This window comes from Strix uralensis, chromosome 3 (assembly GCF_047716275.1).
Source record: "Strix uralensis isolate ZFMK-TIS-50842 chromosome 3, bStrUra1, whole genome shotgun sequence".
Classification (NCBI taxonomy): Eukaryota; Metazoa; Chordata; class Aves; order Strigiformes; family Strigidae; genus Strix; species Strix uralensis.
The window spans coordinates 29,895,700-29,967,788 of record NC_133974.1 but is presented as its reverse complement, the minus strand read 5'-3'; the positions used below and the strand labels follow the sequence as shown (position 1 = coordinate 29,967,788).

The window sequence follows — 72,089 nt, the reverse complement described above, 5'->3', positions numbered from 1 at the left end:
TTGCAAAAGCCACACTGCTTGTTGGGCACCCAAACATATTTGCTTTCACTTGCAGAGGTATGTTCCAAGCCTTCCCGCTTAACAGTTGAAATGTTATCTGGAATGAACAATGGAGGTTCATCAAGTGAAAGACTTTTGCTACTTCTTCTCTGGCGAGGTTGGAGATTCTTATCAATTCTTTTTGATTTGTTTTTTTCTTTATCATCCTCTTTCAGATGTTCTGCAACAGGAGGATCTTTTGTCTCTGCCTCTTCCTTTGTGGAGCTATTTGTTTTTAGTGCAGTTGCAAGCTGGTGTTTCTGACCTTGGGCTTGCTTCTGACCAAGATTTGAAACATGCCCTGATAATGACTGCGCAGAGTGGTGGGTATCTTTAGAACAGCTTTGATGAGTAGGAGATTTCTCACTTGCTCTTTGAATTGACGACTTCTGTACTTGCCCAGAAGCCTGGACTCGGGGTATTTTCTTCAGCATTGTATTGGTCTTTTTTACGGTCACCCCTGAAACACAGCTCTTTGCTTTCAAACCCAGATCAGATTGTTTCTTCCTAATTTTAACTGGGTTATTTGGATGCTGATGACTCTCTTGCTCATCTGCATTCCGCTTCAGACTTGCTGAAGATGGACTGTGAAGACCTGAAACAGTAAGTCCAGCTCTTGTTCTTGAACGAATTATTTCTTGTTGCACTGTATCTGATTTCTGTCGAGCACCTGCAGTCAGATTTTGCTTATTCTGTATTACAGATTTACTATGCCGAGGTCTAACATTCTTTTCACATTTTGATAAAACGGTAATTTGTTTATCATCATCCTGAAATTTTGATGCCTCAGAGCCTTCTACTTTAGTACTGCTGATCTGCTGCTGTACTTTTTGGCTTGTTTGGTCAAGAACAGTGCTTTCTAAAATGCTGTTTCCTGGGTCAGCAGAAGTAAACTCTTTGCTTTTCAAGTCTTTATTATCAAACTCTGTACTGTCCAATAGTTTCCCAGATGAAGTTACAGTTTTCTCCATTCCCTTGTCATCATCTACAGGTTCTGTTACACATTCCTTTACTGACAACGTATTTTCATCAGGAACTTCCACATTATGGGAACCTAAACTACAGTCTACCCCTTCTTCTACAGAGCTGGACAAATTTGAAAAGGTCTCACAAATTTCACTTGGATTCACACAAGCACTAGATGGATCATCAGCTTTTGCAGTAACTCCACTTTGATCATGCTCTTCCGTTTTCTTCTCCAATTCTTCTGGTTTATTTTCAGTCTTTTCTTCTAAAGAAGTTTCAGAGCCCACTGAATCAATCACATCATTTGCTTCATTTTTAACTGCAGTAATTTTAGTATCTTCAGATACTAAACAAACTGACTCAGCGTTCCCAGATTCAGTCTTCGTTGCAACCTCTGTTATTTCTTTTGTTTCTCCAGGAGAAGGAGAACAGGCTCCTGCTACATTAGCACAACTTAATTCTTGGGATGTTTCCTCAACTTTTGCCTGCTCAGAGGTTTCAGACTTTATTTCATTCACCTCTTCGGGACCAGAAAGACATTTTGTATTACTTTGGGATGCTGTTACTGCTGCTGCCGTTCCTTCTGTCTGCCCTGATCGTCTTGTACTACGCCTAACTTCTTTAGGCTGCTCTGTTTTCAAGGGTGCAGCAACATCTGTCTCTTTGGCTGGACTTCTCTCTTGTTTCTGTCCACTTTTTGGAGCAGAACCACTTTTTACAGATGATTTCTTGGTATTAACAAGAGGTGCAACATTTGAACGCTTGGCTAGCGTGCTCTGTCGCAAGCTCCGTACTGGTTCTAGGAAAGGAAAAAAAAATAAGTCTTAGCTATACTGTGTCCTCCTCTTTGAAAATACAAGACTTACCTAGAATAGAATTGATTTAGCTTACTGAACACAAAGAGAGCTTAATACTTAGTTGCTTCCTAAACTTAAAAAACAAAAACAACCCCACCAAACCAAAAAAAAAACCCAAAACACCAACACCCTCCCCCCCAAAAAAACCCTACCAGCTGTCTACTTTAAAAAGTTATAAATTACTTGCATTTCAATTTTACACTGCCACAGTATGGATGTAAAATCTCATTATTTTAATGGCTATGAGTTCTGAATAGTATATATAAAACAGAAGTGATGATAAAAAGACAATAAAAACGCACTCTACTTTTCTACCATTCACCTTCTTCTACCTCAAGTAAAAACTGCACAAGTTATATTATGATTAGAAGTATAGCTGTGAAGTTTACAAAGCTTTTAGAGAAAATATGAATCTGAGATCCAGTCACGTTCTCACTTTATGACATCTCTTACATTTTCCAAACAAGAAACCATTTGTCACAGATGAGTGCTTTAGATCACTTAAAGAATCACAATGTGGCCCAGGGGGTCTGCACCACCAAACCATTCCAGTGCCTTTTTAAAAAGTGTATTCACCAGCTTTGTACCACAGGCTCTTATCTCAATTCTGACTTCCCTATTAAGTAATTTTATGTTTTTAACTCAGCCTACTCTATAGGGGGAGAAAGCAGAGCTGTCAATAACTACACCAGTTCAACAAGTTAGAAAAACCCTAACCATAATCAATTAGTTACCACACAGAATTTAAATATTTAATTAAAATACTTATTACGCATATTGAGATATTTTGATGAAAGACTCTGACTGCAATTACTATAACCTAATTTTAAACAAAAGGAAAATACACAAAAAGAGACAGAAGTAAAATTTTAATTGGAAATAAAGAGACATGCTAACCTAATATTCCAGTGCTGTTTGCAAACACAACATGCTTTTGTTGGTGAAGGTAAAAGGATCAAAATCTCACAAATTAGTTTAAGGACTACAGGCCATAAGGAAGACATCAAATATTTATCAAATGGAAATTCAAATTGAGTAGTACCCTATGGATGCCAACTTCTAGCTGCAGTATATAAAAAAGGAAGCATCTGTGCTTGAATTCACACAACCAAACAGCAAAGCTTTACTTTAAGTTTATAAATGTTGGGGGGTGGGATTATAAAAATTTAATTAGCTTCAAATGTGCAAACACACGTAATCTATTGAACGATCACCTTGTGCCATTAAACGCGGTGATTTTCTTGGTGATGTGACTGATGTTTCTTCAGATCGGCTCCTCAAATTCCTGTTAGGTAAAACAAGCTCATCATCATCAATGGTATCGTTACCACTCTCTTTAACTCCTTCTTCATCCATAATATCATCAAGACCAATAACTGGAAAAAACAAACAAACAAGAAAGAGCCTAAAACTTAAAATGATCAAAAAATGTTGCAGCTGTAATGCTGAGCAAGACAGGGTAAGAGATGGGGGGGGGTGGGGGGGGGTGGAGGTGGAAGGAAATTGGCCATCTAAAAACAAACAGAAGGGGGAAAAAAATGAAGAAAAGCAAGACAGAAAATTCCCATGTGAGGCAGTTTCAGTGTAGAAGCAGCTATCACCCAAAGCTTAAAATTTCTGTAGATAGTCCTTATAGCTTTTTGGTGGACTCACATTTTTATTGTTTTTTTGCCACAGGAAGGTCCCCAGTCTTAGAGGATCAGCTGTCCCTCACTGTCCCTTCCCACCTAAGAAAAAGTGAAGAAAGGTAAACAGCAGAAAGAGCTGATCCAGAAGCGCAAAGAGTTTAAAATCACAGTTTTCTCACAGGATACAATTTTAAAACTCTGAAGTCCCACCCACATCACATACCTGCATCTGCAACCCCTTTTTGGAAGAACATTGAGTGCAGCATGCACTAATCTCCCAGGAGAGTCAGAGAACATTGTCAAATTCCTGTCCTCCACTAACCTGAGAAGGATCCCAGAGGTTGCTCCTGAAAATAGGTTTCCTAAGAGGCAGTCAGGCCACTGTACCAGCCATTCTCCCCACTTTCTAAGTTTGGTTCTGCAATGGTAGCCTCTCCTATCCCAAGATCCTATGTGTGATTAATGAATCCTGGTCCCTGTAGGATGTGAAATTTGTGAGATCAAGCCAAACACTCAAGTGATTTTACAAAACATGTAGGAGGGTCTGACAAATACAACTCCAAACAACCAAGTATGCCTATTTTTCACTATTAAGGCACCTACCTAGAAGCATTTTTAAAGATAAACTCACATGACAGAAATAAGGTATCTAAAAATTTCTAACTGCTTACTTAAAACCGATTTAAATTAATAATTTATCTCAGAAATCAAAATAAGCAAGAAGTTAATAGAAATTAAAAATTGTTAGAATTTTTAGACTGTCTCAGAAAATCTGTCAATTCTTGTTCCTTTCAAAGTCTGACGTTACTGCAACTTCAAAAAATAATGCTCTTGTGACGGCACTACAGTAATGAGCACACTTTTAAAATAACAAAAATTGGAAGTTGTAAAACACTGCTGAAGCTGAACAGTGATGAATAATCGAATCTATCAAGACTGTAATTCAATCCACAATCACCTGTCACGAAGAATGAAAAAAAAAAACCACCACAACAACCAAACAACCTGCTAATTTTAAAGTTCAAGTTTTAGAAAGATTTTAAACTGCCTCTTAAGGAAGGCTGACCTTGGCACCAGGTAATCAGCACTCTTGACCTCCATAATTAGATGTCCCCCAGGAGCTGAAAGCTAGGAGTATCCTGAGCTGACAATTTATTGTTACTCATTTTATTTTAACCATAATTTTTAGCTACTGCATCATATACATCAGTTTACAGGAAAAGCATGTTTCCAGAAGTTACTGGCAGCTTTCACTTTCCAATCCACAGAGCTACTTTTATGCCTCTGTGTGTGTACATATACACACAGATATCACACACAAGCCGCAGAGGACTGATAATGCTGGTCTTACTTCACTCATCCAAATGTTCTTTAATCACTTACTTGCTGTAAGCTACATACTGCGAAAAAGGACACACTGGCAAAAAGATGGCATTGTGACTGCCCTATTAGACTTTATTTTCCCCTAAATATCTAACACTGGCCATTGTCCAAGATGGAAAACTGAATAAGATGGACCCTCACTCTAACTCTGGCTGCCCATTCTCATGCTTTCGAAGACTAGGCCTCCCAACAGCTCTGCACTTTGGTATTAGCTTTCTCAGTAAAGAGTGTTCCTACAAAATGTGGAACAGACTGTGACAAAGGAGACTCCTTTTAGATCCTCTTCTGTTTCTTCAGTGTAGAACTAAGCTACTGAAGACAAACCTGACCAATAAAAACTACTTGGATGATTTCTGAAACAGCTCTGGAGCAGATTTCAGGGCTGCCAATTAGAACCTCGGGTTTTATAATGTTCTTGCTCAAGTTATTGAATTTACACACGGACACATTCAGTCTACTATTGACAGACAGTTTGAAATATTAGAATTAAAGTATTTTCATACTTACAAGACTCTGTGCTGTAGCTTTAATTTTACAGAGGAATTTGAAGCACAGAATCTTGCTAATTTCAAACCACCTGAGCTATAACTCAGCTAGTACAGCCCCATGAGGCCCCCGGATGAGGAGCATTGGACACAGACCCTGCTGGGAAGAGAAAAAGTGACAGAATAATAATAGATATAGAGGAGACTCGGAAATTAAACTGTGAAAGAGAAGTGGAGGTAGAGAAACAGCGTTGAGAAAAGTAAACCAACAAAAGCAAAACCAGACAGAACTAAAAAGAAAGATCTAATGATCTTAGTAATAAATATCTAAAGATTAACTCAGTAATAAATACAGAAATTAAGACAGAAGGCTAAGAGATAGAAGAAACGAAAAGATAAACACATATCTGAATAGAAAAAGTTGTACATCAGTGTACAACTGAACAGGCTGCAAATAACAAAAATACGAGTCACATTCAACATATTCATACCGAAAGAGGCACCACTGGCATTCAACTTAGTATCTTGAGTCTCTCCATTACTTGTAAAGTATTTAAATTTCCAGACTACTGTGCTGTACTACTAACTCATTTTCATATATATTATACAATAATAGAATAACATACAGTAAAAAGAGTTTACTTGCAAATTTAAAGTAAAATTTTCCATGCATTAAAACAAAAGCGTGACCATTTCTTAATTCTTCAGCAATGTAAAATTGAGGAAAACAAGCCTTACTTGCTGGAGGAAGAGGAGGGAAGGAGAAAAAAACACTAAAAACATCATCAAAAATCTTTGAAATTTATAAATCTTTATTGATTTTCTTTTGCTTAGCTAACCACACAGAAGAGAACTCCACTGTTGTTGCTGCTTTGTGCTGTTGTGAATGCTATGTCCACCTGAATCACGCTAACAGCGGAACTAAGCAAGTCCACGGCAGAGTCCGTATTTTAATCCTCAAGCATTACGAATTATATGGAAATGGTTGAACATTTAAAAATTTCTACTATGCTATATGTGGATAATAACATAAAAACGTAACATTATGTTTCAATGAAAAGAACAGTAACCAAAGCAGTAACTAACACATGTCTCGGTAATCCTTAAGAGCTAAGAAACTCTAGTAAAGCAATGAAACATAGATATTGATATTGAAAAAACATCACTAACTCTCAAGACTGTAAATGAAAATATTTTACATGAAAATCTTTTTCCTATTGACATATGTGATGCATATGCTCAAGAAATGGAACTAAAAATGCTTTTTGTTAGGAAAAATAATACATTTTCAAGAGAGATGAGGTCACGGATGATATATAACACATAAGAAAACACCAAATTCCAACTGTTTTATGCAAGTTTTCCTGTAAGCCTGTAACCTGTTTAACTGAGAATTTGCCTGCAAGTACCTTGTACTGACTGCCCAGTGCAAGAAAAGAATCAAAGTAATTACCATGTGAAATACTAACTAAAATTAATCTCTAAACTGTAAAGAGGGATTTTTCCTGTCTTTAGAATAAAAATATATTAAAATCCATTAAGATTAATAAACTTAATACTGCGTGTATCTTGACAGAGGACTGAATCCCCATTCAAAAAAAAAAAAAAAAGGAATTACATCACAGGGCTACTGATTTATGGTTCTTTATCCACAGGAGCCTGTTACTTTGGAAATAAACGAGTAGTAAAGCACAAATATCAACAACAAACTAAAAACACAGCACCAAAGCAAGCATTTTAAATCAAATTATTTCACTGACAACCTTTAGATGAGCTCTGTGATTCGTAAATACATAAACTGCCTTGCAAATCCTTACAGATCCAACCTCTCTCCATCCATAAAACTGATCCAAAGGAATAAACAACTAATGTCTTCAGAAGGACCTAAAATAGGGAAAACTGGTAGTTTGTTACCTACAAGCAGAAAAGCATGCAAAATAAATATTCTCCAGATTCACAATATAATACCAACATAGTCAATTTAAATGTTATACAGGAAAGTTACTACCTTGGTCACAAGACACTGTGCAACTGTTCACATGGACTGCTTGGAGGAAGGAAGGCATAAAGAGGTAAGAAAACCGAGAGAAACAACTGTAGACCCAATTTTGGGTTGCAATCTGAAGGTTACATTCAAAATTACTTCATATGCAGGAGGAAAAATACATGTACATCGGCTTTAGTGAAAAAAGCCTGAAATGGCAAACACAGCCAGAAAGGACACTAGCTAAAGAAAAGAAGTATCTGGAGTCAGAACAATTGGTTTGACTCTGAACATTGAGTAGGCAATCACGATTTTAGCAGAGGTAAGTCTGCTTTCCACAGTACTCATGAAAACACAGGCTAAAACTAGGAAGAACAGACTGCACTTGGGGGAAACACTTTCCCAGCAGCAATCCAGAGGGACAGGAAAAAAAGGGCAACTAAAAATATGTTCCTAACAGTCTTTGTACACTCCTATAGGGTCAGCCTTCCTCATAACTTATGACAAATACCCGATTTGATAAACATACCCATAAACTAAATTGGTTAAAAGGTTGATTTTATTATGAAATCCAGAAATGTCGTCAGATTATATACAGTTCAAATTCCATTCCATTACATGTATAATAAATCAAACTGCCCCAGTAAATTGCATCCTGAAAAGCTACAGAATTTGTGATAGCTGAGTAATACCAATTTAGCATGAATGCTGGTTCACTGCTGGCATGTAACCAGTCTGACCTGCTATGCTCGCAAGCTTATAATATTCGTGGATAAGCTTCCAGCATGTCGTTCAGCAAGAAATAACAGAACAAACCAAAACCTATCACTAGGGTACCATCCAAAGTTGAAAAAAGGTGTTGCTCTCAAGAGTTAACATCATATCATAAACTTCAGTTTCCACTTCTGATCAAGGACTTGCTCAGAAAGAAAAAAAAACACAAACCCAAAACCACACATCCACACCCACCCACACCACACAAACATTAAAGACACCCAAGAGCTGTTCTATATAAATTACCCTCCTGCGTTGGTCATTCAGATCTTGGAAAAACAGCCGTCTGACCACACCGATGAACAGATACACAGACACGCCTAAAACATGACATGGGACACTTCTGTTTCAAGAATTTGTGTTTCATTTAATACTCAAAAACCTCATTTTGTCAAATGTTGTCCTTTAACTGGCAAAGAGAGCAGTTATATCAACTTTCACAATCGACCCTAGGTGTTTCTGCTAACATCTACTTCAGAACAGTAAAATGGCCTTCATTACTGCTAGGCTCCTACGAATTGCAGCAAATAATAAGGTCTGTGGGTAGCTTGTACCTTGATGCACTTCAGTAACAGAAAACCTCCTACCTGTGCTGTAAGAGCAGCAATCTGCTCAATATAACTGCACAAACTTGCAACACAACTATATCTTTACAGTTTAGCAGTCACTCTTCACAAACACATTTTAAAAGGATTTTCAGCATAACTTCTGTTAAATTTGACCCATACCCTTTCCAGCTTGTGAGAGGGTCATAAAGAGCTACTCCCACCTCTGCTCAAAGCCATTACCAGAATCACCTGCAAAGAATCTTCTTGTCTACTCCAAACATGTAACTGCTCCACCAAAGCTGGACAACCCCATTCTATTCTATTACAGAGCAAGGTCACAGAGTAGACAAAGACCCACAATGTCATCTAACTGAAGAAACCATTTAGATGCAGCACAAACTGGATTCAGGCCAAGACATGAACATGAGACTGCTTTACTGGTACTGATATAGTTCTTCCCATCAATAGACAGGCAACAGACATCCATTCTCATAATCTGCTATTTGTCATACACCAGTACTTTGAGTATGTGATGCTCAGCACAAGAAAGACATGGACCTATTGGAGCAGGTCCAGGGAGAGCCAAAAAATGATCAGGGGGCTGGAGCACCTTTCCTTTATGGGGACAGGCTGGGAGAATTGGAGTTGTTCAGTTTGGAGAAGAGAAGGCTCCAGGGAGACCTTATTGCAGTCTTTCAATACTTAAAGGGGGCTTATAAGAAAGATGGGGACAAACTTTTTAGTAGGGCTTCTAGCAACAGGATGCAGGGTAATGGTTTTAAATTAAAAGAGGGCAGATTCAGACTAGATATAAGGAAGAAATTTTTTACCACGAGGGTGGTGAAGCACTGGCACAGGTTGTCCAGAGAGGTGGCAGATGCCCGATCCCTGGAAACATTCAAGGTCAGGTTGGACAGGGCCCTGAGCAACCTCATCTAGTGGAAGGTGTCCCTGCTCGTTGCAGGAGGGTTGGACTAGAAGACCTTTAAAGGACCCTTCCAACCCAAACCATTATATGATTCTATGCTACCATCCTCCCCAAGAGAGGCATTTATAATCCAACTTACAAAACTTGCATTTTCTGGGTAAATGCTGCTAATAAGTGACTGCAAAATCAAACTTCAACTCATAAAAATCTGTGTGTTTCCATCTTATAGACAAGCACCTGAACTGTTTACAGGACATGCAACCAGCTGCTACCAGTAGCCATCACATACAGCCAGATAACTGGTAACTCACCACAGAAAGAGCTTAGTATTAAGAAAGAGCTTAGTTCATGGTGAATGATGTACAATATAAACCCTAAAGCTGAGCAAGACATGCGATGGATTAGGCCTGTAAATAACACCCAACAAGAACTAATGTCCATGCAGCAGTAAGAAAAAGCAGAAAACAAACCCATACTCAAAACAAACTTAAAAGCAACAGAGAAAGGGTTTTTAGACAAAAAGACCTGATCTCTAAAACAGAGAAAATGTTGTCACCTTCCTGAGAAATCTGGTATGTGGGTAAGCAGGCCTGAAACAAGCCTTTCTCAAAGCCTCTGCCACTCACACGTACTCATGTTCAGATAAGAAATTCCATATTTGGAACATGGTACGAGTTTTTTGGGTTGAAGGCATATAAAGATAGTATTTTGGTTTGTGCATAGGTTTACAAATACTCTTGAACTCTGCTCAAACCAGGCTTTCAAAGAAGTACTAGTGAGCCATGCCTTCTGCTCCTCCATTTTATCTATAGAACCTAACAGCATTTTAGCCAAATCACCTCCTCAGTGCAATTATTTTTACCTTTATCTCTTCAGCTTGCTCACAGCAACCAAGGAAGTTGTAGCATGAAATTTTCAACACTTTAAAAACTGGACAGAACAGAGTACATTCCAGTTATTCGTGAAGCAGCAAACACAATAAATCTGCCCCTTGCTGGCCCTCTGAACTAATTTCCATGAGCATTTTGCTCCTTTTCTTAAGCTGTTCTATGGTCTAGGCGTGGGTTATGCAAAATACTGTGAAGATCTAAACTTGTGGTAAATAAATTTGTGCCTCTGGAAAAAAATAACGTTTTTCTTCAGGAATGAAATCAAGAATGTAAGAAACACCACCATCTACCATTTCAGTATTTCCTAGGTCTTGCTCTGCTTAACATAAATAGATAACAACAGAGGTTTATTTTACTAAACCTAGTAAAACCTTACTGCAAATACATTTTTCTATGTACATTTCTAACCCTAGTGAAAGGTTAAGAGCCACTAACCAACAATTCTGTAGCATATTGCCTAATGCATTACAGAATAAATTCATAGTGAGATAAGGATCAGAATACAAAAAGCTAACATTCAGTATGACACACCAATGGTGTTGTACCTGTAAAGATGTAAATAAGGCAAGTTTGTGAGGAGAATTAGCTTTTTTCATTTTTAGGCAAACTGATGCTGGTGTAGAGATGAGGTTTCACACACACTGTCTGGAAAAAACAATCTCTGTATGGGTAATTCTTAACCAAGGGTACTATCACCTTGCACCCTACCAGCAGGTGCATTCTCAACAGCAGACTACGTAAACTGTGTTAGATAACCAATAGTCTCATACAAATCAAATAAATCATAAGCTGTATGAATACTCAAGGAAGAAGGACAAGCAAAGAAACTTTGCTTCAAACAGATAATCATTATTCTCAACTAAAAAACTATAAATATATAGTGTAGTCCTACCATCTCAGAATAAGGACAGTTCTTAACAAGACCTACAAAGAACAAGCAACAGCAAGAAGATTTCATGTCCTTTTGAATACCTACTACATTAAATGCAAATTGCTCACTGAAATGTGGCTCTGCCCTTGCTTTCACATTTAAAAACAAAACATTAAAATCATGAATTCAGCAAAAATCAAATCCGTTTTGATTCCCTTAGTCTGCAGAGAGCCTGAAATAGTAGCTCCCAAGTAAATGAGTTAGCTCACATATTTTAATGGACCTTAAAAAACGAATCGTGATTTAAGTATCAATAGTACTAATTATCACACTGCTGATCACTTTTAGGAGAAATACATGCCAAAAAGCCCCCAAAAGTCTCCCTGTAACTTCCAAAATATCCAGCTGTACCCTATGAGTTAATTCAAAAATTCTAAATGCAGTACAGGTTTACTGGAAGACGCACAGGACACAATGTGAAACAAGAATCTGCATCACTGTTTTACTTGGAAGGAAGTAAAAAAATTTAGAGAGAAGCAATTTTGTTTAGTTGTGTACATTGTTCAGTCTTATGCACATTAATAGTGGTTCAATTTTGTTTGTTCGATTACAGAAAAATGTATAAGGATATAGACCACAGCAAAAATCAACAAAAAGATTAAGAATGGCTTCAAATAATGTTCTACTACAGTAGTAAGATCAAATATCTTGTTTTGGCATTGTAGTTTACTTTTTCATTGCCTCAGTCAGTATCATCTTTGATTTACAGTTTTCCATATTGTAATACCACTTAATTTAGTGAAGGTGAGAATTTAGTCTTAGTAGAAACAAAATATATATCATATTAGGAGTTTTCAAGATTTTCAGGAACGGTTACCAGAAAAAAAATGAGATGTTGGTACAATCAAAGTTATCTGCAGTAATCTACCACACTTTTCCAATGAACCTAAAAAAATTATTTTTTTAAAACTTCCAGTCAAATAAAAAAACCCTATTAAGCACAGAGTATACTTTTGTCTCTTATACCACATTCAGTGTTATTATTCCAACTATTCAACAGTATAAATAATTTTAGGGACTGGATCACCCTTTTTTTTTTAGTCTTCCAAAACTACTCCACAGCTCCTAAGATAATTTTTATTTAAAACTTTGCTCTAAATTGCTTTCAAATCAGGTGTTTCCAAACAAAGAAAGAAGAACTGTATTATCATTCCAGGGTTTTGTTTGAAAGCAACAAAAGCAAAACACCCAGAATCCAGTATCAGCTCAGTACTAGAAGGCCTAGCACTAACAGAATAACCCTGAGGTCACAGCAGTAATTTGTACAACTCTCATGCTCCTACTCCTAATCCAAAATTACTACATTTTTTGAAGACAACTAGCAACTTCACTGATCAGGCACAGTACTTACACTAAACAAATCACAACTTTAATTGGGAATAATTTACACATACTCAAGACAAAGCCTAAATTACTTCTGATCCAGATTAGGAGCCTTCTTGTATTGTTAAGTGATGAAGTTAAGAACAACTGCACCTAGTTTACATGCCAGGCATGTAAGCAGCGCAACAAAAAGGGCAGGAAGGAGACAGAAATCCCGTATTATTATTTCTACATTACCAAAAAGGGTTGGTACTAGAGTATAACTGTATTTTAAACTGTAATCTTAAAAAATTGTAAGATTTACCTGTTGAACAAGGCATCTGGAAATTGGGATCATTGCTATCCAAAACAGGCAAACAGAACTGGGCACTTGCAGATCCTAGCATAGGATCCTTATCGCTGAGCATGTTCTTCAGCGAATCCTCTAAGACATTTTGACTTGTACTAAAATCCTCACAGACTTCATTCTCCAGGTTGGATCCTAGAAATAGGGCATCATCTAAGTGTTCAGTAGGAATTAAATGATTAAATGTATCAACTATATCCATGAAGACTCCTGTGTGTCTTTCAGCCCTATAGAAAGACAAGAAAAATACCATAAGAAAATAAGCTACAAATTGTAAAACACCTAAGAAACCAGCAAATTGTTTTGGCTGTTGTGTTTTATAAAGAATGCTTAAGGTATTTTAGAATTGTAACAAAAAAATCTGTTTCTGTCTTAACAAGGCCCTCTCGATATCTAAAAATCAATCTCTAACTGATTATTTTGAAAAGAAAGTCTATGCTAAGTCAATATAAACTCTGCTATCAGCATCAGAGTGCTGCCACTTCTACAGGGTAACTAGAAAACTAGAACACTTCCTTTCTAAAATTTGTTTAAACCTTAACCAAACCAAGGGGGTGGGACACCAGTGGGAGGGGGAAATCAAGAACAAGTGAACCTGGTTAGCAGCACTGAGTGCACGTCTTTCTTCACCTTTAAATGTAAAATTGTGAGGTCAGCTTCCACTACCATCAATGGAGCTGAGAAGGCTCAGGAGCCTCCCATACTAGGCCCAAAACTGAGAAGGACTATATTTCTGTTCATATAGGAACTATCAAGTATTTCATAGCAAGTAACTATTTTTAAGCAGTAAGGCCTTACCTCTATTATTTTTTACCTATCATTACATTCAATTACAGAAATTTTATATGGAAATCTGACCTCAGACAAGTATACAAGAATCCTGAGCTGGCTTCAAAAGGTCCAGCAGCCTTTTAGAAACTTCAATTTTGAAGAGTTTAGGTAAAACTTAAGGAACTGTATTCAAAGATGGCACCTAAATTTTACAAGAAGGGATTCCCTATTTTCTAAATCACTTCTTTGCAATATAGCAGAAATGCAACTATTGTAGCAGAGATTCAACTAATAAGAACATGTAACTACACAACAGAATAGAAAAAAGGTCAGCAAAATATTTCTTCAGAAGTTTAGCATAAGCATATACTTAGATTGGAGAGAGACAATTATAATAAATACGGTCATGGAGGCAAGGAAAATGGAGTAGTGTAGTAGTGCCTGGCTTAATTTGACAGGAAAGTCTGGGAGACCAGTTTTGGCAAGTACACAAAGCTGTTCGTGCTTCTGGAAACAGAAAAAGAATATACATTCTCTCCCGCTCCTTCCTTCATCATCCTTCTCCCACACACTAGACAGGATGTTATCTTTTTTTTTGAATGAACACATTAATTAAAGGAAAAGGAAAAGTGAAATTTAGAGTTTGTAGTGCTTGAATTACTTTCTAGATCCCTCTTCAAGCAACCTGCCACTAAATAAATCCAGTACCTACTCATGCTTACTAGTACAGTTAAGTACGCTTCCTTATACACATCAATGGGACATTTCTTTTTTGGCCGTCAACAGGGAAAATCCTAGTCGCGCACATGTAAGAGCTCTGCTATAATTTCAACCCTATTTATGCAATTTATTTAATTTCACAAATTTACAAAAACTACAGGTGAGCATGAAAAATGTTTAGTTTTGTTTTTTTAAAAACACAAGTGTCTGTCTTCCTTCTCCCATAGGGCAGCTCAGAAGAAAACAATGGTCAGGTATGGCGTTACGTCTTTGCGGAGCATGGTGTCTTTACAGTATCTACACACTAACCATGACAAAACAGTCTAATACACAATGTCCTACTGACCAAACAGCCAGCAAGAAGGAAAGTCAGGCAAAAGCACATGCATTCAGTAAGTACGTAACAAGACTTAAAGCACCAAGTACTTTATAATTTGAGAGCTCCCTCACCAAAAAATGGACTATTCTTATCAAGCAATGCAGTGCATCTACGTATACACCATGCCAACTAGCACCTATAGCAGTCCACATTCTTTTTGCAGTTGTCAAAATAATTTCCAAATCTGGCAACAAATAAAGCAGCAAACTAAGACAGGAAGTGTTATGCTGCACTGTACAATCTATTTTTATTATGCCATGTAGTTACAACAATCTGATACCATACAGGATAAACTACAAGAGCTGCAGCGGCTCCAAGTAAATGCCCCAGTCCAGTACTTTAAAACACCTTCCTGTAATGACACGTTTTTTTCATATTAGCATCACACGAGCACAAGAGTAACAGACACAGAATAAAACAATGGTGAACCCTGACACTAACAAGTGCCAATGTCACTTCAATAGAACACCCACGAATTACTGTAAGAAACCTTCTGTACCCAAAATTAAAGAGTGGCAGGGGCTTTGAACACATTTACAATAACATATCTCTAGGTTTTTTTCTGGATAGAAGAACATTTGTATAATTATTACTCAAACATTGCTGTTACCAAAGCAGTCCTGACCACTTCATTAAGAGCAGCACTAAGTAGCAAAGCTTAAGCAGAATGTTAGCTCTTGCTACAAAAATTGCTGCTGACGGAAATGAATCTGTCTTCAGCAATGTGATTGAAAAACAATACCTACAGTTTTGCAAGACTACCACTCAGTCATTCAGAATACTAAAAGCACTGCAAAATAACTGTCAAAGCAACTATACATGCAATGGCCACAGCCACCTTCAATGACACCTAACTAGCTATTACAAGAAAATTCAAGAGGAATTTTATTGAAAGCTTTATTTCTGAAGCATGAGTCTGATCAAGTGTAAGTTCTATCCAAATTTTGCATCAAAAAGTCATTCTAAAGATATAAACAAAATGGTTTTGCATAAAAATCCTACCACCACAAAATCTAAGATTAAAGAATTTTTAAAATAGTTAGAGGTTATCCCAGTAAAGTATATGAAATCCCAATTTTGCCTTACCTGGTTCAAGAAACCACTGTTCAGTTCTTTGTGTAACTCATACAGTACCAGGTTTAGAAAACTATTTCTAGCATTACTAGATTAACTACCACATGAAGTGCAGAACCTGTGGGACTGATAATGAAAGATACACTTCTTGCTAGAAAGCCAATTGTTAGAAACAGTTGCTACCAAAAAAAACCCCAATTATTCCCTTACACAATGCCTAAAGTGCATTAATTTTGAATGGTTTACTTTGCATTTGAAACACTTTGAACACCAGGAAAAATAGCTAGAGGTATAGGCAAAAACACAGTTAAGTTTTTCATGGTCACTTATTTTCAAAGATAAGTCTAACAGCTCCAAGGAGGAATGTATTGCTCCCCTGGAACACAGCTGTGCCCTCCATTTGAACCCTAAAGGCCAGTGGCTTGGCATCACTCACAGCAAAAGTGGACATACCAAGCGTACTCCTATCGCACAATAATTCAAAACTGTTTTCCCTCTGGGAGGTTAATCAGAAGCAATAGAATATGAAGTCTCACTTAGGGAGAACCAGTGAGAAGAGGAGCACTCACTAACAAGGCAAAGGAGCGAATGACAGAGGAAGAAGTCCCAGCCAAGGTTCAGTCTGGATAGACATGAAACTTCTCCCACCCACTGGCTCCTGAAGCATTAGGGCATGTACTGAGACTGCTGCAGCACACAGCACAGCGTGATACAGGAGTGTGGGTGCAATCAGATCTGATCATCAAGAAAAGCTAAAGGTATAGATAGCATTCTCCTCAATTCCTTAAATAAAGTACATTTCTCTTACACTTGGGACTGACTTGTTTCAAATCAGCGACAATACTCATAGAAGCAACCCACCAACCAAAACCTATCATCGAGTGATCCATCACTAAAAACAACCCTGTTAAAGAAAAAAGCACGTAAGTTAAACACGGCTTCCAGAACTTCTCCCACATTACCATAAAATCTCTTCATGCTCTCAACATCATTCTCCATTTCAGTCTAAGTCTTCCAGCTTAAACTCATTTCTTCTGTTGTTGAATTAGTTTAAGTTTGGTATGTCACCATATTGCCTTAAATCCCAACAAATACTGGCATGAAATAAACATGCTCTAGGATCTGATATGGCAGATTTTTATCTTGTCCCCATTTACTACTTTTTCATTACATCTACAGCTCTAAATGACTTTCTGAGATTAAAAGATAATTACCCAGAATGATCACTTGCTAAGGAAAGAAACTGAGATCTCAAACAAGGATATCCTTTCAAACAAATCTTAGAGAGAAAGTAAGACTAATATCTGGATAAGAGATATTGTACATTTTTAAGGCTTCTCATTGTGTATTTTGTCTCTGAAAGAGGAAAAAAATTACTTCAGCTCCTGTTGTATTATTTTTTTATTGCAAAAGAGCAAAACAGTTTAGCGGAGATATCCAACTGCATCAGCATGTCTCTACCAGCTTACCTAAAAACCACCTCAAGCAGAGGCAATCACAAATTGTATACACCACTAGAAATCCTGAGTGTTTCTTAGCTGATGCACACACCAAGCATACTCTGTCTTTGCATTCTAAATTAAGTGTCCCTTAAACACCAGGTATGTGCAAGTGTTTAATTTTCCAACTGCATACTTGGATTTTCATTAGATGTATTTGTCTTGATGTTTTATTAATTTCCTTTACCTGTTTTATTCCGTTTTAATAGTATTCCTACATCATTTATTTTACTAAGCAAAAGTTTGGTTTCACACTTTTAAATAACGTTCACTGTAATTACTTTCTCTCCTCCCCTCTCTGCCCAGGGGGTGAACTTTCATATATTAGTTTTCATTTTAAACCTGACTTTCATATATTAGCTTTTAAGTTTAAGAATATAAAATAGAATTTCCTGTATGTTTAACGATTGTCAATTTAAAAAGAAATCTGGTTTATGAAAATCCTAAATTGGATTCCAGAAAAATAAAATATTTCTACAAAGAAATTTAACCAAAAAAAATTGCCTACATTGTGAACAAGAGGGAAAAAATTCTGAAGGAATCTAACCAAAGAAATGAAAAAAGCTCACACTGCTTATTTAAGATATTCAAAATCCTGGATGTTGAAGATTCTATCTACTTTATTGACCTACGTCAATCAGTGAGTCTGAAGCTGTTGAAGACAGAATAGTAACATTACAATTCCTTTCATTTCATTTATATACCTTTCTGAATAGTGTCTGTTGCTTCCAATTCATTGAATCTGTTGAAACATCACAACACTCAAAATGTAAGACTTGGACTCTTGTCCTGCAAACACCTTCCTTCAGCCTACACACACCAAATGACCAAGAGCAAGGACTAGTCATAACAACAGTAACACACTCCATAAAAAAATCCATATTATTTCCTCAAGTAGTAGTAATAAATGCTGGTCAGAAAAGTATACAAAAGGAACAGAGCTATTTGGATGAATAGCACCTCAGATGACAAAACAAATGGGAAAAGCTGACTCAGCAGTGTCACAGAGGAATCAAATAATAAGTAACCCCAATGTCTTCAGACACCAACTGACGGAAATCTCATCACCCTGCTACCGAAATCTCAATAGTCTAACACATCAAATAATAACCATATCCCAAAATCTATTTATAATCTGAAGGTATATGCTGCTCCCCTCACTGACACAGCAGATCCTTTACTACTTGCTACCACAGTGTTTGAAAGAAAGAAATTATCTTGAGCTGTCTGCCTTTATTAAACCTTCACTATCCAAAAGAATTACAATCACCAGCCAAAACTGTACCTCATTTCAGTGAGCAAGAATAAAAAGTAATTTTCAAACAAAGGATTTAATCAGAAGACAAAGAAATACAGAAAAAGTACAGAGAAACCATTTCTTAATCATACAAGATTAAATTATTAGATCACAGAAAATAAACAGTTATCTTTAGAAGAGTAATCTCTCCTCAAAAAAAAAAAAACATTCCCCACCTTCACTTTACAGCTAGAAGCAGCACATAGTGATGCACTAGAAGTTGTGTTCTGTCACAAAAATGTCTTTACACTGTGAAATCTTTCAAATGTATTTTATAAAGTACACTGTTCTCCTTTGCTGGACTGTCCCATCAATGAATACTCTTGAATCCCACAAAAATTAAGCATAATCAAAAATTATACATCATTTTATTAATCTCTCCATCACTCCATATACCTCTAGAATTTGTAAGGTCACTACCAAGAGACATATCCCTGAAAAGTCAGAGACCAGGACAGATCATTTTTCCATCACTACTGCTATGCTCTTCAACCTTTTTCCACCCTCAAGTTCATAGAATCACAGAATCATCTAGGTTGGAAAAGACCTTGGAAGATCACCTAGTCCAACCGTTAACCTAACACTGACAGTTCCCAACTACACCATATCCCTCAGCGCTATGTCAACCCGACTCTTAAACACCTCCAGGGATGGGGACTCCACCACTACCCCGGGCAGCCCATTCCAACACCTAACAACCCATTCTTTAAGAATGGTTTCAGCTTGACCACAGTATAAATGTTAAGATGTTTAACAGGTTACACTGATTATTTGTCACTCACCCCAGACAGAGTAATTTCATTTGTAATATCTTTTGAATTTGTCAGTGTCTCTCTGATAATGATTCATTTGGAAACACACATCAGAATTAGTTTTTCAGGAACAGTTAGAAGCCTAACAGCTAAGTCTTGTGAAGTTTTCCACAGAAATATACCATCCATCATGTAGCTATACTGACACCCCTCAGGTGGATGTTGCAAGCTGTCCACGTTTTTCACTTTTTGCTGCTATATAATGAACTCTCATATCCCAATTTAGTGAACTTTGCCATTGGTACTTCATATTACCTTTCAAAAATATTCCCTTGCCATAGAAAAAAGTTTCTGACATAATATGCCTGAATAATATAATAAAACAATTATTTCCTACTAATAATTTATCTCCCTTTAGTGTTTTTAAGACTTGATTTTACCAATATTTAAGTTGACCAGGGAAAATTTATTTTTCAAAAATACAAACTTTCATTAAAATAACAGCTAAAAAGATTTCATACAGCGTATATCGGTTCAGCTCTTTGCACAACATGAGTAGTATTTACTCCATGAGGGGAAGACACAAATATGGCAGATAAGAACTACAGACTTTTTAGAGCTTTTACTTTCTTAGAAACACCTTATCACTATGTTGCATTACTTCAGTTAACTATATTGAATTAGATCTAGCCAGCATGGTTTGTAGTTAGGTGCCCTTTCAGCTGCTTCAAATTCCTGAGGGTTTGCAAATATAAAACACACATAAAAACTCAATGCCTGAGTAATAGGCAATGACAGCTGAAAAAAATCTAGGTGTTCAGAACACCATATTTTTATATATAATCTTTAAAGCTAACTACAGAAATTAAAAGCAGAAGCTACTTGGTAAAGTAAAAAGAGCTGAGTAGCAGTTTCATTGTGGGCTACACACTAAGTGAAAAGACCACTCAAAATTAAATTATTCCAAGAAATATAAAATCCGGGTTTTCAAGATCTCGCTTACAGTGTGTCCCAAACCTTAACAGATTAATTTATTAAGAAAAACAAACCATGAATTAATGGCATTAAAGAGATGCCATATGTTTACCATCCTGGCATTTAATCCTACAATATTTCCACTGTTTAGCAATGTTAGCATACATTTTTATAGAAGCTAATGTATAGAAATTACATAATGACATAAAAAAACATAAAAGACAATGCCACAACTACAATTTGCATGGTACAGGTGTTGTCATCCATGTTCTTGTCTTCCCTTCCCCACTTTTACGCTTCATTCTGCAGGCCATTTTACTAACTCAACCTACACTGCACGAAGTGCTCTTCTTCCAAACCCTCACCTCACGGCTATAACATGGCTCCATTGTGCAGACCAAATAGAAAGCACACTCGCGATCACATGAGCAATGGCTCTTCTAAAGCCTTACAGATACTAATTATGTGCATTCCAGTAGCAAGCAAGAAGTATGGACACACTGCCTCATAAAGAGCATCCCATCCAAGAATAGGATCTGGAAATACACCAGGCCACTGAATCTCCCGTGTACTGCTGATGATCACATTTTCTCCAGCACTTCCTACAGTGGGTACTATACACAAGAGTTAAACACAGAAATTGTTGATGATGCTAAGTTTGAGAGACGGGAGGAGGAGCCCGCAATAGGTCAGACCAATAGCAGGAGGAACTCCAGGGTCTATATTAGTGTTTGTTCCTCAGGTTTGTATGGGGCAAGAAGGCATCAGCGGCTCAGGAGGCAGGAAGGGAACATGCACTGCTAAAATGGGGCAAGACCTAGTAAACGCGGGGCAGGGAAGACGGTGCAGTGAAGGCAGCAGCAGTGCAGTGAAGCCAGCAGCAGCACGGCTCCGGGCTGGGGAGCCTACGGCAGGGTCCCGCACGGACGCCGGGGCGGGCGGGGACGGGAGAGGCCGCCGCAGGCAGCGAGGCCGGGCCAGACCGCCATGTCAGGTGTTAGGCGAGGAGCCCGGGCCCCGGCTGACCCGGGCTCCGCGGGGCGCGGCCTCCGCAAGGTCAGCGCCGGCGCCGCGGAGCCGCGCCCGGGCGGAGCGGAGCAGCCGGGGCTCGGCCGGGGGGCACCCTCCGGGCCCGCAGCCAGACCGCGGGCCGCCTCTGCACAAGGGCCGCCGGCAGCGCCGCCTCCGCCCCCAGCCCGTGCCGGCAGCGCCACGGCGGAAGCAGGCCGCGTCCTACCCGCGCCGACCCGCCGCGCTGGGCCGCGTCGCCAGGCCAGGCCAGGCCAGGCCAGGCCAGGCCGCGGCCCCGCCGCCGCCGCCACGGAAGGCCCAGCCAGGCCAGGCCCGGCCCGGCCGGGCCGCCCACCGCGTCCCAGCGAAAGCAGGGCGAGGCCGCGCAACGCGGCGGGCCCCTTCGCCCTCCCCATCCCCCTTTCGCTTGCCGCGGCCCGGCGGCGGTAACTCACCCCGCTCCGCCGCCCAGCGCTGTCCCGGAGCCGCGGAGGAAGGACGCGGCGGCCGCGCCGAAGGGAGAGACGGCGGCGCGCGCAGCCCCGCAGCCTGTGGGAGCGCGGGCGCGCGCGGGCTTTCCCGGCCCGGCTCGGCTCGGCTCGCGGTGCCGGCCGCGTGCCCGCTGCCCCGTAGGCGCGCCCCCGCGGCGTCAGGCGAGCGGCGCCGCGCCGGGCCCAGCCGCTCACGTGACGGCGCTGTTTACGGGGGGGGGGCGGGCGCGCCGCTGCGCAGGCGCCGGGTCGGGCTGGGCGGGGGGCGGCCGGGGGCGCGTCCCTAGCGGCGGGGGGCGCCGGGCTGGGCTGGGGGGTAGAGGAGGGGGCTGCGGCTATGTTCCGGCTGTTTCGTGCCGCCTGCGGCCCCTTCCCGCCGAGACCTGCCGCCCGTGACATAACTACGCTTGCGGCCTCCTGCCGCGCCGGACCCCGCGAAGGCGCTGTCACCAGAGCCGGCCGCCGTGGCTCACCCGAGGGTTCCCGGGCACCCTCGCGGGGCTGGGGGCCGAAACAGCGAAAAGCGCTTGGTGGGGCGGCCCCGCAGCCGCAGCTGCGCGGGCCGGGCCGTGCGCCCGGCAGGCCTCGGCCTGCGGGTCGGCGGAGAGTCGGCGGAGAGCCTGCGGGCTTTCCCCCTAACCCCTTGGCACAGGGGACTGCGGACAGCGGCCCCCGCTGAGGGGGCGGCCTGGCACCGCTCTGTCGGGCGTGTATGTAATACTGTGGCCTTCGTCTGCAAATGGCAGCTGACGGCCTCCTCGGTGCAGTCCGTGTTACACAACCTGCTTGCGGCCAGTCCTTCCCGTCCGCCGGCGGCCTCGGGCTGACTCCTTCAACTGCCGGCGCGCCAGATTCATCAGTTACTACAGGCTGAACAGGAACAGTCTCCAGAGCCTGTCAGTCCCGGGGCTACATGTCTCGTGCCGCCTCTCAGCACCTGCGTTTTCTCCTTGGCTGTCTCTTTTTTTCGGTAACGATTTCTCCATGTGCACTATGGGTGCCTGTGGCACACACTCACACAAATCCCCACCGATGGGGCTTTTATGATGCAAGTTTGTCAGGTCATCAGAACCTGAAGTAATTTAGTCTCTACAGAATGTTATCTAAGAAAAGGATTCTCTTTCTAGTTTACATTATAGCATTAGTTAAATGCAACATACGTTATGCTGCTTTCAGCCTCATGGATACTACAAAGTGCAGTACTGGGGGTTTATTGCCTATACCAAGTTTCAAATTGAACACACCCCCAAAAAAACCCCAGATTTTTAAGATCATTTCTAAAAATCAAATTTAGAATTATCTTCTGAATGACTATATTAAGACTACATATCCCTCATATTCTGTAATGAAAGGCAAACATGACGTCAAGACAAAAAGAATAACAAAAAGGTAAAGTTAAAACGGATAGTTTTTCCTTTTGTTTCTTTTTTTCAATTCTGAGTCTTTTGAGATGCATGTTGTCTAGGGCCTTCGGTGGTGCCATAAAGGCTGAAAGACATTAAATATTTCTCTTGCTACCATCATAGTAAGAAAGGAGGCTTTAAACTGAAGGCATGGTCGTAACACTGTGATGTTTTCAGCCACCACAAAGGGTAGTTGTAACAAGATGGTAACACCTTTGAAGCAGAGCAGTTTTTAATCCACTTGAATTTTTTTCTCTCTGTCCTTAAATTACCTTTATGCAAATCACCACAAGTTTTTTTTCCAATTTTCTTCCTGTACTTTCCTAGTTTCAGAAATTCTCTCTCCTTTCCAAGGCAAGCATCTTTAAAAAAATATTGCCTTCTTATGATGGCACAGAACTGAGCTACCGGGCTGGTTGCACTAGTTTCTTCAAGGTTTTTCAGGCTAAACCTCTGATATATTGTCAAGATTATACTAAGAAATTAAATTACTCTCTGAAGTGAAATCCAGTTAGACACATTTGCATCGCACACATTTTCTAGCATTCAACCTTTTTGATCTTACTGCTTTCGACACAAGCAGCAGACAAAGCACTGCCAGTAATCTGATCATTGTTCATTGCCCTATTCAGTTTTTTCTTTACACTTTCAAAAGTCACAAAACTCCAGTGACCCATCTCAGTTTAATAGAGTTTGTGTACTTCTCTTTTGCCATGACCCACACTGTGCCAGTCCCTTTTTAGTCACAATTGCCTGTCACATAGATAGTGAACTTGCCCGCCTGTAGCACCTATGTTGTGGTTTAATTTAACATTTAAAAAAAAAAAAAAACCACCACAATGAACAATTTAATAGGTATTACAAAGATCTTTGTATACAATGACAGATCAGCTATACACAGTTACACTGTACCATCTGCTATCTTTTCTAGCAATGTTTTTATCATGTTGTCTCTTTACATGTGAGCTACTTGGTAATAGTCCAGATCTTGCAAGTTATTCCCATTGGAAAGCAACCTATTTATTTTCAGGAAACAGTCTACTAGTGCCTTGAACACAAAGCAGCAGCAACAGAAGGCAGTTTCTTTCCTTATAGTTCCAAGTCTCTCTTCAGCCACAACTCTTCCCAAGAGGCTCCTGAATTATTTTCCTTGCAGCCTTCCCCTGCCCTTTCTTTTTTTTTTTTTTCTAAACAGTATTTTTGAAAATATGTTATACACAGTCAGATATCTTACTGATCTTAAACATGTCTCACTTCTCAGTGTTAATTACTAGTTCTCCAGTTGTCAAAATGTAGAAAGTAGTTAGATTGCTCCATACGCTTGACTGGATAAAGAAGTTATTGGGTATGGTAGCAGACTAACAGGTTTTCTCCCATGCTGCAGGGTAGTGTTTGCTACTGTCAAAAGCTGAGATATGTTATAGCAGTAGGCAAATAACTATTCAAGCAAAGTCTCACAGGAACATCTTTTTTTGGCTGGGTATGTCTATTTGAATTTTCTCAAGATACTTGATTTAAATTATTTTAAAACCCAAGTGTTGCATTTATTCTGTAAACTAGGTATCTTCTTAGAATGTCATACAAAGCGGAATCAGACCTCTGAAAGAAATTGAAGTATATATACTGCAGCAGCAGTTGCCTTTATCTGCTGAATTTCCAACACTGAACAGGCTTATTTTTTTCTGCTGTCTGTTTTTCTGAAAAGTCATAAATATTACATTTGCACCTCTTAATAATTAGATGACTGCCTTTCATACCACATTTGCCATGATTTGTCCCAGGGTGAACAGCAGACTGCCTGTTCGCAATATCCAGGATTTGCCAATATCGATAATTCAGGAAACTCCATAGTTAGCTGATTTGAAGCCTATTGGATGTAAATTATTGTGAACTAGTATCCTTAGCAAAATTTAAAACTGTTGGTTCTTCATATCTTCTCTGTTCCTTGTTGTAATAAGAATTCTTTGACTTTTTCAAATGCAGAACAATTAACAGCCAATAATCTAGAATTTTCTAGTCCCAAAGTGAAAATGCACATCTTCTTAAGAATATCTGATTTTGACACTATTTTTCCTTTCATTGCCCACCTTTCCTTGCTTTAGTTAGTACAGGAACTGTAACATGTTCCACTTTACCCACTTTCCACCATATTTAAGATAATTCTCTTTCCCCACACAAAGACTTGTTAGCAACTGTCAGTTGTTGAATCAAACAATACTCTAGAAAACAGCACAAAACCATTCAGTTCCACAGGTGAAAGGGACTGTGACTTTTAAAATTAACAATACAGCTGGGTGAAAAAGGCGAGGTTCTGAAGACAAAGGATGTTTAGCCATTGATTGTATACCAAGGGTAGATTTTAGTAGAGAGATGAAATCTACAGAAGCTACAAGCTATTTATTAAGAATTATCCAATGGAATACACAGATTCAAGACATTTTATCCCAGAATGCAAGACAGAGTTGCAATTATTTGCAGAACTTTGGGTAAACCAGGGAAAAAAAAGAATCCTTGAATGAAGTTTTGGAGGTCTAGAGGAAAACAAACTACGATAGCTAGCACAAAACAGGCCTTTGAGACTTCTCTCGCAAACTAGTTTCGGCAGTTGCCTATGGAACTACTGCTAGAGTTACTAATCCTCTGAATACCCGAGATTTTACTCCAGTACCGTTTACCTTAATTTTTATGTTCTGTGGAGACAATCATATGGTGGTAAATGATAGTAAAAAATAATTTTATTTTGAATAAATGCTCATTTGATATTTTATCAGGCCTTTTTTTTCTGTATATTTGTAAGGAGAGATCTGAGAGAGCATCGGTTATTAAGAAAATTTTATTCATGTAATTTTATATATATATTCCTATAGCTTTATTTGTATACATTGTGGTGTGTACATGATATATCTTGCATTAAAAATCTGTAAAAGTTTTCTGTAAGGCTGATTTCTGACTTGTGAGATCTCCTTTCTGCTTTTCCAGTAAGGTTGAGCATTGTATTTCCTTTGCACACGTGTTCTCCATTCATCTCTATGCTCTATGCCTGCTCAGTAACCAGTTGTCTTAAGTGTTCCTCCTGCCAGCAAGTGTGATAAGGCATCAAGTAGCAGGGGCGCGGGCATGGTGCTAGTAGTAGAGACTGGCAGTATGCCTTTTTGCCGGGATTGCGGGATTGTGAAGCTGTTCGGTTGAATATCAGAGCACAGAACCAAGAGACCTTAAGGTGACCGCTGTACAGAAATAAGCAAATTGTTTCTTAATCACATGTTTCTAAATAAAGAAAAATATAAATAAAGACTAAGGAAAAATACAATAAAATAAATTAGTTTATGAATGAAGTATGTATGACACATCACTCTGGAAAGCAAAAATCAAATGAAAGACCTTAAAAGATTCAAGGTTTGAATTTGATATTGCTAAAAGCTCTCCAGGCTGTTGGAGAAGAAATCTCATTAAGCACACATGCTTTAGTTTGAATCCACCCGTTTTGGACAACCGTAACACGGACTGCGCATGCCATTCTGATCTTCCTCACTCAACACAATTCTTGATGATATTCTAGGTTTTATGAAAATGCAATTAAATAATTGTATCTATGTAGATATGTAGTTTTATGTATGATTATATATTATTTATTATAATCATATGTACACATACACAAAAGTGCGGTTCCCAAATTAATTGTTGAGAGATGCCACTCACTCTCTCTCCAGCCTTCCATTATTATCTGTTATTGTCTCCTGCTTTTTCTACCTTAAAGGTGTTCTGCTAAATCTCTTTCTCCAGTTTAACTAATAATTCCTAGTGTGGCATAATAACCTCTGGAAAATCCATTCTGCATTTTATTCCACCTGTTTTTTTCCCCTCAGAATTTGTTATTATCACAGGCCCAAAGCTGCCCTACTCATTTTCTCCCCATTCTTAAGTATAGATACTGAACTTGCTAACCTCCAGCTATACAGTACTATGTTTGCAGTCTGAATGAGTGGGAACCTCCATAGCTGTGCATCACAAACATTATGTGATGTGGAGTGCTCACAGGGATGCTGGCTGTGCACCACTTCGTTCTGCAGTAATTCCTAGCCTTGGCATCCTGCCAACATAGTCAGGCCTCTGTTCCCAACGCTCCTCAGGGAGAGGGGTTGGGTATGTAGGGTGACAGCTGCAGTTGCATGGTTCAATCCCAGCCTTAGCTACAATAAATGCAAAAAACTATGCCTCTGGGTCCCTGCCTCTGACTTTGGCACAGTACATGAGTACAATAGAAATAGAAATAGAAATAGAAATAGAATAGAATAGAATAGAATAGAATAGAATAGAATAGAATAGAATAGAATAGAATAGAATAGAATAGAATAGAATAATTTCAGCTGGAAGAGATATGCCGTGATCATCTAGTCCAACTGCCTGACCAATTCAGGACTGACCAAAAGCTAAAGCATGTAATTACAGGCACCGTCCAAATGTCTCTTACACACTGACAGGCTTCAGGCATCGACCAGCTCTCTAGAAAGACTCTTCCAGTGTTTGACCACCCTCTCCATAAAGAAACGCTTCCTAATGTCCAGTCTAAAACTCCCCTGGCACAGCTTTGAACCACCAGGGAGAAGAGAGCAGCACCTCTTGCCTCTGAACTTGAAATGTGAAGAGTCAGTTCTTTCCAAATCTGGACTTAGACATTTTCCAGTTTTTCCAACTAGAAAATATGAAGCTCTTTAAAATTGCTTCCATGCGAAATATTCTCATTCTAGATTATTGCCATAAACTTTGTAGCCTTGTCTTCTTATTCAACACAGAGGCACAGTAGAGAAAGATGTAGTTTAGGATAATTTAAGCTAAATGGACCAGATGGGATGCATACAAGGGTACTGTTGAGGCTAGCTGAAGTTATTGTGAGACTGCTCTCATCTTTAAAAGGTCATGGTGATTGGGGAGGTTTCTGATGACTGGAGGAAGGAAAACTTCATGCATACCTTCAAGACAGACAAGAAAGAGGATCCAGGGAAATACAGACCCAACAGCCACACTTCCTTTCCCAGGAAGGTTGTGGAGCAAATGAAAAAGAAGGGATTGTGTACAAGCAAACTCAGATTTACCAAGGCCAAGCTATGTCTGACCAGTCTGATAGCATATGGTGAAATGATTGGTTCAGTGGATGAAGGGAGAGCAACAGATGTCATTTATCCTGCATCTGGTATGCTGTAAGAGAAGCTGGCACCAGAGAAGACCACCCTGGCTAAACAGGGAGCTTTGGCTGCAACTCAGGGAGAAGAGGAGAGTTTACAGCTTTTGGCAGAAGGGGCTAGCCACTCACAGTGATTACAAAGATGCTGTGAGGCTATGCAGGGCGGAAATCAGGAGGTCTAAAACCCAGCTGGAAATTAATCTGGCTTCAGCAATCAAGGACAACAAGAAATGTTTCTATAAGCATGTCAGTAGCAAAAGAAAGACCAGGGAGAGCCTCCATCCCCTGCTAGATGCAGGAGGAAACATGGTAACAAGTGATGAGGAAAAGGATGAGGTGCTTAATGCCTTCTTTGCCTCAGTCTTTAATAGCAAGACTAGTTGTCTTGAGGGAATCCAGCCTCCTCAGCCAGAAGACAGAGACTGGGAGAACGACCCCCCAGCAACCCAGGAGGAGATAGTCAGTGACCTACTGCCTCACATAGACATACACAAGTCTATGGGACTGGATGGGATACACCTGAGGGTGCTGAAGGAGCTGGCTGGGGTGCTCACCAAGCCGCTTTCCATCATTTACCAGCAGTCCTGGCTGACCGGGGAGGTCCCAACAGATAGGAAATTGGCCAATGTGACGCCCATATATAAGAAGGGTCGGAAGGATGATCCAGGAAATTACAGGTCTGTCAGCTTGACTTCGATGCCCGGGAAGCTGATGGAGCAGCTCATCCTGAATACCATCACACAACACATGTGGGACAACCAGATGATCAGGCCCAGTCAGCATGGGTTTATGAAAGGCAGGTCCTGCTTGATAAACCTGATCTCCTTCTATGACAGGGCGACCTGCTTATTGGATGAGGGAGAGGCTGTGGATATTGTTTACCTTGACTTTAGTAAGGCCTTTGACACCATTTCCCACAGCATTCTCCTGGCAAAACTGGCTGCTCGTGGCTTGGATGGGCACACGCTTTGCGGGGTAAAAAACTGTCTGGATGGCCGGGCCCAAAGAGTTGTGCTGAACAGAGTTAAATCCAGTTGGCGGCTGGTCACAAGTGGTGTCCCCCAGGGCTCGGTTTTGGGGTCACTCCTATTTAACATCTTTATTGATGATCTGGACGAGGGGATCGAGTGCACCCTCAGTAAGTTTGCAGGTTACACCAAGTTGGGTGGGAGTGTTGATCTGCTCCAGGGTAGAGAGGCTCTGCAGAGAGACCTGGACAGGCTGGAGCGATGGGCTAAGTCCAACTGTATAAGTTTCAATGAGGCCAAATGCCAGGTCCTGCACTTGGGCCACAACAACCCCCAGCAGTGCTACAGGCCTGGGGAGGAGTGGTTGGAGAGCTGCCAGTCAGAGAGGGACCTGGGGGTGTTGATTGACAGCTGGCTGAACATGAGCCAGCAGTGTGCCCAGGTGGCCAAGAAGGCCAATGGCATCCTGGCTTGCATCAGAAATAGTTTGGCCAGCAGGGACAGGGAAGTGATCCTGCCCCTGTACTCGGCACTGGTGAGGCCACACCTCGATTACAGTGTTCAGTTTTGGGCCCCTCACTACAAAAAGGACATTGAATTACTCGAGTGTGTCCAGAGAAGGGCAACGAAGCTGGTGAAGGGTCTGGAGCACATGTCGTATGAGGAACGGCTGAGGGAACTGGGGTTGTTTAGTCTGGAGAAGAGGAGGCTGAGGGGAGACCTCATCGCCCTCTACAACTACCTGAAAGGAGGTTGCAGAGAACTGGGTATGAGTCTCTTTAATGAAGTAACAAGCAATAGGACAAGAAGTAATGGCCTCAAGTTATGCCAGGGAAGGTTTAGACTAGATATTAGGAAGTATTTCTTTACAGAACGGGTTGTTAGGCATTGGAATGGGCTGCCCAGGGCAGTGGTGGAGTCCCCATCCCTGGAGGTGTTTTAAGAGTAGGGTTGACATAGCGCTTAGGGATATGGTGTAGTTGGGAACTGTCAATGTTAGGTTAATGGTTGAACTGGATGATCTTCAAGGTCTTTTCCAACCTAGACGATTCTGTGATTCTGTGGCATGTAATAAGCCATGCACTGGTACAGGCTGGGGGTCAACTGGCAAGAAAGCAGCTCTGCAGAAAGGACATGGTGGGCAAATTGAATAGAAAGATTGCATCAGAAAGAGAGTAGGCAGCAGGTCAAGGGAAGTGATTATAGACCACATCTGGAGCACTGTGTCCAGTTTTAAGCTCCCCAGTACAAGAAAAATATTCACAAATTGGATAGAACCCTGGTGGAGGGTCACCAAGATGATTAAAGGCTTGGAGCATATGGCATACTGAGACATCTGTGTTTCTTCACCTTTAAGATGAGGCTGAGGAGGGAATTTTACTGGTGTCTCAGCTACCTAGCAGGAGTATGTAGAGAGGAAGAGACAGACGCTCTTGGAAGTCATAGTGAAAAAATGGGAGAAACAGGCAAATTGCATCCAGGAAAAGTCTGACTAGCTACCAAGGGAAGAATATTCACTAGGAGGGCAGCCAAACCCTAGAACAGAAGTCTGGAAGACCCTGAGTTATCTCCATCCTTAGAGATATTCAAAAGTTGACTAGACAGGCTCCTGAATAACCTTATCTAATTGTGAGGTTAGCCCTGCTTTGAGCGTGGGGTTGGACTAGATCACCTCCTAATGTTTTGTCCAATCTAAATTGTGTCTCTAAATGGGACAGTTAGGGGATTTCCTTCAAAAACATCCTACTGCCCAAGAATATATGATAGTTCTCTCTAATTCCCTTCCTGGACTTGGCTTGGAACCTCCCAATTTTCTCCCTTTACACTTCCAAGGGGGAAGGGCTTGCTGTTTAATAGACCTTGCTGAGACCCAAGTTTAAAGTAGCAGAAATACTTGGTGGTGCTGAAAGACGATTGAGACAGGAATGCAAACACCAAGTGCCATTGAAGAGTAGTGAAGAAAACTAGGTACTAATTAAGGAAGTCCAGAAGGGAGTTTTGAGGACAAGTAGACAAGTGAAATAGAAATGACCAAGAATTTCTGGACAGGGAAAATAGGAACAAAATAAGGAAGTCAAGAACTTGGGAGGTCAAGACTCTCACAGTACAAAACAAGCCTTATGCAGCAAAGAGCTAACTGAGATCAGATATCGAAATGAAGCCTGAGAATGGGAGAAGCAAAAAAGGTTATCAGGTTTGTGATTAAACACAAATGTGGAGAAGTTTGCATGCTCTCCATCAGGAGGATAGCCTCCTTAACAACACAAAGTGATTGGATGTTATAAAATTGTCCAACTGATTAAACTGGGAAACAGCTACCAAGTGTCTGCCTAGGAAAAAAGTCTACCCATTAGACAAATTAATCCTGACTGGATAAAGACATGCTGCAGAGATCATTCCATGTGAGGAAACCTGAGGCAGCACCTGAGGCAGCACCTGAGAGCATCAGGGCTATGTAGCTCCTGCCAGGTACCCATCCTCCATCACATCCTACAAGGAACTCCCTGTTAGAAGAAAGGGAGAAGCAAGAATCTTGCCATACCAAATGGTGGAGAGAAGAGCAGGGTAGCCCATTGTAATGGTTTAGCCCCTGCTGGGGTCTGAGACGACGTGGCCGCTGCCCCTCCCCCACAAAGGGAGTGAAATACAAAGCCCCAAGACTGAAATAAGGAAAGGTTTAATACAACAGTGCAATAGCAACACAACAAGCAACAACAATAACAATAACAGTAATAGTGATAGCAATGAACAGAGCAAAATAGCTACCAAATACAGCAGTGAGAGGAGCAGATGTACAAAACCACGCGTGCACCGCGCTCCCGCGCCAGGAAATGTGTCGCGCCAGAATGTGACGTCCGCATGGTATCTGAATAACCCGGCTAGAGCTCCCCCCCACTGCTGGGGAAACTTAACCCTATCCTGGTTAAACCAGGACACCCATCCCTGGGACAGGGGTGTGTTACTGTAGAAAACCTTGTGTATCAAGCTTAAAGGGATGATTGTACTTGCAGTACAAGGGAACCCCTTCATGGTTTTGCAGATCTGCTATGCCCCCATTGTCTTTATGTGCTTTTATTAGGATGAATTGAAAGTTGTAGAGTTGAATTGAAATGGTAAAGGTAAGTTCAGGGTTTCCATGCCCTACCTTATGATGCACAGATTTGGGGAATTGAAGAAGGCAAACTAAGGAATGTGTAGCTTCCTATTAGTACAAGCCAATGAATTGTGTGACAATGCTGAAGCAGCACTGTCCTGTTCAGATCAGTATCATAATTATGGTCCTATGGATTCAGAAGAAGAGTTTATTGTCTTCAATTATTTCTCCTCCAAAGCGCAAATGTAATTCAAGTTCCGTCTTCTTCAGAACAAGCATCTGTGAAATTTGCTGACAGAGTATTGTCATGTGCAAATTTATATGAAGGATGAAGATCTGCTAGTGCTGTTACTCTACCAATAAAGTGGAATTAAGACTCCAGTCCACAAGAAAATACCCTTTCCATATACTTAATTTAGATTTTGTAACACTGATACAGGTTACATGTAGCATTGAGACTGAATGTCTTCCACTATTTGAGTTTTTCTGTGTTGAGCATTCCCATGTAGCTAAACACTGTGGTATCTGGTTTTCTTCAGCTACACTTTGAAAGAGTTCCCATTTGAATCAGAAATCGAAGCAGGAAACTTGATCTTCTGGCACTGTCCTTATCGTTTCTTGTCAGACCACTATTTAACCACTATTACCTCACAAAGATGTTTTCCACCGATAAGTAACTTGTGTTGTTATTGAGATAATTAATTATCAATGCATTGAGGACAGAACCCATTAGAACAGTGTCTATCAAAATTAACAGCATTCATGCAGATGATCAGGAGGAAAATAATGCCTAATAAGGCTTGCTGTGGTTACCTATAGCATAAATTTTTACCAATAAAAATCAAATCAGGTTATAATTGTCAATATATATTACACACTAAGAGCAGAGTATGTTGAAATACGCAGTACTTTACCTGATCCTTTGAACTATTTCATTTAGACAAGTTAGATGAGATTTATTTAATCTACTTGTGGATACCAACACTGCAAAGTGAATTTACTGTCCCATGCTCCCTTTACAGACTATGCTCTCACCTTCAGAGAGCTCTTCATCTAACCTATTTTAGGTATCTCTCCTAGCATATGATTAGTTGCCTGCAAAGTGCAAAATCCCTTTCACTGAGTGTAAGGGAAGCCTCTACTCACTATGTAAAAGTTTGTATTTGTTTAGATGAGTTCCTCCCAGCTATTAAAAAAACCCACAAAATTTCAGCCTGATTTTAAGATTTGAATTCAACTTGCAAGTGTAACTATTCTTTTTACTACAGTGGGATTACACAAATACATACAAAAAGATAATGTTGTTCCAAATAGATTACTACGATCTCCAGTTTGACAACCTCCCCCATACAGAAGACACTTGCTTAATGATGCAGTAAAATCCTGACAAATCTAAAATATTGTTTTGAATACTACCTCTCAGTAACTATTTATGTTGCATATTTAAAAAAGTGTTAATAATGCTGCACTTGGAAGCTTAAAAATTATACTAGGAAGATCATCTACAAAACCTTAAGTCTGGCCCTCTCAAATACAAATACCTAATTACACAAGATTTTCTCCCCTGTCTCTCTTAAGGATGAACGATACTCACATGAATGAGCAGTGCTTTATTACTTTTCTTATGGCCAGAGATGTTAAGTCTAACCTAAAATTTGTACTCAATACAGAATTACATATTTTCCTACTGTTTCTTCTGTAATAATACAGATGGGTCTGACGATTACTTCAGAAATTACTGCTTATCTCCACAATTGCTCTCCTTATGTGAGGACTGGAATGAATGGAATTTTATGCACAGAGAACTGAAGACCAGGATGATTAACAATCAGAAGTATTAACTAGTTTCGAGTACTCAGTCTGAAATGCTTCAGGACTGTTCAGAACTTTGTAGTACTACATAATTTCAAATATATTTAAGTACAGTATTTACAGACTTCAGCTGAAACTGACTGCTCAGCACTTCTGAGAATCAGATTCAAGAGAGTCACATTTAACTTTATACCTGATTTTAGATATCCAGTAACAGAAGATCTTGACTACCTTTCCTCAGCATTATTTAGGAATTACATGACCGAACAAGAGAACCTATCAGGTTTGTGCTGCAACAATTGCAGAATCATGGTCTCCCTCTCCCCCTATTTCCATAAATATTTAACTTCTGCTATATGCTAAGAAATCCTATAAATATTACCACCATTTTCAAACCATACTTACCCAAGTCATTAGGTCCACAGCACAAAACATAAGTCTAGTAGATGACAAGAATGTGCTACCATGTAATTAAGTACTGCCACAACATAACTCTTGAAGAAAGGACAGAACAGTTATATAGTCATTCTAAGCATCTAAAATTAGATGTAACAGTAGAGCCTGTCTTCCATGCCGGGCTTTAGTCTTAAGTGAAGATATAGTAATTCTATTTAAGCTTTTCTTCCCTTTTATTTGTAAGTTCATATAAATTACATAGAACTTTAACTTGCTTTATGTACTTCTATCTGCTTTCTTATCTTCACAAGTATGGTCAACATTTTAGTCCCTAAAACCTACCGAAGTTGTTAGACAAAAGAAGAGACATTTCCTGTTCCTTAGCAGATCATGACTGAATGTGGAAACTGTTCAGAAGTTGTCTTGATCTTTGCTTTAAACAGTCACACACCCATTATGCAAGTTTTTCCTCTTCAGAAGTCTCCGTTTACTAAAATCAACTAAAGTCAAGCCCAGTCTCAAGTTTAAAGAGTTCGAAGGACCAAGCCCCATCACCAACAAGTCAGAGCTCTTAACCTAAAAACAGCCCTCCTTACCCATGTAAATCCTGTGGAGACACAGCAAAATCTGATGTACAGAAATTGCACTAATAATTTTAAATAAGTAAAAAATTCACAGGCTTTATTGGTAATTGTTTTACAGAAGAGTGACCAACTTAATATTTTTAACTCTATTTGGGTACTCATTTGTGTTAAATCAGTATTTACATCAGCCTGCTGTACTGCCCAGTTACAGAATTTTTGTAGGTTTTGTCTTTGTACTTGTTCCTAAAGTCTAGTCCATCTTGATATTAGAAACATTGATGACTGGATGTCATTCCAAAAGAAAAGGTCTTTTTTCCTCAGCCAAATGAAGATGTATTCCTATAACCAAAATACCATTTAAACGAAGTTTAACTTCCAAAGGAAAGCTGAACTAGTTAAATTTATTTTACTACTGTACAGACTAAGCTAAACTATATTGTTTCAGGCATTTTTAAATCATACAGAATTTCAAAGTGCTCTTTATGAGACTATACCTCAGAATCGCAGAACCATCTAGGTTGGAAAAGACCTTGAAGATCATCCAGTCCAACCATTAACCTAACATTGACAGTTCCCAACTACACCATATCCCTGAGTGCCATGTCAACCCGACTCTCAAACACCTCTAGGGATGGGGACTCCACCACTGCCCTGGGCAGCCCATTCCAACACCTAACAACCTGTTCTGTAAAGAAATACTTCCTAATATGCAGTCTAAACCTTCCCTGGTGCAACTTGAGGCCATTACTTCTTGTCCTATTGCTTGTTACTTCATTAAAGAGACTCATCCCCAGCTCTATGCCACCTCCTTTCAGGTAGTTGTAGAGGGCAATGAGGTCTCCCCTCAGCCTCCTCTTCTCCAGACTAAACAACCCCAGTTCCCTCAGCCGTTCCTCGATCGACATGTGCTCCAGACCCTTCACCAGCTTCGTTGCCCTTCTCTGGACACGCTCGAGTAATTCAATGTCCTTTTTGTAGTGAGGGGCCCAAAACTGAACACAGTAATCGAGGTGCGGCCTCACCAGTGCCGAGTACAGGGGTAAGATCACTTCCCTGTCCCTGCTGGCCACGCTATTTCTGATACAAGCCAGGATGCCATTGGCCTTCTTGGCCACCTGGGCACACTGCTGGCTCATGTTCAGCCGGCTGTCAATCAACACCCCCAGGTCCCTCTCTGACTGGCAGCTCTCCAGCCACTCCTCCCCAAGCTTGTAGCACTGCTGGGGGTTGTCATGGCCCAAGTGCAGCACCTGGCATTTGGCCTTACTGAACCTCATACAGTTGGCCCTTAGCCCATTGCTCCAGCCTGTCCAGGTCTCTCTGCAGAGCCTCCCTACCCTCCAGCAGATCAACACTCCCACCCAACTTGGTGTTGTCTGCAAACTTACTGAGGGTGCACTCGATCCCTTTGTCTAAATCATCAATAAAGATGTTAAACCTCTCTGAAACCAATCCTTAAGCTTCAATGAGACTTCTGATGTCATACATAGCATCCCACCTCACTGTTTAGAAAAACAAAATGTGTTTAACCATAGGTTAATTTTATGCACACATGGGCCTGAGCTTATGATCACCAGTAAAAACAGCACCTTAGCTGGCTACTAAGAGCACACTCCAGTTCTCATCATGAAGTTTGGCCACCACTCTGGAAACTCAAACACACACAGGTCTTAGCTCACATAATTTTTGGGATATCTTCTGTTTGGACATAGCTTCAGTCTTGACAATGAAGCATTCATTCTATCATACTATTTTGTAATTAAATTCTAATGCTACTGAAACAAGTGTTCTCAAAGTTTTACAGATGAGTATACTCTTCTGCATTTACTGCAAAGACAGTTTCAAGAACACTAAGCAAGTAACCTATTTTAGTACTGGGGAAGTGCCAAGTAAGCTACATAAAGAACACCGTACTTTCTACTATTCATTTTTGTCCACATTTATTTATGAGTAAAACAAACAGCAAACATTACAGCAAAGGGGACATTCAGGCCCAGAGTTAAAAAAAGAAAACAGATGCCTGGATAGATTCTGAATTTAGGCACCTCAAGACTGCTGACAAAGTACACAAAAATAAGTGAAAGTCATGACCATTTCAGCAAACTTTGTAAGTGCATTTCAGTATTTATTTAGATATTTAAGCTCTCGCACTAGATTTTACAAGCTGGTGAACACTGGCAAAATTATTTCTCCCACAGAACTATAACCACACATTCCCAAGACAGTATAAATATATGGTTGAACTAACATTAATACACATCACCATTTTATCAATTACATAATAAAACAAATTATCAAGTATCCAAATATTAAGTTACGCAGCTTGAAAGGCATACAAAATATTACAGAGGTCTGCCCAAGTCATAGCAGAAACTCAAAGAGGAAAACCAAAAGAAAAAATATCACACTTTCAACAAAGCAATAGTTGGTAAACAACTTTCAGGTACAGTAAAAGAAACTACAAGATTTTTTCAGAAATTTTCTGATTAAGAATTTTTAGCTACAATAACAAAGCATTTCTACGTTTTAAAAAAATATTTACTGAAGTAAAGGGCATATTCTATACTTCCTGCACAAGACAAAGGCAACATTTTACTAGAAATATTAAATAGCCCCTCCCAACCTTTTCAGGCCCTCTGCTAAGTTGCACACGAAGTGCCAACGTTAATTTTACTGTAAGGCTTTTTGTCTGGAGACATTAAAGACTTGTGTGCTTCTGTACAATTTAAAAGATTTTCTACATGAGTAACCAGAGAGTAATGATTTGTAAAATGGAGAGGTTCAGATAACAGAAAAGTACAGACACTGGGGTAAAAAGTTGCTGTAATTCATAGTATTAAAAAGACAGACTGTGCAAATCCTGATAATTCTAGTGCGACTGTGGGAGACAAAACATACAGTGAGCAGGCAAGACTACCTTAGAGGCCATATTCTTCAATATTGAAATGACTGTAGAAAAAAAGATAGTAAGGTCCAGATAAGCTGGTAGTTCTCACATCATCAGAGCTATGCTCATTTATAAGGAAAGACATGTAGCCGGTATGCTGGGTATTTTGGCACCTAATCTCTCTACAGATTGATTTATTTTAGTACCCCAATTTTTAGTAGTTGAAACTAGGTGGGTAAGACTCAATGGCATGATTAAAGGATATTTGAACTGGTAATTAATGAACAAGGAGACAGTTCAGAAAGGGTACAGCAAAAACATTTACTGGGTCTCCAAACAGATGGATATTTATCTAAACATAGAAGTTGCATTTCTACTAAGCTTTTAGCCTATTAAATACTCATAAGGAAGCTTCCTTTGCTACTAAAAAAATATCAGACTGATGTCTTTGGCATGCAGTCTGCTTAATTCTAGTTTCCATCCTTTATTCCCAAAGAAGTACTATAGGCTGTTGAGCTTTACTGAATACAACAATTATTTCGGTGACCATTGGAGTCTTTAAAGCGCAGACGCATCTTAGGGCGGTATTTCTCCAAGTACAGAAGCTGCTTGCTGTTGAAAGCTCCACGCCGCTTCCTAGATGGAGGAAAAAAATATTTTAAACAGAACATTAATCTACTGCCCAGTGAAATAATATCACCAACTAGAGAAAAATGTTTTTAGGTCATTAAAAAAAAACCACCATTAAGTCAAGACTGTAACCAAAATAAGGATAATTAAAGTTTAAGTGCCAGGAAAGAGGGTGGTAGCTTCCTTTCACAAATACCTCATTGGACCACATTCTCAAAGGGGTACATAGCATTTTAGACTGATATACTAAGTATCTTAAAAAAAAAAAAAAGAGTACAAGACAAGAACTGCATTCAGAATTTCCTTTAGTGCCCAAGGATATATCAACACATTAAATCTTGGAAACAGTTAGATGTTAGCTTCATACTTACTGTCTTATGAACTGCACTGCATCTTCATATTTCATTCCACATTCTATCAGTGCCAGAGCAACTAAGACCGGAGCTCTGGTAAAAATAGAAATATATTCAGTTTAGCATTTGCCAGTGGGTACTTAGAAAAAAGTTTACTTTCCCCAGTTCTCTCCTCTGTCCTTCTGTGTATCTGATGTTTCTTCCCCGAGGAAGCAAAAAAGACTGGCAGAAGGCATTTCTACATTAACTGAGCCATTATACCATCTGGTTTTGAGCTACCCATCCTCATTAAGAAAGGGGTTTAAATTAAACTCTGGTTTGTTAATTTCCTTAGCTTTGTTCACCTGACTTTAGGTATAGGAGAACAGCAGGAATAAAATGCAAGTAATCTTTACCCATTTGTTTCAAAGCCAATTGATTCTGGGGAAGAGTTGCATATGGGTTTCTATTCCCACAAACAAGCATCCTTAGAAGCAGTCAGGACCCCAAGGCAGAAATCATAAGAAGGGTCAGGTTCAATAAGAACTGACAATTCCTAGAACTAGTGTCACAAGTTTGAGGAACAGATGCAATCCACAAGCTGCTGTACACCCCCAAGGATTTCCTTGCTTGCCATAGTATTCTTCATCTAACATAATACAGTTTTCAGTTAAGAAAGCTTGACGCAAATCAAAATCAAACACATTAGCCATCTATGGCTCAAAAAAAATCGATATAAAACCCTATGCCACACAGTAGCAACAGACTTTTGCATCTAGTAGCAAGCATAAGTGGTTTTGCATGTTCAGGGATTTAAAAAAGCATACACAATAAAAAGCTAGGGTCATCTTTTCAACTTAACTCCTCAGTTTTGAGGAAAAAACAACAGATATCATCGTAAGCAGATGAAGAGGACTTGTTTCAGTAGCATTCATCACCATAGTCAACTTTGTTAAGTGTGAAGCCATAATGCAAACAATGGATAAGCCAGGGTTATGGACAACAAAACCAGAAACCTCCATTTTATACTGGACATACTGAAATCCATGGCAACTGCTTTTTCAACAGATCTAGTTCCCAGGCAGTCTGGAACAATAGCAGCAAAATTATTATCTTCTCAGAACTGTTGGAATTGCACTTAAGATAGTGGCAGCACATAGAGGGAACAGGGCTAAGAGGAGAATATTTAGCATTATACATAAAAATTTTGAGGCTCAGTGTCAGAAATGAGACAGAAACAGAGCTTTGGGACTTCGGAGAACACTTTCTATCCCTCAAATAATGAAAGTTGGTCTTGATGTGCCAGAACATTCCACCTGTTCGTGGCTCATGGTTATAACACCCTTGGTACAAGGACTCTGGCAATGCTGCTGAAATGGGGATGAAGAGGAAACTTACATGTGAGCCACTAAAAACTAAATCCATTAAAAAAAGACAACCCAAGACAAAAAATATCAGAGACATGCATCAATAAGCTTGGTACAAGAATCTACTTGTTTACTTCATTCAGTAGTTTTTGTGTGGAAGTTGTGATAATAGCATCACCTGTTGACTAGAAGGCCTTTAAGTCCTATACTTACAAGAGTTTCCTGCCATCTGAACTACTGTTAAGCATAAGGTCATTCCAATACTCGGTATGGGAATATTTTACATTTGCTTCAAAATAAACTTTTGTACTAGATCTTAAGAAGTCTAATCAGGGATGGCAATTCAACAGATCTTTAAAACTTTACCCACCTCCCAAGACCAGCAACACAGTGTACAGCAATACAACAACCGGGCTCTTCACGAAATTTAACTTTAAGGAGGTTTAGCCAATCATCAACAATCTGGTTGGATGGTGGAGCACCGTCATCAAAGGGCCAATCCTAGAATACAGCATGACATACATAAGTAAAGATAGAACTCTTTATGCTTGTATGCTGAGCAAACAAGCTCAACAAAAAAGGAGGGGACACAATGGAAAAAAGAGCTGACAGCTAATGGAACCACCCAAGCTTATGTTTTTCTAATAGTATAACTATAGCAATATTAGGAATATATTCCTTTCAGTCAGTTTTCAGTAAGCAAATGATTTTGCTCAAAACAAGACTTTTTTTCCTGACAAGAGAGGATGTCTGTACAGTTTTTGCCTCCATCAGCTATTGGAATACACTTGGAGCTAATAAGATGGCATCAAAAGAACTTTTTATTGGGGGGTGGGGGGCAAGGGTTTTAAACTCTGCTTCTACACTACTTACCAAAACCTGAATGCCTTCTTTTTCCACCGGAGCAGTGTCGTAAGTAGCTTCACACACTCTTACCACTGTGGTAACACCATATTTCTTAAGTTCCTAGGAATTGAAGAAAACAGCTGCTTTAAGAGTAAACTGACTTCACTTACTATTTAACTTTCTCAATAGGTTAGCTAATTAACTCAATCCAAAATTTTCAGTAAGTAAACTCATGCAAATGCTTGCCACACTGTGAAGAACACGAAGCTGAAATAACTGAAAGCCTGTGTGCTAATGCCAGACACCTTTAAGCTCTTCTGCAAACTTAAGATTAAGTTTTGTTATGTTGGATCAGGCTTTCTTTCTTTTAAGATCAGATCCTGATAAATATTGATGAAATAAGTAGTCAACCTCCAAAATATCATTCCTTTTAAAGGAACAGGAAAATTCCTGGTTTACAAAGCCACATACTTCACTAAAAGCATTCTGGGTGAGGTTCAGATCTTCCCCTTCTCTCCCTCTGATTAACACAACAGGTTTGCAAGATATCTTATTGTTAAGAATTATGAGCACAGGACAATAAATGATAACAGTTCCTGAGTCATCATAACTAGAGAATAACAAAATTTAACTTACCATCTTGCTATTACCCTCATTAAGAAAAAAAAGCAATCACTCTTCATTCTCTCTGCAACAACCCATCATTCACACTGTAATTGTCATAGTGATGATTTAAGCATAGCCTAAGCATACTTTATCTAGTTGTGAGAGTAAGAAGGCAAGCAAATGTTACCTCACTATGTTCTTGTAAATGATCCCACCACACAATGCAAACCAGAGGTGCAATATACCTAAAATCTTGCTAATGAGGGACTGCATTACAAACTCAGACCTTATCAGGAGATATCTTTGGAGGAACCTAGCTCCAACATGCTAGATGCAAGGTTTAGATGATAAATTCACATACTAGCAATATATGCCAAGTCACCTAGCTTTAGTCAGTAAACAATTTCAGCAAGTACCAAAACACTTAAAGTAGCTTCAGCAACTCTGGATGCAGAGCAAACCTACCACCACAAATTTCACTCAGGTAGACACTATGACACTCAGAGGATTCTCTTAAGCTAGACTAGAACCAGGATCACTGAAGAGAGATAGGCAGGGAAAGCATATTGCAGTCCTGTTATTTGTTCCTATGGTTCTGATCCACAAGGTATAGCAAATTACTCTTTTTACTCACTATGCAATAGATGCAAGGAAATGTTACACCAATTTAGATTAATCTAAATTGAGTTCCTACCACTAGCAGATCTTTGTATTGTTCTACACATAACTCTGCCAGATAATTCCTGTTTTCAGACCTGAACAACGTACTTAATGTACAATGTACAAGACAGTATAATTATTTCCTTGCTTCACTTTCAGAAGTATGTGTTTGTGAAGGCCAAAGTATATCTGAATAGATTTGTCCTTAGAGCTTTGAAGCATGGCATCAGTATTTGAAAAAAAGTCAATATACAAACAGTCTTAGTATCTCTTCATATGGCTTCCACAGCTGTTACCAACTAGTATAGAAGGGAACTGTTAATATAGCATGCTGTTCAGGCATTAAAAAGAAACATCAGTAAGAATTCTGTCCTGGCCTTACCTCTATAAATTTGTTTAAGGTTGCATTGGTTGGATTGTGTGTGATTAGGAATCTCATGTTCTTGTAGGTGATTTCCACAGGAGCTGGGCGGTTCATTCGGGCCATATTGATTTAGTTAAACATGCAACAAGATTATGAAAGGATTCAAAAAAAATTCTAATATAGAAGTGATGTAGAGAAACTGAAGTCTACTTCACTATACTCCACGTGAAATTCTCAGTGCTTGGAAGTATGAAGTTGGGAACAATGGGAAATGAAATGAACCTCCTAACAAGAAGCAGCAATTCTTCAATCCAGTAATACTGAGGCAAAAGAAAGGCAGTGCACTGAGGTTTACCCCATCCAGGTCTGAATTCTGTTGTTAAATGCTCTGCCAATTTCAATTCAATACTTCTTATCCTGGTCAACCACTCTTAGGGGGGCTTCTTGGTGGAGTAGTAATGAATTTCTACAGTTCACTTGTCTGCATAGAGGTCGTGCTGTGCCTGGCAGTAGTCTCCACTGCCCTTCAGAAACTCCATAAATGTGTGACCAAGAACACCACAGAACTGCTGTAAAGAAAGGGGACAAAAAGAGAAAGCATAATGAGCACAGGTGAAGCCATGTTATTTTGAAGACACCAAGCATTATAGAATTGAAAAATAAAAACAGAGGAACTAAGCAGTTTCACAAGGTGTATTTTTTTAATCCAAGAAATAAGTTTGCATAAGAATCCTGTTACCTTTCTTAGTAAGGATTACTTGAAAATAAATATATTTACTTAATACAGAGTTTCCATATAGAGTTGTTTCAACACCAAAACCTGAAATGTATTAAAATACCAATACAAATGTGCTAAACATAGGAACAAGAGACTAGGTTTTAAGAACCCTAGTATTTATATAAAGGGAAGCTTTTCTGGGATACCCACAAAACTGCATTTTCCATTCTGAATTGAGAGACATCACAACACCTAAGTTACACTGACCTTTAGTCATCCCATGAAGGCAAGGATGAGATTCCTTAAATATTCAAGCTGAGCATCAGACAATTTCTTGTGTTTAAACAAAACTACCAGTCTCTACATAGATGCATAATCACTCATCTTAAAGACTAAAGACTTACTTTGCACGTAAGCATCATTAATTGACATACAGAACAGCCAGTAGAAAAAAATGTATCTAAATCCATCTGCCTCAAATACAAGACCTTGAAAGCAAATGCAAAGTCTCGGTGGCCTAAGAAAACAATGCAGGCTTTTGAACATATTTTGAGACTTTCAAAGCATACAGATTTCTAAGGAACATTTCACATACTGAAGGCTGAAGACACACAGCAACCTTCATCTGCCTTTAAGTGCCTTTTTATACCATGACTCCACTAACATACCAAGACTGTGGCAATAATCTAGTTAAAGACACACAGGCAAGTTTATTGAACAGTGGTGTGCTATTTTGCTATGGTGAAGTTTACTTGTAAAAATTAGTGCAAGACCCACAACCAGAAAGTAGATAGCTGATGAACTGCTTGAGTTACATATTCATTTGCAGATGTTGCTATGCAAATGAACCACGAATATATGCTTTTATGCACTGTGCAACCTTACAACAGAGGAGTTTTGTACACAGCCACAGTACCAGTGCTGCTGACAATACCTACCTAGGGAACAGAAGGGAAGAGAAGCTTTGTTTCTCAAAAGATACATACAAGCTGAACCAAATGCCCACTAAATATACTTAGGTACTAGAGAGAAACATCATTGATCCCTCAACTATTTAGGAGAAAAAATTACTTATCTTGGCCAGTCAACTCCAAACATTGGAAGGAATCCATGTATTTCTAACCCAAATAAAATACTGCCCAAGACACTTTGGAAATAGATTAGCTGAGCATGCAGTGTAACAGAATTGCTATCACAAACTTGCTTTTCCCCCTTCCCCCCCGCAGCTGGGACACAGTAATATCAGTTCTTCACCTTCATAAATCTAGTTTCTAGCACATAGAAGATGTAACTTCATTGTAGCAATGTTCAGATTTTTTTTAAACTACTAACCAGCTCCATGCATCCATCCACATATATAAACAGGGCAAGTGTACATGAGAGAGTATTTCAGTGCCCTACACTCAAACCTTCCCATTCAAAGGACCATGAAAGAAGCAGCCTGTGCTGAAAAGCTTTCCAAACATGAGAAGGCAAATTCAAAAGATCAGGTCCTAAAGACAACTGTACAGTAAGTCCTGATAATAGCCAGTGTCTTGATACACTTTACCAAAGGGCAGGAAGAAAAAGCTATGTGCAAATAAGTCATGGTCACTAACTGCCATCTAGGATTTGGAGTCAGATCAAGACTCCACTGCAGGCACTAAACCATATACCATAAGACTACTGTAAGTCTGTCTAACAAGTACCATTATTAGGCAGATGTCACACAGATCAATAGACTAATAATTGTTGAGTTTTCAAAGTAGTATAGAATCACAGAATAGTTTGGGTTGGAAGGAACCTTTAAAGGTCATCTATGTATCTCAGCAGTTCAGGAGTTCTTAACATGAACTACAATTTTAAAAATTGCAAGAATGTTTTGTTGTAGACGTGGCTTTGCTTCATTCCTAAATCCAGAGAAGAGGAAGTTCAGTTACAGAGTAGTGGCAACATAGAAGATAGAAATCATTATGAGATTGGACTGTAGCAGATGGGTAGAGCTGCACCACACAATGTTGCAGAGGTCCTTTAGAAGAAGCGGACCAAACACCTCCAGGCATTCTTTTCATGTTTTCAGGCAGCTTCCTGGTAAGAAGTTTTAAGGATGCACCTTAATCACAGGCATGGCTTGCGAAAAACAACCCCCTAAAACAGCTAACAGATACGAGAGAAGTTAGCAGAAAGAAACTTAAGGATAATTTCACATGCACTTTGCTGCCACTCCAGAGACACTACTATCACCACTTCTGTAAGGACTGTAGGATTAAGTTCGCCAGTTATTTGCAGAAAAACTATTTCAGTTTTTATTTGTGATAACCTGAGGGACAGCAAGAACTCTAAATATAATAGGCACGAGAAAGGAGTAAGAAGGATCCTCTGAAGTCAAAGGCCAACATAGTAACAGGAACTAGGAGAATTCCGACTCGGAAGAACTCAAAGAGTTGTCAACTTACACAGCAGCCACGCCCTAGCAAAAGAAGGTAGGTGTGCATTAAAAGGACTCCTAGGACCAGACCTAGGAACACCTAAAATAGCAATTGAAAAAAAGAACTAAAGATAGCTTAAAGTCACTTTTCATTAGTTTAAGAAGCAGAACAGCAAAAAGGGACAGGACAACTTTAAGCGGATACAGCTGCACAAGGTCTTGTGCCACTTCACATGCACTGGTATATCTCCTGTTTATCTCCTCTTAAGACTGCTAAGGAATCATAGCCAGTCCTTTCCACTAGTAGAGGAAGAGGGAGTGGAGGCTGTCAGAGACTGAAAAGCATGCAAGTGAGCTTGAGAAGACAGAATGGGGTCACTAGAGTAAAGAGAAGACCTTTCAATCCACAACATGGATTGGAGATGGAGATTTTGAGGGAGAAAGCATTTAGAGTAATTGAAACAGTTAACATGACCCCACGCTGGGGGCAGGTAGGAAGCAAGAAGTGAGCAGGCTTCATCCAGCCTGGTAGGTAGGCTGCCCTTAGTACAAACTAGGAGTACTCAGTATGATATCAGACAAACTCATCACGAGGGCAAGGAGGAGGGTAGGCAGCAAAGCATTAGCCAAGTAATAAATTTTTAATGCAGATTGTTAAATCACATCTAGAAACTGGGTGCACAGTTCAAATTCTTATATAAAAGTTGAAGCAAGTACATTATGCAATGTTAACTTTGAGTTCTGTGTAATTAACCCCTACAAATGAATTCACGTTGTTAATACTGACTTAACAGTTAGCAATTAGACACATCAGCACCTTACTAATTCACACAACTAAGGACCTAACCAAGCATGTATTTGAGTCTCACTGTTTGCCTTGGCAACTACTGCTGCCACATTATAAAGGAGCAAAGCTCACATTTTCCTTTGATGTGAATGCCATCACTTCACACCATTGCTAACCAGAAAGCTCCACATGCAGACCAACTCCTTAAGGCAGCAACACACTGTACTATCCTAAGACAGCTTTGCAACCAGTTCAGTTCTGTTCCCGGAGTCAAATGCAAATTAAAGACAAGTGCATTGGCATGCTGTTTGTGCTATGTCATTAAGCCAGAGTACAAGGCTTCACCCAACTTCAGCAAAAAGACCTGGAAGATAAATCAGCTATAAAAATAGCGTTGTTGTAATTAAAACCACCTCGGGCTTAGAAGGAACTCAAACGACATGAACAACTTTTGAGAGGCTTGGAAATACACCTTGAAAATTACTATATTGTCTCAGACAGTTAACTTTGTAGGTAAGCTATCAACAAAGTCAAGACAGTGTATGAAAGCATAAGGCTAAGTGAAACTCAAATGCATAGTATTGTATGCGTAAGTTTTTTTTAACAGAATGACACTAACTCATTCTTTGTACCATCAAGTTGGGTAATCCAGCATATTCTTTTCAATTTACATGTGAGCTTTCCTTGCGGAAAATTAACATGGAAGGGTTTTGGAAACAAAAGCAGTTGTTTCTATCAGCAACCAAAAGCCAAACAACATTTAGACTGTTAGATCCATCAAAATAAACTTGGAAAACAAAACTAAAATTAGTATGCCAGGACCACCTGGTATCCTGTCCAATATGGGATAAAGTCATGTTAATTATGATTGTACCATCTACTATCATTCATGCTAGGGGAAGTTAGAGAATTTATTCAAGCAAGTGAAACACATCTTGAAGAGAAAAGCTTTAATTCATGGCCTTCTTTGGGACAGGAAGATAAAGTATCTGTCTCCACTGACACGCAGATTCACATGTATGTTAATTCTGGGTTTGAAACAATCACTTGTGTCTGGCAAAAACTGCTTATGAAACTAATCTATTGGATTGTTACCAATATATGTGAAAAGAAGAGAAGTGTAAGGTTATCCCAGGCTGCTGACATCCTTGTTCACATCTCAGAAGCATCTTGAGAAGCATGCAAACAAAAGCTCTTGCTTACACAGTTACATGACACTTCACTCTACCTTCAGAAAATGTGCAAGGTGGTTCACAGTTGCTGAATCCACCTGCTCATAGACCAGAAACATTTATAGCCAGAATCAATTATGTGGTATCACATTCTCTGAAGTCAAGACCTGCCACACACTCACCTACTGAAACCACAGGATCAGAACCAGAAAACTAAAATTAAGTACATTTCATTACAATTTGAGAATACCTGCAAGTAAGTTCCTTGTTCTAACCCACTACCCAACAAAAAGTTATTGAAGGAGGGAGGGACAAACACCCTTGACTTTCTCTTACTGCTCAAGGCCTAAGCAGCAACTGCTATGGCAGACAAGGAGGAGTGGGAGGGTAAGGGGTACAAACTGCAGAGCCATTCTGCAAGGCAGAGGCACACCTTCATCAGGTATTGTTGACAAGATGCACCTCCTATCCACTGGGCACACGAATGCCTGTATTAAGATCCACAGTGATAACGCTACCCATTTTGGACCAGAGAAATCAACCCATGGCCTAAGAAAACACATTCATCTATCACAGACTGGAGATTCCAAAGGTTTACCAGAAATTTGTTACAACATACTCTGTGAAGGAAGGATGTTTCTTTGTGGTTCAAGTATGGAGTTTAGGAGGAAGAAAAAAAAAAATATCTCAAAACTTTCTGTGTAACAAGTCAACGCAACTTCCAGACATGATGAAACTGAAGCCATGTGACTCTGTTCCTAGTTCTGCTTGGACCATGAAAAAAACATACAAAGAAGCCTTAACAGATATCAGGGAAAAAAAAAAAAAAAAAAAAAAAAATCACAGAAACCATTCCATCCCCTTGGCTAATGCATCCTCATGAGTTTCTGAAAGCACAGAGTCTGAAAGTGACTTAACACTGTCACTTCAATAGCAAACTACATAAAACATTTAATTCCACTCAAAAATTATTCCCTTATGTTTTAAACAATAACATGAGAAATTTAGCATATACATGCAAAGACAGTTATTCCTCTATTTTATTGAGTCTAATAATGGTATGAGTGCCAAACAAGAAGCTGCATCTGAAGAAAGCTGTAAGGACTTATGGACTTACGTTTAACACAGAGTACCTCTTGTACGTAAATCTGATATAGCAAGTTTTCATTTTTTAAATAAGGTGACAATCTCCTACTAGTTTAGAATTCAGTAATACCCTGATCTGGGTGTTCTGGTTAATGTTTAAGAAGTGATCACCTACAGTCAGCCTACACACTGGGACAGATCCAGCATTCTTACGTGGCATGTATTCTGTTAGAACAGGAAGGTTTCACAAGATAGAAGTTATTAGATAAGGCTAAATTCTATTTATTTCCTGCCTTACTGACACATTTAGTTTCAGTAAGACAATGACATCCTTCTCCCTTGGCTCCTGCTATATCTGTCACTCATTTTGCTTTCTCACTCACATTTCCTCCCATGGCTATGCAATTTCTGTATTGCTTCTTCCACGTTCTCCCCCTGAAACGATTCTGTTCCTATAAGACAATTTCAAAACCCTTTGCTGTTCCATCAACGGAATAATAAGAGCTGACATTTAAGTGTCATCTTCATGGTTTTTGATTTGACAGTTTTATGAGATTACAAGGAGACAGGGTTCATACTTCTGAGTCACGGCTTTGGAAAGACTCCGCAGATGCAGGTAGACATATTGGAAAGTTGTCTCCAGCAGCAATTAGAAACACCAGGATCATGGGACCCTCATGCCACAGAGACCGTGCGTTTGTCAGCTTGCAATATCAGCAATGTGTGCAGCTGACTACCAGACAGCAACCAAGACCTACACATAACCACCACTAACCCTACTTCTATTATCACAGATTACTTGATTTTGATAATGCTTTGTCTTTTTCACTTCCCTACTTTTGGAGGGCATACTACCACCAGCAAGCCTTGCATCGTTTGTGTGTTTAAGTACACACCGTGCTCCGTGGTCAGGGGTGTTAGGCAGCACAGACACTGATATTAGTAGGGGAGAAAAAAAACAAAAAACCACAACCAACCACTCTCCCCCAAAAAGCAAGCATATGAGGAAAGCAAAAACTTGTGATGCCAAACTGTGACCCACCTCCAAAAGGAAATGCCTTCCTTGAAAAGCCTGATGGCAAGGTCTTAAAAGCAGGTTCGGTCAAAATTAAGGTATCTGACCGCATTCGTGAGCTTCTGGGGGTCAACGACAGACTGTTACAGAAACATCCACTTCAACGTGCACTTAAATGACTCCCCTGCGGACTCCTCCTCCGGCCGAGGAGCTATCTAAAACCCCCGCCAGAACAAGGCCGGCTGCACACGCGAGTTCGGGCACCCCCCACCTCTGCTACATTAAGCTCATCTCGGAAGGGATTCACGTCCTCGCTCGCAGCCGGGTCTGACCCCCCGTCCGAGCATGCCGGAGACAAAGCGGCCGCCCGGCCGCCCTCGCCCCGGCAGCGGCCGCGCACGTGGGGACGCGGCGGGGGGCGAGCGCCGGCCGCGCCAGCCAGGCACAGCCGCCATCCAGGCGCAGCCGCCAGCGCCGCCGCCCGGCCCGGCCCGCAGCCCCCGCTGCACCACCTGGCCGGCTGGCGGGCGCCCACGGGCAAGCCCCGGCTTGCCCCGGAAAGCCCCGGGCTGCGGCGGCCGCCCCCAGCGCCGCGCCAGCCGCCGGGCGCCCGGTCTGCGTGTCTCTCCCCGGCGAGGAGACGCTGCCCCGGGCCGTGACACCGCCCCGCGGGCCGGGCCGTCGCCCCAGCGGCGGCGGTCACGGGTTCGCATCACGCTTCCACCAGGCTCCCGACGCGGAGCCATCTTGTGCCCCGGAGCCGCCGCCCGGCCCCGGCCTCCCCCCGGCAGAGGGCTCCCGGGCCCCGCCGCCTCCGCGCCGCCGGCCGGGCACGGCCCAGGGGCGCGGGAGCCCCGGCTGCAGGGGCGCTGCCCCTCCCAGCGGCCGCCCGCCCCAGCCCGGCAGCCGCCGCCAGACAGACCGCGGCGGGGAGAGGCCGGGCCGGGGCGGCGGGCGGGGCCGGCGGCAGCCGGGCTCACAAAGCGGCTTTGTGCCCGGGCCGGACGGCTCGAGAGCCGCGGAGGGGTCGCCCCGTCCTCCTCTGCCAGCAGAGGAGGGGCGAGGGGCACCGGCAGGCGGGAGCGGGAGGAGAGGGGCGCCGGGTGCGGGGGGAAGGCCGAACCATGCCGCAGCCGGGCTGGCTCGGCTCTGCTGCGGCCCGCCCGAAAGGAGCCGCATCCCGGCGCTGCGAGAGGCCGCCCGGGGCCGGCGTGGCCGGGGCGGCGGAACAAAGAGACAACATGGAGGAGACCAGGGTGGGGGGAAGGGGGGTGGGGGCGAGGGGAGGGAGCCGGGGCGCGGGAGCCGGGCACCGGCGGCAGCCGGCGGGGCGCACGCCCGGCAGCGCGAGGGCCGGGGGAGGCAGCCGGGGCGGGGGGCGCGGGCGGCACTCACAGGAATATGGTTACTCATTGAAGACTGTAGCCTGATCATACAGCCGGGGTGCGGGCGCCACCGCCGGGGGCAGGAGGAGCAGAACCGGGAGGAGGCGGAGGCGCTGGAGGCCGCGGAGCTGCCGGAGGGGGTTCGGCGGCGGAGCGGGGATGGACCATACAGCTGCGGCAGCGGGCGGCTCTGCGGGCTGGCGCGGGGCGGACGCGGCTGCACCAGGAGGGACACTCGGCGCCGCCTCCCGCACAAGCGCCCCAGGACCCACCCCTCGCTCGGGCACGTCAGCGACGAGCGTCGCGCCCGCCCAATTAGCGGCGCCGGCAGCGCGCCCGGGGCGGGAGCGAGGCCGCCGGGGGGGCGTGGCGCCGGCGGGCTGGGCGGGGGCGGGGGGAGCCGAGAGGCGGAGGCAGCCGGCGAGAACCGGTTAGTGAATGGAGCGGGCGGCGGCGGAGCCGGGGGGGGGCGCGGCGCGGGCAGAGCGGGACGCGCGGGGATCGCCTTCAGGGGCCGGGCCGGGGCCGCCCCCGCCCCGCGTGGGAGCCGCACCCCGCGCCGGCCGTTACCGGCGGCTGCGCCGGGCACCGCCTGGGGCGGCGAGTTCGAGACTCTTCCCCGCGCCGCCGGTGCGGGGGGGGCCGGCTGGCGACCCGCAGCCGCCGCGGCCGGCGTCTCCCCCGGGGCGGGGGGTGCCTGAGGGCACGGCGCCCGGCGGGGCTTAGGGGAAGGCGGCAAGGGCAGCGCGGGGGGGGCCGTTCCCTGTGAGCGCAGCCGGGCGCGGGGGGGCGTGTTGCGGCCCTCCGGCGTCAGGAGCGGCGTGCGGAGCTGGCCGGCGGTGGAACAGTGGCGGCTCTGCATGCGCGTTAATCCCTAAGCTCCTCCACTCTCGGGCTGCAAAACCTCTTTTGCGAGTTTAATGCTGATAGGGAGCTCTTAGCGCGTTTTGCCCGCAGATTACTCTCTGCTTTTAAATCGAGATAAAAATCACGATTTCTGGTTTTACAGATGGGAGATCAGCCCAGCAGGCCAGAAGCGGTGTGGGAAGCAATATGGACTCTCTCAGCCCTGGGCGCTCGCTCGCTCCTAGGAAACGCGGTCTCCCAAGACGCGGGCGTCAGTGAAAGGCGACAGCTGGCGGGGCAGTGCGGCGGAGGGGAACGCCTGGGGTGGCACTGCCGGCCCCGACTGACGGGGCGGGAGGCGCTCCCCAGCCCCACACCCTCAGGCCGGACAGCACCTGCATCTGGGTCCGCGCTAGCTGGGTGCGGTAGCAGGCTATTTTTAGCTTCGGCTAGCCTGATTCTGTTCTAGCTATATTTAACCAGTTAAGCCTCTCTTCTGCGTGTTGTTTTATTGTTGCTATACAGATTACAAGAGTCTGCGGAAGTTGATTTTGATCTAAAAAATAAACAGCTCAATTCTGAACTTCAGCAGTTTGTATTGGCTTGTACAAAGGCATGGCTGGTTTGTGATTTTGCCCAAATTTTCTGTTTTTGTATAACCTGCAGAAACCATGGTTTGTACAGAGGAGGTTTTTGTGATAACTGACACGTGAGAGATGTGTTATTCAGAACATGTCTGTATTACCGTTCACTCCACCTGGTTTCAGGTGGGTGTAAGCTAGTTTCTGACCAGGAGCCATGTCTCTGCTAGGATAATATACTCAGCTTTTTTGGGCTGTATTTATTTACATCTGGGCCATATTTATTTAAAGACTGGCTCAGGGCACGCGTCTGGTGAACTTGCAGCTGTTTCGACTGCTTCATGTAAAACTTCTTGAAAATGTGCTCAGAATCCTGTAAACTGAGATGATCCCAAGGCTAATGATTGCTTGGAATATTGTTTATTTGTTGGTGGTTACAATGTTAGGAAGGTTTTGGGGAAAAAAGTGAAAAAAAGTCAACACAGCTTCTCGTCAATAAAGCTTGAGGAATTTGCTCTGGATAGAGTTCTAAAACAGATTAAACAGCTCTGTACCTGCTTTAATCCATGCTGGTTTTTTGGGTTTTGTTTTTTTTCTCCAACAATGCAAGCTTTTGTTTAGTTGCATTGCACATTAAACTGATCAGGATTTTAGGATCAAATTACTTCCTGCTGCAGCATCCTTTCACTACTGTGGCACAGTAGTTTAGACTGGAAATAAGTCACTGGCTGTTTCTTTGAAATTATATACCCTAAGAAGAAAGGATTTAGCTCAGAAAGCTTTTAGTCTAAAAACATGTGGTTTGTTTTGAGGAAAGAATGCCTGGCCTGTGTAATTTTAACTATTTAATACTCATTTTTAATGTGATAGCCTCTATCTGGACCCCCTAGTTGTGATTAAATATGTCGTACTAGTTGGCACTTAAGATGCAGTTCCTGTGTTTTACGCTCTGAGATGAAAAGAGGTACTTGGAGTGTTAGAAGTAGGCTACAATAAAGTAGTCTACTATTTCATATAACAGGACAGAGTCAAAGATATTTATAGCAGAGAGAGACAAGTGGATAGTTACAGAATGCCTACTAGTGAACTGATGAAACAGTGGATTGAAGAGGCAGAAAGTAACAGAAACAGACAAGACTCCTGAAGAACTTTAAAGATAAGAAAAAAAGAAATGCTTGTAAAGAGAAATCTGTGGAGCAAATTCAGAAGAGACTGATGTTATCAGTTTGAGAAGCAAAGATGTGATCACCATTGTTGTGGTACTAGGAAGATTAATACACCATTTATAAGAGGCTCTAATAGGACAAATACTTTTGAATATATTTTTGAAGCAGTGTGAGTCAAAACCAAAATTTGGGCATAGCCTGAATGTCCAGCTCTTACCTAGTTGACTATTATAAATATTGTTTGAAAGTTTTAATAGGATGCTGTGCATTAAACCAGTCAATTTAAAGAATACTAAAGTTTCAAAAATCAAAATGGTAAGTTATACCTTATGATTATTTTGTTTTATAAAACCTGCTGTTTTGTAATCTCTGATCATTTGATGTTGCCTTATTCTCTCAGATACAATAGTGAAAAAAAATTCCTATTTACTTTCTTTATGTAAAAGTGTATATACTTTATATTCTTTGTTGGGCATTTTTGTCAAGAAGGGGAATCCTAATATAAATAGGAAGCAGCTTTTTAGTTCTCATCATCTTTGTCAACCTTCCTGTCAACTTCCAAAAAATCCACTACATTATTTTTTAACCAGAGGGACAGGAAGTAGTCTTCAACATGCAGTCACGCAGTGTCCATGCATCACTTTGAAGTGGTTTGTATTAATTTCTTGCTAGTACATGTGTTCTGGTTTGAGAATGCTGCTTCTATGGGCTTTGTGAAAGTTCAGCTTTAATATATTACTTTTGACATATCTATCTTTATGTATCAACTAATATAAATATTACTGGAAGACTAAATACAAATTCTGATTCTTAATGTGCTTGTCTTTTGCAGACACTTAACTTCCTTAGTCCCTCTAGACAGAAGCTAGTTGTCCCTGACCTTTATGTGGGTCTTCTGTATCATAACATGGGGGCAAAAAAACAGAAACAATTGTATACTGGAAAGAAATACCAGAATTTGAATTTAAGTATCAAGTTTCACTGCATTTATGTGGACTACTCCTATTTTAAATTTGAACGGAATTGGGGAAATTTTATATGGATATTGATGTCATGTCCGTTACTAGTCTATCTGTATGGAATTAACTTGCATACTTAAGGGTTTGCTGGTTAGGTCTTTGATTTGCTGATATTAACTGCAGCTTTTCATGGGGAAATTTCTGAAGGCCGTATTTATGCCCATGTCGTGTCAATGTTTAAAAAGGTGAAGTGACTATGACCAGGTTAGACTGTCATCTGATAGAAAACTCATACATGACTAAGCTGATTAAAACAAAAAACAATTAAAGGATAAGAATGTAATTAATGCAAATCAATGTAGTTCTAGGGAAAACAGCTATTGTAAAGAAAGCCGACTTTATGCTTTGACAAGATTACACGATTGGCATAAAAATAACTGCATGGCTGTAACACTAAATGTTTGTGTTTTCAAACAGTTTTGTCAAAGGAGTGTAATCAAAGATCACTGAAAAAAACAAGTGTGACTGATGCAAAGACTGATGAATAGCAAGTAACACTGATGTCAACGTAGTTCTGCAGAGTAATCTAGATTGTTTAGTAACTTGTGTTCACTCAGAAATGTGTTTTAGTACAGACACTTGCAGTCATACAGCTAGAACCAGTAACACAAGCAAGACTTTTGAGTTTTTAAGAATGCTTATGTCACTCTAAAAAGAGGCTAGGGATTATAATGGACAAGTAAGTCAGTATGAACTCTCAGGGCAGTGCTGTGGTAACAGTAAAAATGATCCTTACGTGATCCTTAGATATATAACAGGAAATTGTGAGAAGGAATAGAGAGATTTTTATTTTTAAATAGCATCAATACTAACTATTGAAATACCATGTGCAGTTCTGTTGACCACAGACCTCTTAAGTTACCTTATTTTCTGATATTAAAAAACCCCCAATGTGTCTGAAGCCTGTGTGTGGCATTTTTCATGTGCTCTATTACCTACTCCTTGCTTTACACTTACCGCTTCTACTCTTAGCCCTTTTTCTCCTTCCTCTTCAGATTAGTTTCAGTGACTTGGTGTCTCTCAGATTCTGTGATCTTCTGGTTTTCTGGTGAACAGGGTAATGGACAGGACAGCGTCAATTGTTTCCGCAAAATTTGTGTTTGAGATGTGGTAGGTCCACAGCCATGTCTTAGAAGAGAGGGTGACATATTGGTGAGAATGGAAAGCTGCAAAAAGTATTCAGACTGGAAACAGTGAGACATGTAAAGGACTTCCTGTTTAACTCAAAGTAGATTCAGTGGTATCTCACAAGGAGAAAACACAAGCTTCTAAAGGTTTCTTGAAGAGTAAGGTGGAATGGATGATAAAAGTCTGACAAATTCACATGCTCTGGCATGTATATAAGTTACTGGCTTCAGTACAGCAATCGTCGGGTGAAGTCTCATACACAGTGAGGTAAAGGAGATCATAAACTACAAAATACAGGTTTTCACATCTTGAGGTAAGAATTTAATGGGAAAAGAAGGCTTTTAATAGAAGATCCTTTATTTATTTTAGCTAGTTCAAACTTCTCATGGTATTTATATTGCAATGAAGGTGTATAATTTCTTAAATTTTGTCTTACCTGGAAATTCTGCTTTTATTATTGCTAAAGTTCATTAATATTTACAGTTTGAGTGCTTCTTTATATTTTTCCACTGATGACCATTTCTTTGTGTATATGAAGTTCTTCCAAATTAATTAGTTTCTTGCTCTCGTCTATTTTTACTATGTCAGCTTCATTTCTGTGGCTTGGTGTCATTTATTTCCCCCTCTAGCATATTTTCCTCTATTGTTTGATGGATGTCTTCAGCCAAAATCTTTTTTCAAACTGCTTCCTTTTGTTCATTCCTTTAAAAAGTTTCATGATTGTTAAATATTAGTTCATTTCGCTCCTCTGTCCAGGTTTTGCTTGATAGTGCAGTCAGGAAGCCTGTTCTATTTCCACGGCCTGGGCCTGTGTGATTACGGCATACATTCGAGCCCTCTACTGCTGGCATACAGTACCAAAGGAGCACTGTTCTAGTGGAAAATTGATGGAACAGACCTGTGCTCTATGAGCACAGAGGGGGTAACCTTTCTGTCATGGAAATTTCTGTGCTGATGTGCTGCAGATACATTTGATGTATTTGTGGTTTTGAGTGGAATGAAGTGGTTGAAGAGTGATACAGAATTAATGTAGGAAATTTATGTGTGTTGCTCTAGCACATTATCAAAACTGAAAGACTTTACAGTGGATTCTTCATATTTGTTTAGTTTCTTTGGCCATGTGTATTTATAAAAAATACTCTGAATTCATTATGAGGATTTAGCACAGACCTTTTCACCCATTAATGTAAATGGGCACTTCATATACAAGGTGTGGTATGCTAAAGGTTTCCGATATAGCATCATGATCTTGGGCTAGATCTTGTCTATATGCCTCAGTTGTTTTCCATTTTCAGCTCCTAAAACTGCTTCTGGTTTTGGAAGAGAAAGTCATTTCAGTTTCTTTCTGGAACTCTGATAATATACATTGGCCATGGACTGGTTAGAGAGAGTAGAGAACTACTGCTGGTAGATCACAAATACAACCAAACATTGTGAAGCCCTTTTTCAGTTGTTTATGGGGAAAATTCAGTGAATTCCTCATGTTGCTTCTGTCTGTTCAATAAAAGAATTGTCTCTGTAATGAACTTTATGCCCAAAATATGTTAGAACTTTGGAGATCTGCTAAAGAGGGATTTTTCATGACTGAAGAAGTCATGATCTTTTATAGGCACATACTGTAATTGTCAGCAGGTTTAACATTCACAATTGGCACTTAGGCAACATATAATCCAAGTAGATGTTATTTAAGTATCACAGGAGTAATCCTAAAGACGAATAGTTTTAGAAAAGTATTGCACAGTATTGCTCACAAGTAAGTTTTTTGTTGTTACGCACTTTTACAACGTCTACTTCTTTATTCCTATTGAAGTAGGTTAAGCCTATACATTAGGAATGCTTGGCCTTTTTGATTTCATTTAAGTTAGATTTTCTCCAAACACTCTTTTTGTAACAGTCCAGTGGTCTGACATTCTGGATATATCATGGCGTTTATTTCAGCAAGCTGTTTGAGCTGACAGCCTGGGAGTATTTTCTCAAGACATGTTAGGGGACGAATCAGAGCCTAGACATAGGGATGACGAACAGAGCCTTTGGCACTAATAGTGCTTTCCATATTTGCTGTGACTGTGTATGTAGGAAATTGTGGTATAACGATCCTATACAGCTGCTGTTACAAAACTACAATCTAATTCTCTTTTTTTTGTTACTGTCTTTCAACAATGCTATCCATGAAGACTGCTAAACTGGGACTTTAATAATAATATCTTTGACATTTTAATGGCAATTACAAGAGCATACAGCAATTACAAAGGCTCATAACTATTCCCTTTTGAAAAGGTTTTTTGGGTGAGTGTGAAAATTCATTTATGCTTTTGGTCTAAAATGTTAACCACAGATTTTATTCCCTTGTGCTGTTAGGGCTGCAGCCAGAACTAAACAGCGGTCTCTTTGCTTAGTCTGTTCAAATTACTGCAACTATCAGTCACTCATTGCCAGTTCAGCATCCTCTCCACGCTGCTTCTGATTTTTTTCCCATCTGTTGCTAGGGAGGAACGTCCATTGGGTTTTTTTGTTTGTTTGTTTGGGGTTTTTTTGTGCAGCAAAATATCAACAAATTATTGAGACAGGAAAACTTTTCAGGCCCACTTGTATGACTCACTATATTCTTCTATCAACTGATATGCTGTACTGTCACTAGACTCAAAGATTGTCTTGTCATTTACTGTTGGAATTTCATTATTGTTAAAAATTGTTGCCTTCGATTTTAATTCTGAGATTTGAATTAAAAATTGAAAGATAGAAGCCAAAGCTGGTAACAGAAGCTCTGTTGCAGTTCTATTCCATGCTCCAATATAAGCCTATACCATTAAATGACAATTAAAATTATTATACAAGAAGGAAATTTGGAAGATGTCATTAAAAATATAAATTATTATATTTTCTTGTTAGGCATACATGTCCCTTTGTCACTTCTTTACTTAGTGAACATTTCTCTTTTGTATAGTACCATAATTGTCAGTGTATCAGAAAAGATATACCTGTATTCAATTTAACAGGAAAAACAAGTCACTTGGAAACCAAAATATGTGTAATCTTAAAATCCAAAGATCATGAACACAGAGAAATTATCTAGTACTACTTTAAATGGAGAAAAGCTGTAAGCCGATACAAGGAAAAGATATGTAATTTTCTGTACTTCCTAAAAAAAGAAAAAATTTAGCTGTTTTTCTATTTGGTTTTAAACAGGAAAGCATCTGAGAGCTATCAGCATCCATGATCAGGCACTGAGATTATTTTGGATGCCTAGTTTCCTTTGCCTTTTGCTTGAGTAAACTGGTTCAGCAAATCAAAAATATGCCTAGTCTTTGTTATAAAAAAGGACTTCTGTTTGGTCTTGTAGTGGGTAGAGTGTTCAATAAACATGCACTTTTTGCATGTTTATTTTACTGACATTCAAATGGTGTGGTAGGTCTTATGCTATTTTGCTTTCAACCTGCCAGATGAACTCTGCACCAGCCTTTGCTCTATGTGTAATTAAATTGTCTTTTCCCTGAGTTTGCACAGTCAGAGTATTATTTTGGCCAGCAGTCATGTCAGATTGTTGGCCAAAATAATACATGCCAAACTAATAGTAGGGACCTGTACCCCATTGAGAGTATGATGACTGACTACTTTGTAGTTTGCTTGTGCAAGTTTATGCAGAAAGGCCTCCTTTGTACCCCTAGTGCCATGCACCTTTTTAAATTTTTCAAACTAGTAGTTCTGAACCTGCCAGCAAGCCCAAAACCAGGGAGTGTTACATTGTTGCAGTTGACGTTTTCATATGTCTTCTCAGCAATTCAAGCTGTAGGCATATGCATCTCCACAATAATCATTTTTTCTGAAACTAACTATTACTTCAACATGTTTCTCATGCCACATGGGTAACTTCTTTTAATAATGAGGGTTAGAATCTCCACACCAAGAAGAGTGGGACACATTTGTTTCTACATCTGTTTAGATGCAAAATCCTGGAGCCACTGCAACTATTCCCTATCTGTGTTGAAATGTTCCCATTGTAGAATTGCACAATTCGTGCCTGAAACACTAGTGTGTACTTGGGGATAGGGTAACAATTGCAGCAGTCTCCATGGCCATCCAGTTTGTCATGAAAATATTATGGTAGTCATCTCTCTTATTTTCAGCATCCTGTTGCATTCCAGTATTGTCCAAAAGGCATGAAGCATCATATGGATGTCTCCATCATAACATAAACACTTAGAATTGGGGACAGCACATTTAACGTGTCTGTGATGCAAATAGAGAATAGTAAGAACTATAGGGGCCAGAAGTACCCCACATGTGTGTGGTGGCAAGCTAAAATAACTACTGTCCTTAGAGCCATAAAGGAAAAAAATCTGTTTGTACCTAGAGACACACCACTCAGAAGGGCACTAGGTAAAGTGAGATATACCATCATAACCATTGGCGTAAGCAAGTGCACCAGTGAGTATTCAGGATATATTTTGTTTATGGAATTGTAGATAATCAGAGGTATTTTGGTATAAGGTTGCCTGAGTAGATGTGAAAATACTCTGGAGAAAGGTATGGAGCTATTTGCTAAGTCTTACTAAATAGGTCACAACAAGTAATTCTGAAAGTCCAACAATATTTACCAATATAGAAAAGGGTGAAGTCTCCCTTCGTGATGCCAGTAGAGCCAGTATTTCCTGCAGACTCTCACACACTTTTGAAAGATTGCAATACACCAAAAGGAACTTGATGCAATGTCCTCCTAGTTAGCAGAAGAAAAATCTTAGGATACAGACAAGATGAATGTAAAACTGATAATATTTTTTTTTTTCTGCAGTACTTTAGAATAACTAAAGAAGCTTAGAAGCAGACTCTTGCATTTTTCACTACACAAAGTATACTTTTTAAAAAAAACAGATCCTAAAATTTACTGACATCTTTCTCGTAGCTAGTCATTTTATTAGAAATTCCAATTTTTAAACAAAATCCATTATAAAAAACATGATAAAATTTCAAAACTTCTAATATCTAAGCATCACGATACATTTCAAAATTTAATTTTATGTCATTATTTGTAAGCAAGCAAGAAACAGCCTGGAGACATTTTCATAAGTCTGGGCAATGTGATAACAGAACTCTGCAGACACTGTTCCTAAGAACTAACGCTACAAACTTTGGAAAGAACCTCTGAAAACGAGCATGTTATGCTGCTCAGCGGATGCAAATAAAAGCCTGAAAACCTCTGTTGTCTATTTGTTGGGCTCATAAGGCAGCTCTGTGAACCACATGTTTTCTGAAGCCTCTCAACCTGTTAGTGATTCAGTAAGTCTGGACTTGAACAGAAGCTTTCAGAACCAAGCACTGTTTGTACAAGATAAAAGCTACCAATCTCTCTCCGATTTGACTAAAATACAATGAAAGGTAATGCAGGCACCATGACCTTTTCTGAAGGTACCATTGTGAATACAACTGCCCATAAATACTTTTCCACTACTCATATTTTGGGGCTTTTTTACTATGCTATTTTCCATTTTTATGTACTTTCACTATCCTTATTTAGGAAAGAACTATACCCTATTTTAGCCTTCTTTCAGAAAATAGCCTGAAGCCTTCATTCAGGTTTTGCTCTGCTTTATTCAGGCACATTCTCACATATGAAACTAATTTTGGAAACAAATAAATGTGACCATCTCTGATTAAGAGCGGAGCAAAAGGTAAGTTTTTCCTTTGGAAGTTAGCCTTTAGTTTCAAAGATTATTTTCAAAAGCATCTAAATTATCTTGGAGCATAAGTCACATTTTCCAAGGTAATAGTCACTTGGGGATACACAGTTTTAGATGGTTCCAGCATAAGGGAATTCATACCCGTAATTAGATGTTATGGATTCCTGTTCAAAGCATGAGAAGAACTAGGAGACTAAGAACGGAATCAGTAGGAGTCAGCACAGCTCACTGGAAGATACAGCAGACAGAAAATGTGGGGGAGAGGAGTAAAACTTAAATAACTCAGCCGACTCTTGGGGGATGAGGCTGACTTTCTTTAGTCAGGCTGCAATCAAAACAAAGGAAGAAAATAGGCAAAGATGAGGATAAAAGGTCTTGAACATAACCGTGAAACTAATATTTTTTAAAAGTAAAACATTTTAAAAGCATACTATGGCTTATAAGAAAACTTACTAAAAATGCTGATTAGTTAAGAAAAAGGAAGAGGTATCAGTATAGCCTGCAGGTGAAAATTATTCAGCAAAGTAAATGGCTACTCCAGCCAATTTGTAAATACATTTGAGCCTGTGCAGCACTGTCAGGTGCTTGAAACAAATTGTTTTCCTTTATCTCCTTATCCATCATAGTCATGAACATTAAAAAAAAAAAAAAGTTCCTACCTATAATTTTCATGTTCACACACTGCCTCACTCAAATCCATTAATTCTCTAGAAACTAAAGCAGCATACATTCTTCATTATTACAATTATATAACATCTTAACTACTTTTGTATACTGCTTTCTGTCCTTGCAGTACAAGTGCTTTATTTTTAAGGATTTTCACTTATCTGTGTTTGACAGCCCTTCCTGCTCCTTTTTCTCTTCTGGCATTATAGGGACCAATGAACAATATTGTTTTCTTCATCTTATTTGCCACAAGACTGTGTATTTATTTTTTCTTTATTCTTGTGATCTCAGTCCCATATCTTGTGCACCAGGCTACCTCAATCTTCTTTAGAACATTCTTCAGGGATTGCAGTTTTCAACCTCAGAAGCAGAGGTGAAAATTTATTACTTTATTTCCCCCTGCTGAATGGTTAGGAATACAGTTTATATTTAGTCTTAGGGATTAGTTGTTTTTCCTCTCCCTTATGCTCTATATTTCTCCTATAATGTCTTTATCAAGTTCCTCTGACCTGAGCTGTCCATTCCTGCCTATTTGTATGCTTTCCTTATGTTCTGTCTTCTGCCATGTTATTATACGGCAAAAATGGTATAAAATGTTGTCTTCAAAGTAACTGTCGTTGCTTTAAGAGTGAATTACAAGAAATGTCATTAATATGGTGTTGCATTATATAAGATATAAAACAGGAAATAATGTGATAATTATAGAAAACCCTGATCACAGGACTGACTTGTAATGCAGCAAGTTTGTGAATTGGTATTCACACAAATTCAGACATTTAACTCAAGCTAAATCAGAATCATTTCCTTTCAAGTGGAAAAATAGACATGTAACTTTGGGCTGTGCCTCATTTAGAAATCTACTGTGGTAGGATACATCCCACGTAACTTTTGCCACCATAAGTTAGGTGTCAAATCTGAGTTAGTGGTCCAGGCTTCCTCTATAATTCAGAGAGAGAGAGAAGTCCTTCTAGAGGGTAATTAATCCTGTTCTGAAATAAGTGTTTAAGATGGGATAAGTTGCTTTTCAGATGTATTTCTCTTGACTGTAGAGAAAGAATGAACAATTACAGTAAGCACCTATATTTCAAACTGGTCACATAAGGTAACATGAATCATGTCCCCCATGGGCAACTTAAGGTGAACTATATATCTATTTGTATAAACTCCCCCATAGTTTGTCACAGACTCACAGAGCGATTGGGGTTAGAACAGACCTCTGGAGATCATCTTGCTCAAGTAGGACTACCTAGAACCAGTTACCCAGATCCATGTCCAGACGGCTTTTAAATATCTCCAAGGATGGAGGCTCAACAATCTGTCCGGGCAATCTGTGCCAGCACTCAGTCACCCCCACAGTCAAAAAGTGTTTCCTGATATTCAGAGGGACCCTCCTGTGTTTCAGTTTCTGCCCATTGCCGCTGGTCCCGTCACTGGGCACCACTGAAAAGAGCCTCGCCTCATTTTCTTTACACTCTCCCTTCAGATATCTATATACATTGATGAGATCCCCCTGAGCCTTCTCTTCTTCAGGCTGAACAGTCCCAGCTTTCTCAGCCTGTCCTCATATGAGAGATGCTCCAATCCCTGAACTCTCATTCGGCTCCTCATCCATCCCCAGGCAGAGCTTCATCTGCCTCACATAAAGGGCAATTCCCCCTCCTTGTCTTTGTAGCCAGTCTCTCTCCATTCCATATGCCTCCTTAGTATTCAAAAGCCTAATTTTTTTTAATTGGTGAAATTATAGGATTGACAAGAAATGTAAGACTATTCAATGGCACACAGCTTCTGGTATTAAATTCTGTTTTTTTCAAATCTAATTATAGTCCTATTTGTAGTACTCCTTAGCTTTGTATTAGTATTTGTTCATGGTAAAATGTAGACATTCAGTGAGTCAAACTCTGTGTAGTATTTTAAATTAGTGGCCATAAATATTAAAAAGTTTTTTCCCTTTAACTGTAATAGTAGATAATGTCTTAAGCAAAAAATAAATCTAAAAGTAAAGGGAAAATTCTAAAATTACATTATAATACCCTGAATGCATCTAATGCTTACCATTCTATAACATTTAATATAGTGATGTGCAAACAATAACCATGCTGAAGTGAAGCTTCTTCTTTGCATTATAAGTCTCCCCAACAACTTGTGTTAGGAATAAAATAAACTACCTTTGTGTTCTGTTGAAACTGTAGAATTTATGTAGGGTTGGGTGTCATGCCTCAAGTGATATTCCAAGTCTTGGCAATCTGGAGTGACATGGAGTCTCCTTACCAATGGCTTTAGTGTATCACTCATCTGAAAAAATTACCCCATCAATATCTAAAACCACGCTAGTTGTCTGGCTTACTTCTGAGTCAGAGAAAAGTGTATCTTCTGAGTCCCATACTCCACCTGATGTTTTACTTTGAGTTGTGCTACATACCAAATAGACTTTAATCCACTCAGCTTGTGAAAACCAATAGAATTGCAGCACAATCAAATATGGCTATTGATAAATATATTCAGTCAGTTGACACAATGCATCTACTATTCCTCAGGACATGATTTTGTATCTTTCTTCTGCAAGATTTCAGTACATTCTCTTAACTCATCCTCCTGAAGTTAAACAGTGATACTGTATCTAGAGCGTCAAGTTAAAATGACAGGTAGAGTACTTACAAGCCCTAGGAACATATGTCCATATTTCAAATTATGCAGTTAAAGCCAAATTTCTTATATTTTAAATGAACTTGTAGTCTTGAAGCCTGTGGGAGAAATTTCTGCTTTTGTAAGATTAAAACCTGATCCCTTCTGAAGGCCAGAGATCAGAGAAAAATGGAGCTAGCTAAAAACCTCACAAAGTCACCCAGTTCATTTTCCTGTCCCAAAGAGTTATGGATCACTGCATGTCACTCCCGACAGATGCTTTTCTAATTTGTCCTGACTGTGCTGCAATATTTGGGATACTACAACCTCTTAGACATCTGTTTTAGTTCTTTGTTAACCTTGACCTTGAAATAATTTAAAAACCATAAAGAACAGAAGCCACCACAATTTCATTTTTACAGCATTAAAAGGTGCATTTGACCTGAAGTGATTTATGCACTTTTAAGAAAAACAAAATAAATGTATGGCCTCACATGGTTTCCAAATACAACTATGTTGTTGTATTGGCCTAATACTGCAGGGTCAGGGCACTTGTTAAGGACTACAAGACCTTAAATTTAATCCTCTCTTCCATCTTCTAGGATTTGAGCCTTCATCCCTCAGAAGACTCCCTTAATCCTTAGACTGTACCGCATCTTCATTATACAGTGAGTGACTAGGGCCTCTCAGTCTCCTCTGTTACTCTTCCACTCTCCAACAAGGTGTAAAAACCTTTGCTGAAACACGTCCCATACCTATTAGTTAAGTGTCTACCTTCTTACTCTTTTGGTCTCTGACTCATTGATTATTTATGCTTTATATCCATAGTGGAACAATATCATTGGTGATCCAGGATAGACCAGTGACTGAAGAAACAGGATTTTAAGTTAGGTCTGTTTGTTTCTGGATAATGATTTAAACAGAAGCCTTAAACATCTCAGGATGGTGTATTATCAACTAGTAATTTATTTCTTATTGCTGAATTTAAAAGAGCAAGGAGATATACTGTGTTTCAAACATATTTTAAGAAACTCAGCATAATATAAGACTGAACACTAGAAGGCTGGCAATGAGATTAATGTCAGTTTAGAAAGGACAAATCACTAGACTGTAGGGTTTAATGAAGCTCTGTGCTGTGAATATACTTGACCTGAGCTATGGACATAACTTTAGTTAGTGTGACACAAAAGAGGGAATTTGGATTCTGGTTACTGCCTTCTCGTGGGGCATTCAGCCAAACTGAATCCTTGTCTTCTGCTGCTTATCTAAAAGGTGCAATAGCTCTGTCTGTAAACATTAATTTAAAAATATGGTTTCCACTATACATAGTGTTGAAGTAAAAGATCTCAGGTATGATTCTGAACAAAAAGTTTACATTTGTCATGCCTTTTAACATGAAATAGTTTTTCCACCCATTTTGATGCCTGTAATAAATGATGTTTGTTGGCTAGTAATGTCTGAGATGTCCCTGTAATTTGGGAGGGAGGTTCAATAATCCAAAATAAAGTTTACTTTATTTAAGTAAACAGTTCTTCTGCTCACTGGACAAAATATGTGGTAAATTCTGATTTTTGTATGAAGGCCTTTCTAAGTCTGAAATGTAATTTTTCAAAAGTTTAAATTAAGTATTAGTAGTTAAATTAATGTTTTTAATGGCTGTTTGACAAAGTTCTGATGGACTAAATAGTGTAAGGAAGACTTTGATAATGTCCTCCTTCCTGTTGGTAGTAGTTAAGCCATCTGTTTAAAAACAGAGGCTTGCTGCATAGGTGCCTTGGTTTTCAGTGAATATTCCCCTAATTTATAAGGGCTAAAACTGATATTTTAAAATATATTTCTTAATATAGTTAAATATTTTAAATATTAATTATTTTTTTTTTACCCCAGTTTACATTTCATTTTAAACTTACTAAATTTTTTTTGCTGGATCTGTTTTCATTTGCATTCACTGTTTCGAGGTCTGGGATGTCTGCTTCAGCCCTGTGTTCTGTGCATTTTGTGCTGAGTTTATATTGCTAATAATAGGGTTATTTATGAAAGTAAGCTAGACATGGTAAGTAGGCAAAAGAATAGGAAATCCAGCAGCAATAATTTCCTTGCAGCCTTAGATATTGATGACATGACCCCCTAAAAGCAAATCTTTTCGGTTGGGGTTTTCTTCCTCAGAAGGAGAACAATGGAAGGAACCTAATACTTCACAGCACTTCAGACATCATTTTTGTCATTTTATAGAGCAACTAATGGACTGTCTGCCTAAATCATTGCTGGAGCTCTACAGGTTTAGGTTTCTTCTGAAATTAAGCAAATCCAGTTCCTTCAGTCTTTTGCTCCAGAGTACATATTTTGCTTCTTATCCTGCTCCAGTCGGTCCAACTCCTTTCTTGAATTTAGATGCCCGAAATGGGATGCAGTCCTCAATTCAAACATCTATCCATGTCTGTGGAAATGGTACTTCATATTGCATTGTCTACAACACTGTTGTTTATGCATCCCAGTATGGCTTATTTTTTCACAATGGTAAGACAGTGTTGATTGACCTTGGCTTACGAACCACAGTGACTCCCAGATTCTTTTTTGAAGAAATTCTGCCTAGTCATCTTGCAGTTGTACTTTTGGTAAACCCTAAACAGAATAATACTTTGAACTTGTCTTCTTTTTTTATTGCATTGATCTTTTCTCCAATTTGTTCAAGCATCCAAATTCTAATTCCATTGTTCAATCTGCTTATGTACTCTCCAAAACCAAAAATAAAATACAACTGTAATAACTTACTCTTTTATTTGATAATCTAAGTTACTGATTACAGATTATTGAGTAGTACCAGATGTAAGGAAAATTTCTGTGGTTTTACACTCAATCATACCTCCCTTTGGACAACGAACTATTAATTTAAAATTTTCTTTAAAAAAATATTTAAAATAGTTTCCCAAGCGCTTTTGCACCCACCTTACTTTAGTTTCGTCAAGATATTTTTCTTTGATTGCTTAAAATAAAGTCTCATGGAAGTATAAAAAAACTTTTTGCAAGTTAATAGATTGATCTTTTCTACTTCTCTCATATCCACAAGGCCTTCTGCCTGGTTTAGAAGGAGGTTAAAATGGTTTAATGCAAGAGATTGCCTACAAATCTCTTAGGCTATCCCTTAAAGACCTTCAAATTGTTTGGTTGTTTATTGCAGTATTTTTCTGAGAATTGCAGTTGGCTGACTAGTTCATAAGTTCCTAATTCCCCCCTCTGTCTCCTTTTAAAATATAATTCTTTATGAAACCTTATTTACTGGCTACAGATAGTGTGTCAATTAGAAAATTCTCTAGAAACTAGAAAACATGGGCTTGATGTTGAAGACAAATTTTAAACCCAAGGCAGTTCTTCCCTTAGCAGTGTGTTAACCTCAAGGCAGCTACACAGAAACCATTCCACTCTAGTCTAGAAGGAAAGGAATAAATCTGAATCTCGCCTACTCTCGTCCAAGAACTCATGACTGTAGATCACAAGTGGATAGGAATGCCTTACTGTTGTCTGGCATTACATGCAAAATTTCTGGAGAGGATTGATTTCAGACATGTCATTATCCTCAGTTTTTTTTATTGTCTGGGCAGCAGGATATCAAATTTTTGTGTTGCCATTCTAAGTCACTTGCATACTGCTATGTGCTATATATGTCATATGTATGCCTGTACTGGGTCTGGATGAGCCAGAATTGGTTTTCCCCTGTAGCAGCCCTCATGGTGCTGTGTTTTATGTTGGGAGCTGGCAGGGTGTTGATAGCACACTGGTGTTGTGGCTACTGCTGAGTAGTGCTTACACAGCACCAAGGCTCTTTCCAACATTTCCCCCCCACCCAGTGGGACGGGGTGGGCAAGATCTTGGGAGGGGACACAACCAGGACAGCTGACCCGAACTGACCAAAGGGATATTCCAGACCATATGACGTCTGCTCAAGTATAAAGCTAGGGAAAAGGAGGAAGGGGTGTGTGTGTGTGTGTGTGTGTGTGTGTGTGTGACCCTTGGTCCTCTGAGACAACCACTACGCGTATTGGAGCCCTGCTTCCTGAGAAGGCCCGACATCGCCTGTTAATGGGAAGTAGAGAATAAATCTGTTTTCTTTTTGCTTCCACGCGTGGACTTTGCTTTGCTTTGCTTACATTGAAACTGCTTTTGTTTTACCCACAAGGGTTGTTTTTTTCCTATCTTATTTTCTTTCCCCCTTTTTGCACTGTTGAGAAAAAAGGGTGGGGGGGTGGGGGAGTGGGGGTGGGGGTGGGGAAGTGATAGAGCGACTTGATGGATACCTGGAATTTAGCCAAGGTCAAACCACCACAATGCCAAATCCTCAGTTTTGAAACCTACTCCTGGGACCAAGTGTTTAAATATTTTTATCGGGTCTCTTTTCAGATATTCTTTGAATAGAGGATGCAGTGTGATTTTAGGCTAAGGGCTTCCAGCTGAAAATAGCAGAGGCACGGAGGGCACAGGAGCAAACTGTGTTGGAAAGACAGGTTCTGTTCAGTCTTAGGAGCAGACCTGATAGATACTGTTGAGCTTTCTGAGGGAAGAACTATCTGACAATAGGCTTACTGGATTTTGCTGCTTTTTTGTAAAGTTAATAGCATCTTTCTAAAAAAAAAGTCAAAGAGGAAAAAGAGTACATGTGTAGGGCAATTCCCTTGCAGGGGGAAACATCTCTTTAAAAGCTCCCAAAGCTCCCAATATGCTGTTTGGCAGAAGTTCAGCATTTTTCTATTGGGATTTTTAAGATCATTGCTTCCTATACAAATTGTTCTTTGTCCCACAGATCTTGGCCAGACAAAGTCTAATTTGATAGCACCTTTCCTCAGGCAGGCCAAATCACATGGGCTGTGGGCCAATGGCTGTAGCTGATAGGTCCTCTTTGTACTACTGCTGCTATTGATTGCGTTGGGTACCCCCTAATTGCCATAGTGACATTATGTGCTCCTTTTCTCTCATCCCACCCCCCCCTAATTGCCATAGTGACATTATGTGCTCCTTTTCCCTCATCCCACCAAACTTTCTCTTCCTGCGTCAGTGCCAGGCAGAAATGTTGCCTAAAGAAATGTGAAGGAGTGGTAGTGTGGAAAAAAATAAGGAAAATTATTTTTAATCTCAAATCTTCTTTTGATCAATCCACCATTACTGGACTCCACTTTAATATTGTTTTATAAATCATTTCCACAAAATCCCAAAGAAGAGAAGAAGGACATATTTAATTTCTAAAGCACACAGGGCACTCAAGCGCTTTGACTCTGGTCATTGCAGCAGTACAAACAATAATTAGATCCCAGCAAAAAGGTAGGTTATTTCCCACTAATGGTTCCTTACATCTTGTTTGCAACCTGTTTTTGCTCAGAGCACCACAGCTATTTATAAACTGCAAGTGGGAGCTGAGAATAGGAAGAGGTTTATGTTCATATAATGGCACTGTCAGGAGAGCAATACTTTAGCTAAATTGGGATGGCCTCTACAAAGCCCTGTTTTTATGATCGTAATACTACTGGTATTTTGGGGACTGAAGTCTCCCAGACACATGCCCAGCTTCATGTGATTTATCTCTTACATATAAAAATAAACCAAATTTTTTTTGAGTAAAGCAAAGATGAGTAAAACTTTTTTGCCTTCAATTTTAGCTGTATGAAATTAGGCAATAGGACAGGCTGATCACCAGAAAATACAAGCAGTTGACCAGAGAAGGCCAAAAGGAGGTTATTACAACAGTGAGTTATTCTGAGGAGAGAGTAAGGGTGGGTGGGACAGGCAGATGCATTAAGGGAAAAACCATGTCTTCCAAAGACCTTGCAATGGCAGAAAATGCAGTGCAGTTCTAGCAGGTCTGCATATGCCTGCAAATGACCATCTCTGATACTGTTTTTCTGTTTCTCCTTCTTTTGTTCTAGGTAAAAAGAAGACACTGCACAAGGGAGTGGGGAACCTCAAATTTCCAATTGTACTTGCTCTTTGCAAGTGAGGTATCATTCCAAAACTTTCTAGAAGAAAATTCGTCTCTAGCTCATTTGCCTCTAAATACTATAGTGTTTGGTGTGCAGCAGTTTGGCCTGGAATTATTACCTGTCAAATGCTGATTTCTAAGAAGAACTAAAAAAAAAAAAAAAAAAAAAAAAATTAAAGCTTTTTTTCACTTGCTTTGGATGCACTGGGATAAAATGCTTTAGAAACACTAGCTAGAAGCAAATTGATTTAGTGTCAATTTGAACTCCTACCAAACTATTAGATTTGATTCTATTACTAGAAGAGAAACCTGCAATCCAGTTCACCACCTGCTTTTGCCAAATAGATGTTACAGAACTATAGACTAAAAGATATACATTTTTAGATTTCTAAGAAAAAGATTTTTAAATCAGTGAAAACTCTTCTTCAAATTTGGCAAGATACTTGCCTCTCATTTGAACATAGCAACAAAATAACAGTAGGACATGTTTGATTCACTTCTTAAAATTGTGGAAAAGGAGTTTGCAGTTTTGCTTTACAACCTTCCGGAACTGGAATTAAAAGCAATGTATTATGGCTCAGTTCATGGGTAAAATACCTTTTAAACCTACTGTTCATATTCATTCAACACAAATGTCTGGAGGTAATGGAGAATGAGTCAGCACCGGAG

The 72,089-nt window shown here is 40.2% G+C and overlaps 3 protein-coding genes and 1 long non-coding RNA gene across 11 annotated transcripts in view; 1 reads left to right on the top strand and 3 right to left on the bottom strand.

The window, feature by feature from the left end:
* PHF3 (PHD finger protein 3) overlaps positions 1–22,185 on the bottom strand; it is a 65,252-nt gene extending 43,067 nt beyond the window's left edge. For 3 of the 8 annotated variants that reach the window (XM_074861788.1, XM_074861790.1, XM_074861789.1), the window contains exons 1-4: positions 22,016–22,171; positions 13,041–13,309; positions 3,077–3,238; positions 1–1,804 (exon numbers count right to left, since the gene is read on the bottom strand). The exon at positions 1–1,804 is cut by the window's left edge and continues 18 nt beyond it. In XM_074861788.1, coding sequence (XP_074717889.1) covers positions 1–1,804; positions 3,077–3,238; positions 13,041–13,284 — 2,210 coding nt within the window. In that variant the 5' untranslated portion in view covers positions 13,285–13,309; positions 22,016–22,171. Of the gene's footprint in view, positions 1,805–3,076; positions 3,239–3,515; positions 3,590–3,812; positions 3,967–5,380; positions 5,519–13,040; positions 13,310–22,015 lie in introns of those variants that run through there. The other 5 variants (XM_074861793.1, XM_074861792.1, XM_074861795.1 and 2 more) reach the window with 5 other exon arrangements.
* Positions 22,186–37,594: 15,409 nt separating this feature from the next.
* On the bottom strand, positions 37,595–43,444 carry PTP4A1 (protein tyrosine phosphatase 4A1). The gene is made up of 5 exons (XM_074861785.1): positions 43,201–43,444; positions 41,580–41,672; positions 41,077–41,207; positions 39,379–39,453; positions 37,595–39,013 (listed from the first exon to the last, which is right to left on the bottom strand). Exons 1-5 carry the CDS (start codon positions 43,303–43,305, stop codon positions 38,896–38,898), a joined length of 522 nt encoding a protein of 173 aa, XP_074717886.1. The 5' UTR covers positions 43,306–43,444; the 3' UTR covers positions 37,595–38,895.
* An 88-nt stretch (positions 43,445–43,532) lies between these two features.
* LOC141940620 (uncharacterized) lies at positions 43,533–51,946 on the bottom strand. Its single transcript, XM_074861786.1, has 2 exons — positions 51,763–51,946; positions 43,533–43,751 (listed from the first exon to the last, which is right to left on the bottom strand). The coding sequence occupies exons 1-2, from the start codon at positions 51,799–51,801 to the stop codon at positions 43,656–43,658; spliced, it is 135 nt and encodes a 44-aa protein (XP_074717887.1). The 5' UTR covers positions 51,802–51,946; the 3' UTR covers positions 43,533–43,655.
* A 122-nt stretch (positions 51,947–52,068) lies between these two features.
* LOC141940621 (uncharacterized) lies at positions 52,069–53,186 on the top strand. The gene is made up of 2 exons (XR_012628037.1): positions 52,069–52,182; positions 52,762–53,186. It is a non-coding gene; the product is annotated as an uncharacterized LOC141940621 (long non-coding RNA).
* The last annotated feature ends 18,903 nt before the right edge of the window (positions 53,187–72,089 follow it).

Bases quoted from the DNA above. Each gene is read 5' to 3' on its own strand.
- PTP4A1 (XM_074861785.1), bottom strand. From the start codon at position 43,305: ATGGCCCGAATGAACCGCCCAGCTCCTGTGGAAATCACCTACAAGAAC. The intron at 41,208-41,579 runs GTAAGTAGTGTA...GCTGTATTCTAG, and splicing joins AAGAAGGCATTCAGGTTTTG to GATTGGCCCTTTGATGACGG. The intron at 39,014-39,378 runs GTAAGTATGAAG...TCCTCCATCTAG, and splicing joins GCAGTGCAGTTCATAAGACA to GAAGCGGCGTGGAGCTTTCA.
- LOC141940620 (XM_074861786.1), bottom strand. From the start codon at position 51,801: ATGATCAGGCTACAGTCTTCAATGAGTAACCATATTCCT. The intron at 43,752-51,762 runs GTGAGTGCCGCC...CTTTCTTTACAG, and splicing joins CAATGAGTAACCATATTCCT to CAGTTCTGTGGTGTTCTTGG.